This window comes from Oncorhynchus mykiss, chromosome 12, assembly GCF_057628025.1.
Source record: "Oncorhynchus mykiss isolate SJ-2025 chromosome 12, ASM5762802v1, whole genome shotgun sequence".
In the NCBI taxonomy this organism is placed as follows: Eukaryota; Metazoa; Chordata; class Actinopteri; order Salmoniformes; family Salmonidae; genus Oncorhynchus; species Oncorhynchus mykiss.
Genome location: NC_143033.1, coordinates 75,560,781 through 75,621,728, shown reverse-complemented (window position 1 = coordinate 75,621,728; position 60,948 = coordinate 75,560,781). Strand labels below are relative to the sequence as shown.

At 41.8% G+C, this 60,948-nt stretch overlaps 2 protein-coding genes and 1 long non-coding RNA gene across 9 annotated transcripts in view; 1 reads left to right on the top strand and 2 right to left on the bottom strand.

Moving 5' to 3' along the window:
- Window positions 1-378: 378 nt before the first annotated feature.
- On the bottom strand, window positions 379-17,377 carry LOC149979373 (uncharacterized). The gene is made up of 2 exons (XR_016485264.1): window positions 16,962-17,377; window positions 379-850 (listed from the first exon to the last, which is right to left on the bottom strand). It is a non-coding gene; the product is annotated as an uncharacterized LOC149979373 (long non-coding RNA).
- On the top strand, window positions 16,552-40,177 carry LOC110538248 (axin-1). Of its 7 annotated transcripts, XM_021624947.3 has the most exons (11): window positions 16,561-16,755; window positions 19,890-20,864; window positions 25,840-25,986; window positions 27,421-27,517; window positions 30,976-31,113; window positions 33,821-34,377; window positions 34,517-34,675; window positions 34,820-35,071; window positions 35,503-35,604; window positions 37,097-37,246; window positions 37,505-40,177. In XM_021624947.3, the coding sequence occupies exons 2-11, from the start codon at window positions 19,969-19,971 to the stop codon at window positions 37,623-37,625; spliced, it is 2,619 nt and encodes an 872-aa protein (XP_021480622.3). In that variant the 5' UTR covers window positions 16,561-16,755; window positions 19,890-19,968; the 3' UTR covers window positions 37,626-40,177. The 7 variants fall into 7 exon arrangements, with proteins under 7 accessions (XP_021480629.2, XP_021480622.3, XP_090049445.1 ...); XM_021624954.3 differs by lacking the exon at window positions 35,503-35,604 and having other exon boundaries at window positions 16,552-16,755; XM_090193319.1 differs by lacking the exon at window positions 35,503-35,604 and having other exon boundaries at window positions 16,561-16,737; window positions 34,520-34,675.
- A 19,324-nt stretch (window positions 40,178-59,501) lies between these two features.
- LOC110538247 (galanin receptor 2b-like) overlaps window positions 59,502-60,948 on the bottom strand; it is a 9,198-nt gene continuing 7,751 nt past the window's right edge. The window contains exon 3 of the mRNA XM_021624946.3: window positions 59,502-60,948. This exon is cut by the window's right edge and continues 714 nt beyond it. Coding sequence (XP_021480621.1) covers window positions 60,909-60,948 — 40 coding nt within the window. The 3' untranslated portion in view covers window positions 59,502-60,908.

Sequence of the window (60,948 nt, the reverse complement as noted above, 5' to 3'; positions counted from 1 at the left end):
GAGGCCTCACCAGAGATAAGCCTATTTCAAGCAAGGCCTACAAAAGGGAGTGAAAATCCACATTGGCAGCTGGAACAAAAGGCAATAGAAAAGAAGAACTGGGGATGTATTAAGTTGTTAAGATTATTCTATGAAAGGAAGCTTGCATCATTCAATTAGATGATTGCAGATTTTTTGTTGTTGATTGCAATCATGTTTTTGATCCTATCACGAAGGAGAGGAAACACAAAACATACTGATGAATGTGCTTTTTAATTCATTGTCATTAGTTTTCATTGTCTGTATTTTAACCTCAAAACCCCATTATTTATCTTGGTTTATCCTAATTCAGTCCAATGATAATGCAAACAAATTAATCACATCAAGTAACAAATGTGAAATTAAGGATTTATTCATGTTTATTAACAAAAATGACAGTGTATGCATTGTATGTATGCTTTGTCCATCCATCTCTGCATCTTAAAACTGTTCGTAGTGAAGCTAGAATGGTGGCAATTACTATATTTACAGTAGTATTGAGTCGATGCCTATTTTGAAAGATCCCTCTACAGCCAACTGTGGTTCTCCAGAGCAGTGTGAGAGGAAGTCAAAGGAACATCTGCAGGTCTCATTCTGTTCCCTCTCAATCTCCATCGGGCGTTATGGCTGTCATTGCCTGTTTATTGAAAGCTTGATCCGCATATTATTCAGTCACAGCCACTGAAATAGTTGGAACAGAACTTGAGCATTTTGAATGGGTACATGAATTAGTGGCATACAGCTGAGAGATCAGAATGTATTTTGTCTTCGTTCCTGCTGATTAGGATGTAGGAGTGATTGTCCAGCATGTCCTCAAAGGAAGTTAGAAACTCTGAAATAAAAAGCAATGAATCAAGTAAGTAGGCGTAAGTGTAAAGTACATGTGCACAGTATTCTAAACTGGGTCGTAAATGCCATACACAAAATAGGAGTTTATGTGTCTGGACTTTTGGCAAAGTGGTATATAGCATGTTGGGTTGGCAAGCATCATGTAACTACAGATCCCATTCTCAATACTCTCCACATTTCTACAGCAATGAATAATGTGTCACATACTGAAGGAAAATAGAGAAATAACTCTGCAGTCAGTAAATTATCCCAAAAAGGAGTGAAATTGCAAAAGAAAGGCATGCTCGTTGTTGCTTCATTACATTTCAGCTGTTATTCTGGGATGTGACCTTTAACATAGTCACTTTCAAACTTGCACATTGGTCGTTTTTTCCCCCCTAACCAATGAGACTTTACTATCTTTAAGCAAACACAGCTCTCAGATGTGCAAATGAGATAAAATGGGTAGGCCCGTGGGAGAGCCCTGAGATTTATTTTGGATTTACAGGAAATGTGTCTGGAAAATGAGAAGCTAAGCAATCTTAAGGAGAGGAGGAGGAGATGAAATTGAAATACCACTTGCTATGCGGAAAGCTCATTTCATGTCAACACGGTCTAAGACAGTGTATGAATCCCCTGCGTGGCCTGGCCCAGGCTCCATTCTTGTGTGATATAACTCACTGGAGGGATCCCTGTAGAAGCATTTTCATCTGCTGTAGGTGAGCAGATGGCTGGGTCACAGACAATGGAGAACATGAAAGACACCTAGAGGCCTGGTTTAGGTTACCTTATCATCTTCGGCAGCTGTGAATTGCAGCACAGGAAATCAAGTGCGCCATAGCCCATTGGTGGCAAATGTTTAAACTGCTGTTAATTCAGATATGAACATTTTGACTTCTGGTCTATGAGACACAAATAAAGATGGAGTATTCCGTTGCGTGTACCTGTTCGTTCTATTCACTTGTAACACGATGGATCTCAGTTCAGTGAATATCTGACTATGGGCTCAATTCAATCAAGCTCACATTGCAGTGGCATAAACATGCTTTTCCACACTAGGTAGTCCCCCCCCCCCCCCCAATTCTATGTCAGGTCTGATTGAATCCCAAGTTTTACTTGGTTTTTACCACTAATGCTAAAAGGCCTCATGTTAAATTATAACTCAATTCATAACACGTACTATGTTGACGGTAAAGCAGTAGGGATGATTAATTGTCCATGAATATTCTCTTGCAATAAAGCAGTATGGTATTTTGCATGCACAGCACAGCAACTTTGTAAACCTTGCACTTTCCACACCGCATGCATACAATATGTTGATAGTGTACCTACAGATAATACATATTACTTGGACCATTACAATGGATTGAAGGAATCATCCATGAGTATAATATAAACATTGCATTATTGTACCCAAAGGTTTGTCTCCTGATAATTCAGAGAGGAAGACAAATTAAAGCATAGCGGAAACCAAGATATATTCCTCTGTATTGCATCACTTTGCATTGTTTCACAATGTACAGAAGAATCATCTACATTTCAGACATAGTTTAACAAAGGCATTCAAAAGGAAATCCTCCCTATGGACAGTACATGTCCCTGTTTTAGGAGCTAACGACCACCATGATGTAATGATGTCAGGTTAATGTGTAACGTAGAGGGTATGATAGGGTTGGGACATTGTATCTGATGTCCTGACCACCTTACTCATGCTATTCTCTAGCTCTGCAACATGCAATGGTAGGATATTTGACCATTTAACTGTTTGTTGATCTCAAAGTGATTCTATTACAAGCACCAAAAGGCTCCATTTTTCCAATTGTACTTATGAGAATAATGTGTAATATTGCTACGTGAAGTTATGTGAATACTTATAAAGGAAGTGACATCATTAGTTACAAGTAGAGACAGTTGGATGGCATGGTGTCAATAAGAAAGCGAGAGCAAGTGCTTGGTTAATGAATGTGTTTTATTTACACTTTGGGATCTATTTTAACAAACTAACCTCTAACATAAATCTAAGCGCACTCAAGTTGTGGGTGTGTCAGAAATAGTTTGGCTATTTTGACAGTGGGAATTATGGGCGCAGGTTGTAGGTGTTACGAGGGCTTGACCACTCACTAGCCAATGAAAAACTGCTCCGAAGCCTTTTGTGGTTGCTTTAAATTGTGTATTTATGGTGTTTGGTGTTCTGTTGTCATGAACTCCGGCAGGAGAAAATGTTCGTCCTATTCGTGAAAGATAGGGCTACTAGTTTATGAAATAGCATAGAGTATAAATAACTCTAGAGTATAAATAACATAGGGTAGTAACACTATAGTAGTCCTAGTTATGACAAATGTTTATGTATCCACATTTTCATATGCCTTTTAAAAAAGGTCATGTCCTTCAACATGGGAATGTTGCATTCAAATTTCGGTAGCCTTTAGCCCAAATTGCATTGCATATTATTTTTCAACTAAATGATAAACGAGATACAAGCAGACTTTTTTAACTACTTGATATTTCTAAATAGGCTTCCTACACATAACTACTTGATGTTTCTAAATAGGCTTCCTACACATAACAACTTGATGTTTCTAAATAGGCTTCCTACACATAACAACTTGATGTTTCTAAATAGGCTTCCTACACATAACAACTTGATGTTTCTAAATAGGCTTCCTACACATAACAACTTGATGTTTCTAAATAGGCTTCCTACACATAACAACTTGATGTTTCTAAATAGGCTTCCTACACATAACAACTTGATGTTTCTAAATAGGCTTCCTACACATAACAACTTGATGTTTCTAAATAGGCTTCCTACACATAACAACTTGATGTTTCTAAATAGGCTTCCTACACATAACAACTTGATGTTTCTAAATAGGCTTCCTACACATAACAACTTGATGTTTCTAAATAGGCTTCCTACACATAACAACTTGATGTTTCTAAATAGGCTTCCTACACATAACAACTTGATGTTTCTAAATAGGCTTCCTACACATAACAACTTGATGTTTCTAAATAGGCTTCCTACACATAACTACTTGATGTTTCTAAATAGGCTTCCTACACATAACTACTTGATGTTTCTAAATAGGCTTCCTACACATAACAACTTGATGTTTCTAAATAGGCTTCCTACACATAACAACTTGATGTTTCTAAATAGGCTTCCTACACATAACAACTTGATGTTTCTAAATAGGCTTCCTACACATAACAACTTGATGTTTCTAAATAGGCTTCCTACACATAACAACTTGATGTTTCTAAATAGGCTTCCTACACATAACAACTTGATGTTTCTAAATAGGCTTACTGACATCTTTCATTCAATGGGCATCGCATGTGTCTAAAGTTTTTTTAAGGGACCTGGAAATAAATATTATCCAAAAACTGCTCCCAAAAGTGATATTTTAATATAACATTGGTGATATGCTATTCTATTGATTTGGATACCGGGTGCCTCCGCAGGCTAATTCCATGCCATAGACAACGCCCTTCTGCTAAGACCAGCTTTTGGTCTGTCCTTAATACCCCCACAGTGCTGCCTGAAATTGGCACTTTAGTGCGTGTTTTTAAGGACACACCTCAAATATTTCCACCCCTCCCACCTCAGCGTAAGCGAGCTGATATAAGACAGGTAAATTACCGACCCTGGCGCAATGGTTTGAAAAGAGCAGAGTGCCTGCTTTAAGAGGTTGAAATTGCACAATATTGTGCATTTGAGAATTGTGCTGGGTTTAATGGCCGCCGAAAATAGAGCCCTACACCTTTACGAGGCTGTCATCGTGACATGGGCTGTGTCACGTACCATTCTGTTCCTGAGCTGGGTTTATGGTCAGGGAGGGCCTTGAAAACTAGTTAATACTACTTGAGACAGAAAGACTGTGACATGGTGTCATGATTTTAAAGGTCAAGGAGAGACCGTTAAACTCCCTAAGTATATGGTAATGGTGGTACGTAAAAATCTCTTGCCACCCCTAACTTGATGTGTACCCCATCTTTATTTTTGTTACTGCACTGTGCTTTCCCTTGCATATCAACTGTGTATTCCAACCAAACCTTGTAATTCAGGTAACAAGATTTGCCATACCTGCAAAGCAAATGTGATTTCGTATAACACAAGGGTTTGTTGGACCTTCACTGTACATTTGCCGCTGAGGAATTGGCATTGTTCAGAAAAGTTAGACTGATGCCGGTTACACTTGTGATTACACACTCAGTGGAGTTTTCCTTATTCAAACTTGTTCTGAGGGCAGGACAGAAGACAGCCCTTACTGTCAATAACACACCCACCCCTCACTAGCTTGTCAGCTGCCTTGTAGAGGGGGCAGGTACTAGCAGCCTGCACCTGTCATGTCATTTGTCAATCAGTCCCAAGGCCAATCAACAGGTAGCTGATAGGCATCTACAGCTGCCAGTCGCAATCCCTACACATCATAGTAGAGGAAAACTGCAGAACACAGCTGTCAAATGATTCTAATAGTTTGCTCTATGGGGGGAACATGATGTCCATACGTTATGTGCCGACATCGATATAATGTCAAATGAACGTGGCCACAAGCCAAATAAAATGTATGTAAGGGTTAACGATTATTCGAAGGCAGCTTCAATGGCTTTATGCAATACTTTATGCAAGACTGACCAGAATTGCAAAAGTAGTTCCTCAATCTGTGTAAATCGTTTCTCTTGCTGGTCAGCTGGTGTTGAGCTGAATTGGTATTCCCTGGACTCCCGGAGCCCTGGGGTTTGTTCGCTGTGGGGGGCCCAGCGATCAGGAAGGCCAGGGAGAGGGCTGTGTGTGCAGCTGCTGATGGCATCTGATGGGAGATCTGCTCTGCCGTTTCCACTCAATTGGGGAACACTGCTACAGACCTTGTGCTATTATTCACCAGGTTATGTTGAAATAGCCCCTTATCTGGATGACAGTGCTACATAGCTGAGAAATATTGAAATAAACACAGTCTTGAGTTAAAAAGGGGTACAGCAGTACGTCTCCTTCAAGGTGCTGTTTCTGGCAGGTTTTAGATATTATTTTAAGATGCTGGTTTATTCTCTAAATAATGGCATAAATTCATTTGATGTTTATGCATTTCTTCAATTTTTGTTTGAGTGAGGTATCAAAACTAAAAGCACAAGTACAATTTTCATTAGCATTTCACATCCTCAGAGCATTGTTGTCAAATTAAAAAATATTTTATATTTGGTGATAATGCAACCCAATGTTTTCTTGTTCCTCTTTTTCAGAACCGAATGGATAAAAAATACATCCTGGTATGGCAAGATTCTCCATGGGCAGGCACCTTCATTTTGCTAGTATTGAGAGAGATGTTGTCTTTACTGGCACCTGATTTATCCAATGAGATTGCAATGGGAGCCCCAGCAAATGGGTGTCAAATTGGAGGAGAGAAATCCATTAAACAATGGAGTGACATTTTACTAAAGGTAAGGCATGTTGCTTTACATAATTAAGAAATATTTTCTTATTTTATTTCAGAACTTGTGGCATCTTTCAATATCGAGCCTATTCATTATGTCTTCAGTCCATGGGCCTGCAGCCTAAGACATGAGCTCTTATTTACAATGAGACACAGATGTCAGGAAGATACAGCATGTCTGTAAGCAGTGCTGCATGTCCTTCTGTCTTCATCATCATCATATAGAATAGCCCATGGGTTAGGTGTGGTCTTTCAAATGGTTTTCTTCACCGAGAGAATAGAGCATTCTATTACTAGCACACCACTCTGCTGCTGTTTCTGTATCTCTTCTGAAAATATTTATTGGAAATGTTACACACACCGCACACTGCTTGCTGTGCAGTCATATGTAGACACTCCATGTAGACACTCCATGTAGACACTCCATGTAGACATTCCATGTAGACACTCTTTGTAGACACTCCATGTAGACACTCCTTGTAGACACTCCTTGTAGACACTCCATGTAGACACTCCATGTAGACACTCCTTGTAGACACTCCATGTAGACACTCCATGTAGACACTCCATGTAGACACTCCATGTAGACACTCCTTGTAGACACTCCATGTAGACACTCCATGTAGACACTCCTTGTAGACACTCCATGTAGACACTCCTTGTAGACACTCCTTGTAGACACTCCATGTAGACACTCCATGTAGACACTCCTTGTAGACACTCCATGTAGACACTCCATGTAGACATTCCATGTAGACACTCCAGAGAATAAATGCTTATACCATGGCAACGTTTGAATACTTGTTTCTGATTGGCTTGAAGGGCATTCTAGAGTGTGCATTAGTTCCCTATGGCGCACGGTAGAATTTTGAAAACAAAAGTGAATTGAAAACATTAATGGCATTGTTGAATTTGATTTTCATAATAGGAAGCTAGGACTGATGGTTTGGTTAGCTAAACTAGGAAGCCTGTTTGGTTACCATCTAGTAGACTTGCTAGCTACTTCAGTGGATGTTAAACACGTTTCTAGCAGCAAATGAACACGTCTAGTGGCAAATGTGTTAAATTAACTTGTTGCTCTATGCGTTCTCTGGAAAATAATGCAACTCCGTGGAAGGTCAGGTCCACTCCGCCAATGTGTCGTTCATTAGTTTCCATAGAATGCATAGCCTCTTATCCCTTACATAATGAATACATGTACACGTGTCATAGAGGAGGCGTGATTAGCACAGGGGCACTGCACTCCAAGTCACTCTATGTTGACAGACAATTCCTCTAGTCAGCCATTCTGTGTCATTTGAGACCTCTGGCATGCTGTGTGCCCTTGTGGCTACAACGGTTGAATAATAGTGCACTTGAATGCAACTGCAAGGGCTTCGTCAGGAAATCTTCACAGAGGCAATTCTCTATAGGAGGAGAGAGAAAGTTCTGACTTGAAGAAATGTATGTCACTGTAGTTTACAACTTGTCCTCATTGTTCATGGCTGGTTCCAGCATGATGGAAATTACATTTGCATGAAAAATCAACAACTTTAATGTCTCACAGAAGGGACAAACAAAATAGAAATGAAACGTTTCATGTGTGTGTGTATAGTACCCGTTGGGGTGAGCGTACATCCTCTAAAAGTGGACTTCTAAATATTGGCATGTTGGAGAAATAAAGATAATAAGAAGTGTTATGGATGTTAAATTAAATGGACATACTTTTTGGGGAGACTGATGCTGCGCATCCCAAATGGCACAGCGGTCTAAGGCACTGCTTCGCAGTGCTAGCTGTGTCACTACAGATCCTTGGCTCGATCCCAGGCTGTGTCGCAGCCGGCCGCCACTGGGAGAACCATGAGGTGGCGCACAATTGGCCCAGCATTGTCTGGGTTAGGCCGGCCGGGTTGTCCTTGTCTCATCGCACTCTAGCGACTCCTGTGGCGGGCCGGGCCCAATGCACGCTGACACGGTCGCCAGCTGTACGGTGTGGCTGGCTTCCGGGTTAAGCGAGCATTGTGTCAAGAAGCAGTGCGGCTTGGCTGGGTTGTGTTTCAGAGGACGCACGGCTCTCAACCTTCGCCTCTCCCGAGTCCGTACGGGAGTTGCAGCGATGGGACAAGACTATAACTACCAACTGGATATCACAAAAAAGGGGTAAAATAATATAACAAAAATAATAATAAAAAATCAACATAACTACAGGCAGCCTGAATAGAATACAAGGCCAGGCACCACCTTTAAAAAAAAAAAATATTTAAACATATACAGCTTTCCTCCAGTGTTAGTTATGAAGACGAGATGTTAATGAAGCAATACAGACCCGTTGAATGTCGACACAAATATAAGAGGTTTTTGTCATTTAAAAAAATCTGAAATATTGTAACAAAATATGCACATGAAACAATATTCAAGACAAACAAATTGTTGATACACTCTTCTCATCTTTCTCTCTATAAAAACAGCACTGCATTGTATGAGAAATCAGAATATATTTTTCAAGAGAATCTTATCTGGAACACAGCATTTTCAAGATATCAACCATCACTTCAGGGCAAGTCTGAAGAACACTTCTCAGAACATAAGCAGTCAAAATGTGATGGATTCACAAGCTTCTGAAGCTAAGATATGATACATCAATGTCCATCCCATCCACAACCGTTATGGATGTTATGGCTATCATTGCGCTGAAAAAGGATACTCATAATGAAATGTAAGAAACCAGTTATAGACCATATGAAACCTTGTTGAAAGTTGGCTTTACGGAGAAAGTTTCAAGATGATCCAATATACGGTGCATATTTTACCAAATTGTTTCCTGGATGGATGTTACATTGCCTGTTCCAGTCACTCCACTATCTTGATAAGATAGTAGAAAATGAAACAAAACTTTGGTCTGTATTGCTTCATTAACGTCTTCATAACTAACACTGGAGGACATCTGTGTGTGGGAAAACAAGCTCTGTGAGTGGGAAAACAAGCTCTGTGAGCTGGAAAACAAGCTCTGTGAGTGGGAAAACAAGCTCTGTGAGTGGGAAAACAAGCTCTGTGAGCGGGAAAACAAGCTCTGTGAGCGGGAAAACAAGCTCTGTGAGTGGGAAAACAAGCTCTGTGAGTGGGAAAACAAGCTCTGTGAGTGGGAAAACAAGCTCTGTGAGTGGGAAAACAAGCTCTGTGAGTGGGAAAACAAGCTCTGTGAGCCCTTTCTGAAAACCTTTTTTTGAGACTTGGTAGCCTACTCTGTAATGGTCCAAATATCCTACATAAACTGGTCAAATAAAGCTTGAACTCCAACATATAGAATAATTATCAACGTGGTTTAATTTGGAAATTACTAACTTTATTTGTACATGCTCAGGTTGACCTTCCCACGGAATCACCCTTATCTTATTTGTATTGCACAGTGGTGTATATTGAAACATACCATGGTGGCATAAAATCTGCACTTCAAAGACAATCCTCAAAAGAATATAACAAGAATTGACCCTTCATACGATTTTTTTTCTCAGTCTTTCGTATTTGTCCATCTTACTTTAAAAAACAATAAAAAAATGTATTGACCTGATAAGAAGAGTCAAAGAAAAAAAGGATGAGGTCACTGAATTCTCAGAAGAAGATGGCTCCAGGCCAATCATATAAAGTGGATAATTTACAGTACATGACACACACCTTACTGTTGTTACATTTTTTTGCCTTTGGAGGTGAAATAGTTTATGAACAAGAAAAGATAACTTGTGAAATACCAGCAAATAGCCTGAGCAAGGTCAAAACACATTTGTTTTTTGTAAGTGCACACAAAAATTCAGACCAATGAGATTTTTTTTTTTCAAAATAATTATTTTTGGTTGACAAATGTGTCATTAATTGAATAGAAATTACAGTTGAAGTCAGAAATGTACATACACCTTAGCCAAATACATTTAAACTCAGTTTCACAGTTCCTGACATTTAAATCAGAGTAAAAGTTCCCTGTCTTAGCTCAGTTAGGATCACCACTTTATTTTAAGAATGTGAAATGTCAGCATAATAATAGAGAATGATTTAGTTCAGCTTTTATTTCTTCCATCACATTCCCAGTGGGTCAGAAGTTCACATACACTCAATTAGTATTTGGTATCATTGCCTTTAAATTGTTTAACTTGGGTCAAATGTTTCAGGTAGCCTTCCACAAGCTTCCCACAATAAGTTGGGTGAATTTTGGCCCATTCCTCCTGACAGAGCTGGTGTAACTGAGTCAGGTTTGTAGGCCTCCTTGCTCGCACACGCTTTTTCAGTTCTGCCCACACATTTTCTATAGGATTGAGGTCAGGGCTTTGTGATGGCCACTCCAATACCTTGACTTTGTTGTCCTTAAGCCATTTTGCAAGTATTCTTGGGGTCATTGTCCATTTGGAAGACCCATTTAACTTCCTGACTGATGTCTTGAGATGTTGCTTCAATATATCCACACAATTTTCCTCCCTCACGATGCCATCTATTTTGTGAAGTGCACCAGTCCCTCCTGCAGCCAAGCACTCCCACAACATGATGCTGCCACCCCCATGCTTCACGGTTGGGGTGGTGTTCTTTGGCTTGCAAGCCTCCCCCTTTTTCCTCCAAACAAGGATGGTCATTATGGCCAAACAGTTCTATTTTTGTTTCATCAGACCAGAGGACATTTCTCCAAAAAGTATGATCTTTGTCCTCATGTGCAGATTCAAACCGTAGTCTGGCTTTTTTTATGGAGGTTTTTGAGCAGTGGCTTCTTCCATGCTGAGCTGCCTTTCAGGTTATGTTGCTATAGGACTTGTTTTACTGTGGCTATAGATACTTTTGTACCTGTTTCCTCCAGCATCTTCACAAGGTCCTTTGCTGTTGTTCTGGGATTGATTTGCACTTTTCACACCAAAGTACATACATCTCTAGGAAACAGAACGCGTCTCCTTCCTGAGCGGTATGACGGCTGTGTGGTCCCATGGTGTTTATACTTGCGTACTATTGCTTGTACAGATGAACGTAGTACCTTTAGGCATTTGGAAATTGCTCCCAAGGATGAACCAGACTTGTGGAGGTCTACAATTTTTTGTGGCTGATTTCTTTTGATTTTCCCATGATGCCAAACAAAGAGGCAGTGAGTTTGAACGTAGGTTTGAAATACAGTGGGGCAAAAAAGTATTTAGTCAGCCACCAATTGTGCAAGTTCTCCCACTTAAAAAGATGAGATATGATGAAAATTACAGGCCTAGGTACACTTCAACTATGACAGACAAAATGTGATTATTTTTTCTCTCCAGAAAATCACATTATAGGATTTTTAATGTATTTATTTGCAAATGATGGTGGAAAATAAGTATTTGGTCAATAACAAAAGTTTATCTCAATAATTTGTTATATACCCTTTGTTGGCAATGACAGAGGTCAAACATTTTCTGTAAGTCTTCACAAGGTTTTCACACACTGTTGCTGGTATTTTGGCCCATTCCTCCATGCAGATCTCCTCTAGAGCAGTGATGTTTTGGGGCTGTTGCTGGGCAACACAGACTTTCAACTCCCTCCAAAGATTTTCTATGGGGTTGAGATCTGGAGACTGGCTTGGCCACTCCAGGACCTTGAAATGCTTCTCACGAAGCCACTCCTTCATTGCCCGGGCAGTGTGTTTGGGATCATTGTCATGCTGAAAGACCCAGCCACGTTTCATCTTGCCCTTGCTGATGGAAGGAGGTTTTCACTCAAAATCTCACGATACATGGCCCCATTCATTCTTTCCTTTATACGGATCAGTCGTCCTGGTCCCTTTGCAGAAAAACAGCCCCAAAGCATGATGTTTCCACCCCCATGCTTCACAGTAGGTATGGTGTTCTTTGGATGCAACTCAGCATTCTTTGTCCTCCAAACACGACGAGTTGAGTTTTTACCAAAAAGTTATATTTTGGTTTCATCTGACCATATGACATTCTCCCAATCTTCTTCTGGATCATCCAAATTCTCTCTAGCAAATTTCAGACGGGCCTGGACATGTACTGGCTTAATTAGGGGGACACGTCTGGCACTGCAGGATTTAAGTCCCTGGCGGTGTAGTGTGTTACTGATGGTAGGCTTTGTTACTTTGGTCCCAGCTCTCTGCAGGTCATTCACTAGGTCCCGCCGTGTGGTTCTGGGATTTTTGCTCACCGTTCTTGTGATCATTTTGACCCCACGGGGTGAGATCTTGCGTGGAGCCCCAGATCGAGGGAGATTATCAGTGGTCTTGTATGTCTTCCATTTCCTAATAATTGCTCCCACAGTTGATTTCTTCAAACCAAGCTGCTTACCTATTGTAGATTCAGTCTTCCCAGCCTGGTGTAGGTCTACAATTTTGTTTCTGGTATCCTTTGACAGCTATTTGGTCTTGGCCATAGTGGAGTTTGGAGTGTGACTGTTTGAGGTTGTGGACAGGTGTCTTTTATACTGATACAGTGCCTTGCGAAAGTATTCGGCCCCCTTGAACTTTGCAACCTTTTGCCACATTTCAGGCTTCAAACATAAAGATATAAAACTGTATTTTTTTGTGAAGAATCAACAACAAGTGGGACACAATCATGAAGTGGAACGACATTTATTGGATATTTCAAACTTTTTTAACAAATCAAAAACTGAAAAATTGGGCGTGCAAAATTATTCAGCCCCTTTACTTTCAGTGCAGCAAACTCTCTCCAGAAGTTCAGTGAGGCCCATGATCACTCTGGATGAACTGCAGAGATCTACAGCTGAGGTGGGAGACTCTGTCCATAGGACAACAATCAGTCGTATATTGCACAAATCTGGCCTTTATGGAAGAGTGGCAAGAAGAAAGCCATTTCTTAAAGATATCCATAAAAAGTGTTGTTTAAAGTTTGCCACAAGCCACCTGGGAGACACACCAAACATGTGGAAGAAGGTGCTCTGGTCAGATGAAACCAAAATTGAACTTTTTGGCAACAATGCAAAACGTTGTGTTTGGCGTAAAAGCAACACAGCTCATCACACTGAACACACCATCCCCACTGTCAAACATGGTGGTGGCAGCATCATGGTTTGGGCCTGCTTTTCTTCAGCAGGGACAGGGAAGATGGTTAAAATTGATGGGAAGATGGATGGAGCCAAATACAGGACCATTCTGGAAGAACCTGATGGAGTCTGCCAAAGACCTGAGACTGGGACGGAGATTTGTCTTCCAACAAGACAATGATTCAAAACATAATGCAAAATCTACAATGGAATGGTTCAAAAATAAACATATCCAGGTGTTAGAATGGCCAAGTCAAAGTCCAGACCTGAATCCAATCGAGAATCTGTGGAAAGAACTGAAAACTGCTGTTCACAAATGCTCTCCATCCGACCTCACTGAGCTCGAGCTGTTTTGCAAGGAGGAATGGGAAAAAATTTCAGTCTCTCGATGTGCAAAACTGATAGAGACATACCCCAAGCGACTTACAGCTGTAATCGCAGCAAAAGGTGGCGCTACAAAGTATTAACTTAAGGGGGCTGAATAATTTTGCACGCCCAATTTTTCAGTTTTTGATTTGTTAAAAAGGTTTTAAATATCCAATAAATGTCGTTCCACTTCATGATTGTGTCCCACTTGTTGTTGATTCTTCACAAAAAAAATACAGTTTTATATCTTTATGTTTGAAGCCTGAAATGTGGCAAAAGGTCGCAAAGTTCAAGGGGGCCGAGTACTTTCGCAAGGCACTGTAACAAGTTCAAACAGGTGCCATTAATACAGGTAACGAGTGGAGGACAGAGGAGCCTCTTAAAGAAGAAGTTACAGGTCTGTGAGAGCCAGAAATCTTGTGTGTTTGTAGGTGACCAAATACTTATTTTCCACCATAATTTGCAAATAAATTCATTAAATATCCTACAATGTGATTTTCTGGATTTCTTTTTCTCATTTTGTCTGTCATAGTTGAAGTGTACCTATGATGAAAATTACAGGCCTCTCTCATCTTTTTAAGTGGGGGAACTTGCACAATTGGTGGCTGACTAAATACTTTTTTGCCCCATTGTACATGTACACCTCCAATTGACTCAAATGATGTCAATTAGCCTATCAGAAGCTTCTAAAGCCATGACATTATTTTCTGGAATTTTCCAAGTTGTTTAAAGGCACAGTCAATTTAGTGTATGTAAACTTCTGACACACTGGAATAAAAAATAATGAAATGAAAATAATCTGTATGTAAACAATTGTTGGAAAAATTACTTGTGTCATGCACAAAGTAGATGTCCTAACCGACTTGCCAAAACTATAGTTTGTTAAAAAAAAATTTGTGGAGTGGTTGAAAAACAAGTTTTAATGACTCCAACCTAAGTGTATGTAAACTTCCGACTTCAACTGTACATTTCCCTCCACGTGGGCCAGCCCACTACCAATTAGAGTTCTAGCCAATGAGCGCTAGCCCCTCGCATTGAGTCACAGCTAGGCAGAGGCATGCCCAGCATTATCCAATGAGATTGCAGTGCAGGCCCAAATGCTCAGTGGACACAAGAGAGAGAGAGAGAGAGAGAGAGAGAGAGAGAGAGAGAGAGAGAGAGAGAGAGAGAGAGAGAGAGAGAGAGAGAGAGAGAGAGAGAGAGAGAGAGAGAGAGAGAGAGAGAGAGAGAGAGAGAGAGAGAGAGTCCCTGGCAGCGTAGTGTGTGTGAGAGAGAGAGAGAGAGTCCCTGGCGGCGTAGTGTGTGAGAGAGAGAGAGAGAGAGAGAGAGAGAGAGAGAGAGAGAAATGACTTTGTTCACATATCTGCACATATGTTGCGTAGTACACAATTTTCAGGGACCACTTTTGGCTATTGAGTGATACTTTCAGAACTACTGGCTAAAAAGTATACAAAAGTACACGGATAATCTCTTTAATAAAATGTGCCTTGAAGCACATACAGTTAGTTATATCTAACCTCGACCAGGTTACAACAACACTGGGTGTAACTTAGTATACAGCAAGATGTTGTTTACTCTGATCATTTTACACAACACCAGGACCTCCAATTCTTGAAGGGCTGCACATATGCTAGATTTGTGTTGGCTCATTCAGTTCAGGTGTAAACCCCCCCTAAAATATAATGTAGTTGAAAAATATGTACAGTCATTCTCTGTACTTTTTGAATGATCTAATCTAATCAAACAATCAAGACCAGTAAAAGCTTTCTGCATTCCAATGGCCTTTGATCTCAGTACTATAAAGCCTTGAGATTACAGACCTGATTGTTTGCAGGTGTGTGCAGCTAGTTTGCAGGTCTAGATCAACACACAACATGTGAATACACAGTCAAAACACATATTGCCCTTGCAAATATACATTCCAGTAATAATAAATGTTCATTCTTACTCCCTTGTGCATTTCTTAAAGGGGGCAAAAGATTCAAATAGCAAGTTGAAAGGCACATGCATGATATTTTGTCTAAGCATTTCTCTCCTTTGGTCAGGTGGAGGAATACAATCACAGGCATACCTTTGATCTTTATCTCTTTACAAGCTGTGAGAAGGGAGCTAGAAGAGTTAAAGAGTAACATCATACCACCCTGCATTTCTCTTTGGTAAACTCCGGCAGAGCTGATAGAATTAAATGATAAGATACAATAATTCATTGCCTGTTGTAATGTAGTGGACGTATGGTGATAATAAACCTCTCTCTGGCTCTCTTCTTGTGTGACCTTCAAGGTAGATAAGCTGCACTCCACGTTCATATTCCCTGTGTGTTGATATTGATGTTTCACGGACATTTTCAAAGTGAGCTAACCACAGTACAGTGGCAGCAGGCAAACACAATAACTCCATTCTTCATTATTCTGTGCCAGCCGTATACATAAAAGAACAGGGGGAAAGGACAACCACATGAAATTATTACTTGCCTTTTTGAATCTATATTCTCAAAAACAGTTCCTTGGCAACAGTTCTTGTGAAAATATTGTAAATAGCATTTGTATAGAGACAGGTGGTCGACTGTCTCTTATTGCCACATCATCTGCTTTTACATGCGGCATTGCTCCTCTCCGTACAAATGTTATGTTTATCTCTGTAAGAATATCGCTTATACATTTTTTCATTTGACCCTTTTCTGCCAAAGGATTTCCAAATAACGGTATAGATGTAACGTTATCATTCTAGGCTTTTGATTTGTTTAGAAGGTTTGATCCGGTTGTCTTCGTTATTATCAATACATGTGCTAAAAAATATATATATCGTCGCCTGGGTAGAGAAAGCTACAATATAGAATATTTGAAGAGAATGCACATCATCCCTCTCTCTCTAGTTCAGCCCCCCCCCCCCCTTTCCAGTTCTTCTACACGGCGGCAGTATGTTTTTTGAACGCTCGTGGCGCTGTACATCTTCTGAACCACCACACAGACAGGAGTGAGAGACAGCCATGGAGAGGTGGAGAACGGACTGTTTTCTTTGTTATTTTTAAACTCTTGCTATTCGCATCTATGACACGATTCACAGTGAGCTGTACAAGCAAAAATTCCCGATGCACTCGAAAACGGCAAGTAGGTTTTCACAGGTGAAGTATAGAGCACTTTTTTTTCAGCTCATGGTTTGGGATTGCGGTAGCCGGAGATGATATGTGCCATCGCTTTGCTGTGTGTGTGCGCGCTAGTCAATTCCGAGATCGAGTGTTCTATCTCTGCTGCGTCTTTTATCGATTCTGAAAAATGGTGGGGTGTTGGTCGTGAACAACTCTGAACATTCATTACCTAAGATACTTACAGTTTAGTAGGCAAATAGTGTTGCAAAGTTGTGTACTAGTCGGTCGGCTGCGGAAGGGCCTGGCTGTGTGTACGGAGTTTGTTTCTGCCTCCCCTCCCCCATCCGTTCTGCTGCTGTGCTGCTCATACTCAGAGGCCAAGACATGAATGCATAGAATGTGGGGCTCACTTCAAAGCATTAGGGATGGTAGGGAATGGGTGTAGTAATACAGTTATAGTAGCGACAGATTACGCTCTTTGGAAATGTTCGTGCATATTACGAAACTGAAGACCGCAACACAGTATTTGTGAATGTGCGCATGATAATACTTGCCCGATCTACGTGTTCACAGTTGTAATCATATCACAGCCTGTTCTTGATAATGTGATCTTGCTATTTTGGTAAATGTGTTACTACGTAGGCTACATTGTGGTTTAATACAATTCCAGCATCAATATTGTTACTTTTTTTTGTTCCAGTATAACGTCAGCTTCCTACATGTTTGTTACGTTGTTGCTGGAAGGCTATGTTGCTAAGTTAATTGATTCCAACAGTGTTGTTTTGGTATTGTCCACAGTGAAAGTTGTGAATTCATTGCAGGCTTCGTTTTTCATTCTCACCTAAGCTTTCCCCCCTGATTTTTAAATTGAGCCGTTTAATTAAAGCAGTAAAGAGGGGAACTTAGATTTATGGTTTGATATTGACATGATAAATTGCATATAATGTTGATGATTGTACAAATCATTCTGAGTAGTTGGCTGAACTAATGCCCAGTGGTCAAAGCAGTTGTCATTAGCTAACGTCCACACCTACAGTGCCAATAAAGATCCAATTCTTATTTACAATGAGACCTCGGGTAGCAGGCGCAGCCCGTACAACACACACATAGGTTAAACAATATCATAGATACAACAGTCAAAAGTACACACAATGCCCAGCCAGTAAGATATTGAGTAATGTGCCGCATTTAATTAAGAGGTAGTGGGAAAACACACGCAGTTATCAGTTAAAATCTCAGACAGTTTGTTTTTAAATGTACCAGTTGGCTCAAAAGAGCATAGTTTGTGTGTTTTTTTAAGCATGGTCCAGTCTCTAGCAGCAGGTAATTGAAAAGCATTTTCACCAAAGATACTGAGTGTCTTGGGGATTGCCAGGTTTATGTAATTGCTGGATCTCAGGTTGGTGTTGGTGGTGCGGAGTCTTAGTAGCGAGCTGAGATAAAGGGAGGCCTTGCCGAGGAGGGATTTGTATATGAATGTGAGCCAGTGGGTTTTATGTCATACATGTAGGGATGGCCAGTTAATGAATAAGTCACAGTGATGAAGTTGGAATGGGGCACTAGTGACAAAGCTTATGGCAGAGTGGTAAAGTATGTCCATTTTATTGAGGGTGGACTTTGGGGCCATATTGTAGATGACATCACCATAATCCAGGATGGGAGTATTGTCATTTGGACCATGGTGTGTTTAGCACTGTGTGTGAATTAAGATTTGTTCTGGTAGAGGAAGTCTATTCTGGACTTGACCTTTGCTTGAAGATTATTGATGTGCGTGTGGAATGATAGTGCCAGATACCCAGGTATTTGTATGAGCTGACATTCTAGGTCAATTGGTGTCTAGATAGACGATGACTTTCTAAAGATATTGAGAATCTTGAAATGTAACATTTAAAGAGAAGTACTACTCCTGCTACTAGAATTGAGCGTATCACATTTTTGTGTAGATTCATCATCACTGTCAATGTGAAAAGGAGAAATTGAGGATAGTTAGTGGTTCATTGCACTGTGATGTGTAAAAGACCCTGTCTGTCCACTCCATAGTTCCCGGACAGCCACAGGGGAGGGCCACTTCCTCCAGGTCTCAGCAGGGACTGAAAATATTTGACTCAAGGTCGTCCTCTGATATGATCAGTCGGAGTGCCTGCCTGGCTGCATTCACCACACACAGCAGCCATGGTCACAGTCATGGCAGATTGGGCTCTGCCTGCACCCCACAGTTCCTCTTTTAACCTCCAGAACGCTCTGCCCTTGTCGCTCTATTTCATGCTCAGGGTCGGCTCCTGTAGTACACTGCTCGGATCTGTGTCTGTCATCAGTGGTCTCAAGTGAAGTTTTTGTTCTCTGTGTCCTTTACAGGACACATGTCAAACATGCAAGTATTTTCAACAGTGAAGAGGGGTCGATGTGCACATCTGTCTCTACTTACAGGGGGGGAAACAAAATAAGAACCCTGACAGTATTAAAGAATGGGAGGAAGAGGAACCCTACTACTGGGTGTCCATAACCCTTTTCCGTTCAGTTATTTTCAGCCAATCATTTGAAGTCAGAAATACATTCAATATGATTGTCACGAAGCAGTTAGGCTATCTATATCTGAAATAGTGTTCTTTATTTTCGCTACCTCTGTATTTTATAGAATAGATTTCATTCACACTAACATATAGCCTAGCTGCAGTTCAGAAATCCAACAATAAAAATATGTTCTAGAATCTTCTGATGTTAAGGTATTGCTGTGGGGAATCATTAATGGAACGTGCTAATCTGTGTGAACATATGACACACAGATCACTTTTTTTCGTGTGCATCGATTTCTTCAATGCCCTTTGCTTTAGGGGATATTGAATTGTATTTCTTAGTAGTCAAAATATTTTTTCAACCTTTAAATGGGTGCTATCGATGTGAGCAATGAAATCATTTATTTAATCTCTGTTTTGGCAGGATTTCTTTTTGAAATATTAGACTTGTGTGAATTCTAAGCTTAGACATAGATATGCAGTCTGCTTTTATTTTCTCAGTATTGAATGGATTTCCAATTTGTCTCAAACGTTTGTTGTTTTTTACTAAGTTGTCAAAATGAGATAATAAACGTCTGAGTTGTTGCCTGTGAATACGTTTACATTTTATGTGTTTAAAGTTTCCACTCATTATATATTTTTGTATTTTTCTTACAGGAGAAATTCTTTCACGGTGGCATAAGTAGAGGGGTGGATCTGATCGTTCTGCACTGTGGGCTGTACTGGGGCGGGGTGTATGGACGCTGTGAACATGAGCGTGGGCGACAAGGTGGGGGGTTGCCTGGTGGATCTGGGGGGCAGCTTCACTGAGGATGCCCCCAGACCCCCGGTCCCTGGGGAGGAGGGAGAGCTGGTGTCCAGCGATGGACGGCCCTACAGCCACGGTTTCTATTCCTTCAAGAGCGAGAGCCTCAAGAACGAGGCCTCCACGGCCACGCCCAGACGACCTGACCTGGACCTGGGCTATGAGCCGGAGGGCAGTGCCTCCCCCACGCCGCCCTACCTTAAGTGGGCAGAGTCCCTGCACTCTCTCCTGGACGACCAGGATGGTATCCACCTGTTCAGGACGTTCCTCAAGCAGGAGGAATGTGCCGACATGTTGGACTTCTGGTTCGCCTGCACTGGCTTCCGGAAGCTCGAGGCCAGTGAGGGCCAGGGCGAGGAGAAGAAGCTGAAACTGGCGAAAGCCATTTATAAAAAGTATATCCTGGACAACAATGGAATAGTCTCGAGACAGATCAAACCAGCCACCAAGAGCTTCATCAAGGACTGTGTGATGAGGCTGCACATTGACCCGGCCATGTTTGACCAGGCTCAGACTGAGATTCAGACTATGATGGAGGAGAACACCTACCCTCTGTTCCTCAAGTCAGATATCTACTTGGAATACACCAGGACTGGGGGGGAGAGCCCTAAGCTCTACAGTGACCAGAGCTCTGTCTCTGGGGGTGGGAAGGTTTTACCAGGGTATTTGCCCACGCTGAACGAGGACGAGGAGTGGCGATGTGACCATGAGTTGGAGGAGCAGCAGGAGAGTGATCCCAGCAACCGGCTCACTCAGAAGCTGCTTCAGGAGACAGCTTCCCAACGCGTCACCAGCACCAAGAGATTCCAGGACAGTCACGAGTACAGGTAAATCCTCTCCTGACATCCTCTCTCTCTCTCCAGTCTCTATAACTATCTAGCTTCTCTGTGCAAGTGCTGAATTACAAATAAACTTGTCCTCCCCCCCTCTGTGCGAGTTGCTGCCTGAAGTTGGAGATGAAAAGTGGCTCTGAGTTTAGCACAGCGGACAGCTTAAGATGAGAGGAATGCAGTGTAGGCAGAGGCCTTTAAGTACCTGTGATGGTGAGGCGGTGGCAGGGGTCGAAGGGAGAGCATTTGCTGGTTGTTAGAAGGTGGAGGCAGACGCTCTTTGTGTTCCCCACACAGGTTTCCTGTGAATGGCAGGCTTTTCTAGTGGAAGAAAGGTTCTCTCAGAGAAAAGCTCAACATGATTTCTCTTTTGACTGTGGAAAATGGAGAAGTCTTGTTTAACTGCAGCAGAAAGTCAAAGGAAGTATTCCCTGTCTAAGGAAATGAACCTGGCACACAAAAAAAGGAAGCACTCCCCATATTTCTCTTCTGGATGACTAAAATAGGATTGTAAAAGTACAGTCTTGTTTATCTGTCTTCCATTCTTTAATTAATAGTAATATGACGCGTGTGTTATATTTGACAGAAATCTTTGTGTCACAGCCTTGTGTCATTTCATTTGCGCAGAATGGGATTGTGCGATGTGACTGACTACCGTACTTAAAACTCTAATCCTCGCCCTGTTGGAACAGAAACAGCGCATCTGGGCTTTTTAGTCCACTATGCAAAGGATTAGGCCTACAAATGTTCCTGCCAAAATCTGTGAATTAAATATCAATCTTTTTTTTTAAAGACATATTCGCACATCTCTGAATTTGTTCCGTATTTGTCACTAAGCAAAGCTGCTATCATCACCAGTTGTGAGAAGAATATGTGGAGGGATTTTGCGGATTTATTTAGCCTTGCTCTGAAATATGTAAGAACACAGCATTTTTACTTTTCAGATGTGCTTAAGGATACTGTATTGACTGTTGGCATTGTCTGGTGCAGAGATTGAAGATTGCAGAATTCTATCCCTAGAAGTTGACCCACTTTTCCATCAACAGTCTTAGACAAACCTTGACATATGCAGAAGATGCAGTAGCACCTTAGTGTGCAGAGGATGTGTTGAAGAGTTGTGGTTGCAGGGCTGAGGGACTTGAAATCAGTCTTTTCAATTAGCCTGACTAAATGGTAACGTTTCCAAGTGTTTGTTCCAGTTTAGGACTAGTTTTGTGATTTTGAAAATAGGTCTACTCAGAAATAGCACATTGTTTAGGCTAAGGAATATTGTTTTGTCTGACTTTAGTCTATTTAGATGCTCTGAACGGAGTTTTTAGTATAGTTACAGTGTATAGGCATATATGTTGCCTTTTCTCATTTACAACTGGCCTATAAATGTGCCAGAATGAAAGACTAGGATATTTTAAAACCACAAACACTCCCCACTCCACCCTACTTCTGATTGTGTATTCTATGGCCCCTGGATATGATTGGCTTTAATTAGTGAGAGCAGTGCATTTTTAAGGTTGTTTTCAAATGACTATTTCATTAGGTCTAGTATTTGGCGGAAATTACAAAAAGATTATACCCTCCATTTTTAAATAGCCTTTTAGCATCACCCTTCGGGTTTTTGTGCAACTAAATTTTGCACCAGTCAGATGTCTCTTAATGTGTGAAGACTAGAGTCCGGGGAATTAAAAGGGAGAAAAACATTTTTTTTCTTTCTCAGTTGTGTAGTAATGCACAAAAAAAGTGTTGCGTGATATTTTTACGTTGTTCTCAGACAAGCAGGTGATGGCCTCAGCCAGTCACTGTTCTTGTAGAGCCAAAGCTCTCTGGATATGTTTACATGCTATGAGGAGCATGAATACACATTTTATATGAAACTGTTCATTCTGAAAGACTCGTTCAATTCACACCTGACTCAGGTTCCCTGCGGAACATTTCTCCTGGTGCCCCTCCTCTCTCCAGGTCTCCCTCGGAAAGTAGCTTAGATGGTTCATCTCAATGACAATTTCTGGTTTGAACAGGTTAGATATATAGCCTCCATTCTTATATAACACTATCATCTTCAGAGTAATTGTAGAGAGAATGTAATGAGTAACTAAGCTGCTAACAGGTCTGATTCCTTCACCTATGTTGCTGTGTAACCAATCAGTGGTGATCCAGGGGAGTGACCAAAGGACCAGTAATTATTCTCTAGGTGCAAAAAAATGCGCAAGTCGTTGGAACAACAAAAGGCCCTACATCTATTGCTTTGGCATTGAGCTTCTATCACTGTGCATCAGGAGGACAAGTTCATTTCGTTTTTCAGGACAGGGCTATTCAAAGGTATGGATGATGTTTTGATGGGCTTTCTGAGAGGTACGAGTAACGTTTCGGCAAGTACTCTGGTATTTCCTCATGTTCATCGAAAGCCATCTGGCCTACTCGTCGGTCGTAAGAAACGTGATGAAATGTCATCCATTTACAGCTGTGCACCCACACTGTAATAGCTAAACAGCAGATAAAAATCAACCATGATGAAACCGGTGTTGGTTTGAAAGCATCCCTCTCCTCCGGCCTCCTCTCTTTGCTCTCTCTCTGTGATTCTGTGAACATTGACATCATGGCTGCTGCTTCAATCATTAGAAGATTCTAGATCATGGGCTTGAGTGCTGCCTGGGAATAATCATCAGAGGCTGCAGTAATCCGAGAGCTGCTTCCATCCGTGATCCATCCCTTTCCTCCTCTCAGGCTGAACCAGGCTGGGCTTAGAGGCTCATAAACAGAATGCTCACTACCAGTCAGTAGGATGGATGGCTGTGGTTCAGGTTCTGGTAGGAGGCTGCCATTTTCCCTGTGGTGCCCTGAAGAGAGAACACAGCCAGGTTGTGGAATTGGAAGCCCTGGTTTCTAGGAGGCAGCAGGGGAAGCAGGCTTCCAGGTCAAGGGGAAACCCTGGTAGAAAGGAGGCTTCCTGCATGGCGCTCGCTCCCCTGCCGTGCACACTCCTTAAAACAGACTGTGGCCTCCTGCAGCTGCCCCTTTCAGTTGCATTTCCTCTCGCAACGCTCTTTCCTTTAAATGAATCCCACTCAATTTGAAACCTTGGCCATAGAACGTGGTCGTTATCCACAACCACGTTGCACCTCAGCCACAAAATGTACATTTCTATGCATTGACGGCTCGTATTGGTTGAACTTGTTTTTGTTTGATAAATGTAGCATGAGGGATGCCATCATGGTTTGTGTTTTGTTCCTCAAAGCAGTTTTTTAGAGCATCCAGAGCAAAGATGTGTTCTCCTCAGAGCCTCTGTTTTGAGAAGGGAATCCATTTTTACTACTCAACTGTTGAAATGTTGTTTTTTTGAGAGAGGCGTTTTTGATTTCAACGGAAACTCACCTTTATTGCAAAATTGCTGACTATTCCAAATGAAGTACTTATCTGACCTCTTTCCTTTCTTTTCTTAGTTGTTCACGTTATGACATTTCATGTTTTGTTAGATTTGGCTTGTAAGCTAAAAGCAAATATCATGCATGTTCGCCATGGGTAATTCAGTAGACTTCCCTTGAAGGGCAGATTATGTAATGGTTTACTGCTCACAGTGCTTATGGACGGAAAATGCTAAAAGGCCATAAGCATCATTTCATGACTAAAGTGCTTTAGTATTAAACTGTAATCTCTTTTCCAGTGATAAACGCTGATAGGACTTATGGTTGACGGACAGGACAGGTTCAGAAAGCATGACTGGACACATGTTCTTTTAGAAGATTAGACCTGTATTTACGTCCATGTTATGTGGAATAGGAAGTGAGGCATGTTTCTGTGTTGTTTTTTTTTCCTCGGGGGAAATTTGACTCCGAGATTGTCGAGGACTTTATTGCTCTTTGCCGAATAGTTGTACTCCACCCTGATATGGTCCTGGTGGAATGTGACGGCAGTGCCACTAGCCTAGGTCCTGTCATTTATAGCCAATACCCACGTCTCCATCCCATAGATTTTATGTGAGTAAAGTCATCCAGTATAAAAATAAAACAGCTGTGATAGAAACAGGAAGTTTCAGTACAATTTTATAAATGTTGACAGATAAGTTGTTTGTTTGACATGGTGGGATCGCTTTGTTTTTGGTAAAAGGTTATTATGCGAGAAATGGTGGTGGAAATGCCTTTATGCGCAAATATTGATAGCCATTGTATCGAAGTAAACTTGGAGTCACTCGATCACATGGTGTGCCATTTGTCATTTCTAGACGTATTAGAATCTCATCCCTTTACTTACATAAGGTAGAACTAAAAGACATTCTTCAACTACTCTCCATTATGCTATTTTTCTTCGTCTAGGCAGAATATGGGCTGACTAATGATAACCAGACAGAAGTAGCCTGGGTTTGGTTTGGTCTCTAGTAAGACTGAGACCTTCAGAGTTCCCAGGGAGGGTGCACGCACTGACCACTTTAGGGATCTTTTTCAGTTTAAAGATGAAGAGAACAGAGGCCTAGCCAGATCTATAATTCATGTGAAGGGAGCAGTTTGAGGAGTGTGTTGAGGGAGGTTGAGTCAATGATGGAGGCTGTGGTGATGCGATGCCTCCAATAAGAATTAAATCAGGATCTCTACTGTACCTACCCTTAGAAACCCTCTAAAGGATATTCATTATGACAATGTGGGCGGTTTGGTGTGAAAGGCGTGTATTACTACAGAGATACTACAGTAGTCTTATTTGGAAATGTTTCTTTGTTTCATATCTAAATGACATTTACATTGTCCCTCAGTTCTTATTGGCTCTTGTCCAGAATAACTAAAAACGTCCTTCCCTTCTAATGCTGTGATAATACAGTGCTGCAATAATCTTTGTAAAATGTACTTGGGTGTATCTCATGTGAACCTGAATCTATTGTTTAATGGTGCTAATACACTCTGACACAAATTGATTGTGTTATGTCATGTGCTCTCTATTGTTAATGACTTTGCCTTAATGCTATCTCTCTGAATGTTGGCGTTTCTTCCAGACGCGTGCCGTGGCGGGAGCCTGTCAACCCGTACTATGTCAACTCGGGCTACGCCATGGCCCCTGCCACCAGCGCCAACGACAGCGAGCAGCAGAGCATGTCCAGTGCCAGCGACGTAGACACACTCTCCCTGACCGACAGCAGTGTGTACGTACTCGCACAGCCTCCGCGTCACCTCCCACTCGCACGCGTACACACACACAATCGGTCAAACTGTAATAGTACATACCAGAAGTAAGGGCAGAATGCCTTCGAGATATGAAGTTTAGCCTCCTTGTTCCTTGCTATTCAGCATGAGGACCTTCACAAACCATTTCATGACGTGAGTGTGTGGGCATAGAAAATAGTGAGGGTGTTATTTTCAATTTCATCCATGCCCAGTGTATCTGAGCTCTACCTGGGTTGTATTCATTAGGGCACACAGTAGCAAATCGTTTTGCCACAGAAAACAGAGTTGAACAAGTTCAGGTAGTCCCTCTTTTTGAGTATGTTTTCTTCCATTTGGTGCCACATGAATAGGACTCTAGTCTGACTGTAGCACCTCCTGCTGCACGCAGACTGGTGCCATTTCCCCCTGTCTGTCTGTCACTGGGAGCAGCAACACATCTCTCTCTGCTCCTCTCCTCAGAGAACAGCCATCTGTTCATTACCCAGACGAGTGAAAGCTGCTAAATGTCATTACTTATGCTAATTATAGAGTATGAACTGGGAGGTATGACAGGGCCACAGTATGTCATCTGAAGGCATTGACTTGTTACCCTTTAAATCAAGTTTCCTGGAATTCTGAGGAAATGGTGGAGAATTGGCGGTGAAAGGTTGAGTAGATTTTGACAGGCTCTCATAATTGTGTAAAATTAGTCGGTACACAATGAATAAAAATATAATGTTATAAGCCCACGTCTTATATGACATACCCACATTGCCTGACAACGGTTTGTTTCAGGATGGGTAAATGTATAAGCAGTGCCTTTGGAGGATCCCATGTTGGACACCAGCTGTTATTTAGCGCAGCAATCCCCTTTCTTCCGCCTTAGCGGGAAGCAGCAGGTTTCCTTTAGAGTAAATCGAGCTAGGATGTGTTGGCAGAGGGAAGCCAGAGAAGAGAGAAGGCAGGAACGGTGCTGTAAGTTCAGAGATGGCACAGGGGAACGCATGTTTAAAGAAACATCAAAGGCTGCTCAGCAGGACAAAAACATGTGTCTGAAGCAGGATAGATTAGAGGCCATTATCAGCTGTTTGTTCCACAGCTCCTGGCGCAGACGAGTCAAACCCAGCAGGGCCACTGAGACTTGGGATAAAACAATTCATAGTGTTGGTGTCAGCGACCGCACCATTCTCTGCTTGTTCACTACTGTGTAGGGCCACAGAGGAAACCCTCGGGGTTTAGATACTCTGGTATTTACCGAAACCTAAATCCAGAAATCTCAACCCGCTCAATTTTGCCATGAACTCCCAAAATGTTGTCCTTCTCTTAGGATGATTGAGCTACTGTTTAGAAAGGTTACTTTGAAGCTGCATTTACATATGAGTTTTCTCGTTTTGAATATGTTTGTAAAATTGTCCTTTTGGTTTATGTTCCAGAGATGGAGTTCCACCATACAAATATCGTAAACAGCATCGACGAGAGATGCATGAAAGTGCCAAAGCAAATGGGCGTGTGCCACTACCTCATATTCCTGTAAGTTAACCTTGGTTTAGCTGCACACACACACACACCCCCGTACACAAACAAGTATACACACACACCTGCAAGAACCCCACTCGCTCATCAAAGACTGCTGACATGGCTGTTATCTGGTATTCTAGAAACATCCGTCTTTCTCAAATGTTCCCATCTCTCCACCTTCCTGCATTTGTAAGATGCCTGACTGCATCTCTCTCTGGGCCTGTGTAGGGTATGTGAATAGCTCATATTGAGGTTTGTGCTTTCTAAACTGTGCCTGGTACTCTCCCCAGCCCCTCAGCTGTCTGTCTGTGTTGAAGCCCATCAGACAGCAGTGTTTCTCCACTGTGGCAGTCCCGCCTCCCTGCATGCCTCTGCAGCTCCCTACAGGAGCACTCCCATCCTAATTGGGCCTCGGAGTCAAGAGTCCTGCTTTATAAGACTCTCTCCCTCACATTAGGATGCATTTATGTTTTTGTGTAGAATATATTATTTTTTTCATTTTCTGTTTTTCGGTACACAGAATACAAAATAATAAAGAAACTAACTCTATGCATAGCAGAAAAATGGAAACGCTGGCTGCCTTGTCCTTGATTGTTCTGTTTTTGTCTAATGGATTAGTCCCAGACACATACTGCAGTGGTAATGGAGAGACGTACAGTGCATTTGGAAAGTATTCAGGCCCCTGGATCCCCCCCCACATTTTGTTGCGTTACAGGCATATTCTAAAATTGATTAAATAAAAAATAATCCTCATCAATCTACTAACTAATGACATTTTTGAAACTGTATTAAAAATCAAAAACAGAAATACTTTATTTACGTAAGTATTCAGACCCTTTGCTATGGGACTCAAAATGTAGCTCAGGGAGGTGACCAAGAACCCGGTGGCCACTCTGACAGAGCTCTAGAGTTCCTCTGTGGAGATGGGAGAACCTTCCAAAGGGACAACCATCTCTGCAGCACTCCACCAATCAGGCCTTATGGTAGAATGGCCAGACGGAACCACTCCTCAGTAGAAGGCATATGACAGCCCGCTTGGAGTTTGCCAAAAGGCACCTAAAGGACACTCAGATAATGAGAAACAAGATTCTTTGGTCTGATGAAACCAAGATTGAACTCTGTGGCCTGAATGCCAAGTGTCACGTCTGGTGAAGCATGGTGGTGGCAGCATCATGCTGTGGGGACGTTTTTCAGCGGCAGGGACTGGGAGACTAGTCAGGATCAAGGGAAAGATGAACGGAGCAAAGTACAGAGAGATCTTTGATGAAAACCTGCTCAGGACCTCAGACTTGGGCGAAAGTTCACCTTCCAACAGGACAACGACCCTAAGCACACAGCCAAGACAATGCCGGAGTGGCTTTGGTACAAGTCTCTGAATGTCCTTGAGTGGCCCAGCCAGAGCCCAGAATGGACCTGATCGAACATCTGGAGAGACCTGAAACCTGAAAATAGCTGTGCAGTGACACTCCCCATCCAACCTGACAGAGCTTGAGAGGATCTGCAGAGAAGAATGGGAGAAACTCCCCAAATACAGGTTTGCCAAACTTGTAACGTCATACCGAAGAAGACTCAAGGCTGTAATCACTGCCAAAGGTGCTTCAACAAAGTACTGAGTAAAGGGTCTGAATACTTATGTAAATGTCATATTTCAGGTTTTTTTTATTTTGTTTTAATCAATTAAACAAAAAATCTAAACCTGTTTTGCTTTGTCATTATAGGGTATTGTGAGTAGATTGATGATGAAAATACCATGTATTACATTTTAGAATAACCCTGTAACGTAACAAAATGTGGAGAAAGTCAAGGGGTGTGAATGCTTTCTGAATGCACTACATACACTGAGTATTCAAAACATTAGAAACACCTGCTCTTTCCATGACAGAGAATGACCAGGTGACTCCAGGTAAAAGCGATCAACCCTTGTTGATGTCATTGTTAAATCCACTTCAATCACTGTAGATGAAGGTGACAATAGGTTATGTGGATCGTGTATGTGTGCCATTTCAGAGGGTGACTGGACAAGACAGTGCCTTTGAACAGGGTACGGTAGTAGGTGCCAGCCGCACCGGTTTGTGTCAAGAACTCTAACCCTGCTGGGTCTTTAATGCTCAACAGTTTCCTTTGTGTATCAAGAATGGTCCTCCACCCAAAGGACATCCAGCCAACTTGACACAACTGTTGGAAGCATTGGGGTCAACATGGGCCAGCATCCCTGTGGATCTCTTTGACACCTTGTAGTCCATTGCCCTGATGAGTCGAGGCTGTTCTGAGGGCAAAAGGGGGTGCACCTCAATATTAGGACGGTGTTCCTAATGTTTGGTTCGCTCCGTGTACATTCTTCACTAATAGAGGGTAATAGCCAAAGTAGTGAAGTAATTTCTACAGCCAGGTCTTCTAACGGCCATAAAGCTACTCTGGGCTGTTTGTGTGTAAAGCTTTGTCTGTGTTGGGTGAAATGAATATGAATCCAACTGAAACCAAATTCAAAGAGAAAATAGCAGTCAGAGCTGGGGAAATATCCGGCTTTGTAATCAGCTTGTGGACATATCTTGTGTGCTTTGGTGGGGCCCTGAGTAAAACGTCCCTCTACAATATTTAGGCTATCCCCAGAATGTACTTTAATCTCTCTTTGCTAGATTACTACAACAATGCACCTTACAGGCTTGAATTGTGTTGGGAATACCAGCTAAGAGCTGCATATTCCCAGCATCTTCCTTTTGATAGAAAATGTACTTCACTTTGCTGCCTGTAAGTAAACATGCAATGATAGGGATTATTTTGAACGGACAATCACCTTTTAGAGATGAATTCTGGTCTGTGGTGTACCAGCGAGTTTTCACTGTGTTTTTCCAGAAGTGGCCTGTAGCTCAGACGCTGTTAACCTTTTATTTAACTAGGCAAGTGGGGCACGGTGTCACGCTGCGACGGGTCGATCTGGAGATTGATTTTGGTGTTTTTTTTTTTTTAATGGCTATTATAAAGTCACTGACCAACAAAGTTGTTTTATGGCTGATATTTGACTATCTATCTTATACATTTTCTCTAACTTTGGAAGTACCCTATGTTGAAACTTTATTTTTGAGATGAATGCCTGCGCCTTACAGCATACATTATGCAGAGCAGCCTATATCAGACTATTCAAAGCCTTAAACCGTGTCAAATCAGACCTTGTAGGTACTACATTAGATACTAAGCAACAGTCATCTTGACTTTGGTTTGAGGTTATTGTTTTGGCACCTTCATTTCCATTACAGGTCCCCTGTTAGCTTTTCCCTGATAAACTGTCGACGTGTTTGATAAGCCTTTCCTCCTGTTTCATTTTCTCCCTTTTTGTTCCATCAACCGAAGTGAACAGCATAGTGACCACAGGTTTTTACCTTTCAGGAGAAAACGGTAACATTGTTATCAGCGAACGGACTACTGGTACAATTTGAAATGAACTAGAAAATGGTGTGTTCCCCCTCTGTTAGCGCACAAACCGGATACCAAAGGACATTCACGTGGAGCCGGAGAAGTTTGCGGCGGATCTGATCAGCCGGCTGGAGGGAGTGCTGAGGGAGAGGGAGGCCCAGGAGAAACTGGAGGAGCGGTTGAAGAGAGTCCGATTGGTACGTTGTTGTCCACAGAAGTACCACCATGCTTGTCGGTGTGATCCCCCTCCCTGGTGGGGCGCTATACCACTCTATACCATCATCCTCTTAACAACCTCTTACTATGTTCTCTACAGCTGGTCGCCGTTTGTCTGGCTGTCTATCAGAAGGTACACTCTAATATCTCTGTTGTTTGAAAGGACCGGGTTGATTCATTAAAAGGAAACAGACATTATTCCATTGTGAATCATTTTTAAAAGTGTAGCTCTGGCCTATCAGGGATCCATCCCCACTGTATCTTGGATCCCTTTGTCTCTGGCATCAGATGGAACACTCGCAGACAGCCTGAGCCACTTGTGAGCCTGGCGCACTGTAATGACTTTGTTTGAAGTCAGTTGGACCGTGAAGAAATGCCTGCGCTCACCGCAAATGGAATCTCTTTCGGTACACAGAGCCAGGTCTTAAGTCTCAAGGCAGATATTTTATGTCGTTTGGCCCCTCCGTAAGAGGAACCGCCATCATGGAACAGTAGGTTTCTCTTTATTAAGAGCTGGTGGCAGACAGGGGAGTGACAAATAGTGACTCTATTAACTGATATTCTTACCTTAATCAAAGATAAGCTAGTCCCCCCCCCCCCCCCCCCAATTCCTCTCCTCTGCTCTCTTACCTGGTTTTCATCCACAGACTTACACCCTGATTTCACTGAATGTGGCCTCAATCCAATGTTGATTGATGGAGAGGTCACATCCGGTCTAGGCATACTCCCTCAGTAGTGTCTGAAAGGAACGGGTCAATATTGCAGGATAGCCTGTGGTATTATGGTGCTGTTGACTGATTAAACCATTTGCCTTTATCTCGCCTCTAAATAATACAGAACCTTTAGGATCAATGCATTGGTGCCACTGAGAGATCAATAACTTAATAGGTGTTTTTCGCTTGTCTTTTCAAAGCTCTGAATATTGGCCCACCTAATGTATAATTTACATGTTCAATAGCAGCAGTACGTTCCTCTTCCCTGAGGTGAGAGGGAGTGAGAGAAACTTGGTACATTGCATTCATTAGTAGATGCCTTTTAGCAGGATGGGCTCAGCAGGTCTGGATCTGGCCTCATTTTGGCACGAACAGGGTAACTGAGAGTGCAGAGCAATGGCCTGCATAGCTGCTCTGAGCCAGAGACCGAGAGCCAGGCCAGTATCTGCATGCGCCTGTCAGACCCTCATCAAAAAGTCCTTAGCTCCCGCCCAGGATTCCTCTACCTGGAGTGAGCATCAAAGCCTCCACCACATAAATTGCCCACTGTTATTTGCCAATGATTCCCATGTTGAAATGCCATCAAAGGTGTGTGGGAAGGGTGAGGAGCCAATGGGGGCTGATGTGTTTTAGTTAGGGGAGTGGAAGACCGGGTCAACACATCCTTAGCAATTCAGTTAGTTACAGAGACAGACCTGGTGAAATAAGGGCACAATGGTATGCACTGCTGCTACATGTCATACTGTTAGTTACTATGCCTGAACGTTCCATACAGTTAGTTACTATGCCTGATTGTGCCATACAGTTAGTTACTATGCCTGAACGTGCCATACTGTTAGTTACTATGCCTGATTGTGCCATACGGTTAGTTACTATGCCTGAACGTGCCATACTGTTAGTTACTATGCCTGAACGTGCCATACTGTTAGTTACTATGCCTGATTGCGCCATACAGTTAGTTACTATGCCTGAACGTGCCATACTGTTAGTTACTATGCCTGAACGTGCCATACTGTTAGTTACTATGCCTGATTGTGCCATACAGTTAGTTACTATGCCTGAACGTGCCATACAGTTAGTTACTATGCCTGATTGTGCCATACAGTTAGTTACTATGCCTGAACGTGCCATACTGTTAGTTACTATGCCTGAACGTGCCATACTGTTAGTTACTATGCCTGATTGTGCCATACAGTTAGTTACTATGCCTGAACGTGCCATACAGTTAGTTACTATGCCTGAACGTGCCATACAGTTAGTTACTATGCCTGAACGTGCCATACAGTTAGTTACTATGCCTGAACGTGCCATACAGTTAGTTACTATGCCTGAACGTGCCATACTGTTAGTTACTATGCCTGAACGTGCCATACAGTTAGTTACTATGCCTGAACGTGCCATACAGTTAGTTACTATGCCTGAACGTGCCATACTGTTAGTTACTATGCCTGAACGTGCCATACAGTTAGTTACTATGCCTGAACGTGCCATACAGTTAGTTACTATGGCTGTTCGTGCCTTTGTCTAGAAACTAGAACATAGCAGTGTTGTAGCTTGAAATACATAGAGCTATTTAATTGTAGTAAAGATTATGCTGGCAGGCGTGATGTAGAGTGAAATAGCTTTGCACCACAGAGGAAGAACATTCCCTCTGCAGCAGAGCCGTGATAATGCCACGGCACGTGTTAACACATGGTCTTGTGGAAGTGTGCCATCTGCTGGTGTGACTGATTGGAACAAATAGCCTTTTGAAAGGACTTAGCAGTTGTTCTTTCGCAGTGTGGTAAGTTGGGGCTCCATTTATTTTCTTGGGAAAGGACCAGACACTGAAGCTCATACATGTGGGTAGGATATATTTGTATATTATATATATTTATATACTGAAATAATCTCTGATATGTCAACTTGTGGTATTGCTGTTGAGTTGGGTAGTAACCATTTTCAGCATATTTAATCATCTTTTTCTTTCTGGAAGGAGGAAGAGGGTGAGGATGCAGACATCTCCACATCCACCTCGTTCTCCAGTCACAGACTGCCCCCTGGTGCCCACCCACAGCACTACAACAACCCCCGCTACTCTGACATCGGCTACAATGGCCTGGCGCTGCGGCCTGACGCCCACGAGGAGAACCCCGAGAGCATCCTGGACGACCACGTCCAGCGAGTCATGAAGACCCCCGGCTGCCAGTCCCCGGGCACCGGCCGCCACTCCCCCAAGTCCCGCTCACCCGACGGCTTCCCTGCAGGTGGCAAGGTGCCCGGACCTGGGATGCCACTGCCCACAGGCCCAGGCAAACACCCAGCTCGGCTGGGGCCCAAAGGGGAGGCTGCCAGCCACCAATACCACCACAAACACGTGCACCACATCCACCACCCAGCCGGAGGGAAGCCCAAAGAGCAGGTGGAGGCTGACGCAGCCATGAGGGTCAATGGTAACTTCCACTGGGGGATGGAGCAGCACAACTATGGGTCCAAGTCTCGCAACTATGCTGACGGCATGGGCCCCAGCCCGATGGATCCTATGGGCTACAGGTACACACAGAAGCACACAGCATCTTCATGTCTCTTTTGAATTAGGTTTTTAGATCTTCCATGTCTCTGTTTTTTTATTTTATTTTATTTAACACTTGCCGTTTAACGTTGTTGTCCTTTTATCATACAATTTTCGTAGTAGCAAAGGTAGCACGCTATCGAAGCGGCCATTTAAGAAAGCTGAGGAGGTGCGGACCTTTGAGGTGCCCGTGCCTCCGGAGGACGTGGAGAGGAACCAGAAGATCCTCCAGTGGATGATGGAGGGAGAGGCGGTCCGTAACAAGAAGAGCCCCTACGGGTGAGTTCCGGCTTTATGGGTCTTTCCCGCGTAGGGAATCGGTAACGTACAACCACAGAGATGCAAGTCATTTGAATGAACTCTGATCTGTATTATGGTGGTATGTGTACATTTGGGTCAAACAATGACAAGGATGTCTCCCAGGAGCACCACAGGGTCCAAGAAGACCCCGTCGAGCCACGAGGTGTCGCGGCCCAGCTCTGTGGAGCGTCCCGGGGCAGTGCATCCGTGGGTCAGCGCCCAGCTGCGGAACAATGTGCAGCCCTCACACCCCTTCATCCAGGACCCCACCATGCCCCCCAACCCGGCCCCCAATCCCCTCACCCAGCTGGAGGAGGCTAGGAGGAGACTGGAGGAGGAGAAGAAGAAGACGGGGACCTTACAGACCAAACAGAGGTGAGTCAGTGTTACCTGGAAGGGATATGTTTCTGTCACAGCCTGGTTCTTCAGGTCATGTCTATCCAGCCGTTGTATTGTTGTAGTGATTGTGGCAGCCATGTGACTGAATCACCAAACTCATCCTTTTGGTAATACAGGAAAAAAGAGTAACGTTGTTATCGAAAAGTAATGTTTGTGCTGAAACAGCAAATGTTTGGGTGAGCTGAAGCATGACAGGGTCTCAGACTCCTAAAGAATGAAATATTCTTCCCTTTTTTTCCTTCACTTTTCTCATTGATCAAACCCCCTTTTGAGTAGCATGATGCACTGATCAACCTTGTTTTACATTTTCATTGCACATCTGTGCATGATCCCTGGTGTGTGTATCCTGGTTGGTGTGGCCCTGTGGCTGGTCCGTGTCTAACTCCCAGGGTTGTTGGGTCCTTCAGGTATGTGATGGAAGTGATCCAGCGGGGGCGAGCTGCCGCCAGGCCCGCCCTGTTCCCGCCGCTCGGCGTGGTGCCTGCCGTCTCTTACACGGAGCTGTCCGAGTACGTCCAGTCTGGTTTACCCCAGTAGCCCTTAACACCCACCCCATTGGTCACAGCAGCACCCAAACCCCCATCCCATTGGTCACAGCAGCACCCCACCTCCCATGTCTATCACCAGCAGCATCCAGACCCGACTGCTCTGTACCTGCACAGCCAAACAGAGGCCTGTCTGTATGACTAGACTCCATAGAGATTAATTGAGGCATATATGTTTGATTACTGGCATTAATACTTGTATCCCCATAATCTAGTTGTAGTTTCCTGTACAATAACATCTGTGTGTAGTTTAGTTTTTTTTGTCAATTATAAATTCATATTTGATCTGATTATTTGCTTATGTATGGGTGGGGATTAGAACAATCAGTCTCACCTCTTCAGCCATTTCTTAGTGAGGCGGTGGGATGGCAGTGAGAATGATCATACCTCTAGCTTCACACTGGTAAGCAGAGGGGATGAGAGGGATTAGAATGATATTAAGTGGAGAGAGATGGGGAAGATAGAACTGGGGAACAGGGAGGGAGGTAGTAGGAGGCAGCAGCTAGGGAGAGGTGTACTGTAAGCTGCGTGGGGCGAGAACGCAGAGCTTTTGATGTTCTCTGTGTGAAGCTGCAGTCTGTTTGATGTCCCGTGGCTTCTTCCTCCGATGGACAGTTTAGTGATGTAGGGGGACAGGATAGCTGCAGTGAGGACCAGATGAAAGCCCGGCTATCCTGGCATAGCCCCTGGGTCTCTACCACCCCATCCTATCACTGGGCCTCCACCACCTCACTCCACACCATCAAACCCAACAACAGGCCCAGGGGCATGCAGTTGGAACACTACTTACTGTAGTAGCCTGCTCCCTGCTGGTAGCATTTAGGCATAACACGTCTTCATCACAATCCCATTTAAACTCAGCATTTCCTTGCTGGAACAACATTACCTCCAAGAACTCTGATTGATAAATGAATACTTTCCCTGGACAAGGTCCTTAGGGCAATATTACCTGTACCAGGAGTGCTCAATTTGATAGCATTTTGGAGGAAATCAATGCTGTAAAGTCACACATTGTGGATCATGAAGTATTCAAATCATGAAACTGATTCTTTGAATTTGTTTGTCAAACATATTTTGCATTTATTGGTTGTCTCCTTTTTGGCAGACCTCTGGAAATCAAACAAAGGGCCCCACTAGGGGTCCCCGGCCCCTTGGTTGATTACGCTTCACCACCTAAACAGTCTGCATTGCAACTCTGGTGGCTGTCACAGCCAGAACATTTATACGTTGTAAAGAGAGAGTATGAGTGACTTGAAATCTTGTTTTCCTACATCAGATTCTGACTGAGAGGAAATTATACCTCGATGTCAGAATTATTGCCCCCCCCCCCCACTCGTACTCTGTCAAATGATCAGAGCTTGGAGTTCTGCTGAGGTCTTTGAAACATCTCATTCGAAAGATGAAAGGAAGCCTTGACTTGACACATCTATTGAACCTTTTACTTGTTTGTTTGCAGACATAAAGTGACGAAGAAGCCCGCCTGTGAGAACATTACGGTGGCCTACTACTTCTGTGGGGAGCCAATCCCGTACAGGACGTCGGTCAAAGGTCGCATGGTCATGCTGGGCCAGTTCAAAGAGCTGCTGACTAAGAAAGGAAGCTACAGGTGAGGTCACTACTCTACCTGGTGAGGCACAGGAAACTAGATTTACAGCACGATGTTATGTAACATTTTAGTCTATTAAACTCTGAAGTCCTTGAAATTGATTATCATGTTTTTGTTGTGTTTATGGTAATGTGGAAAATTTATGAACCACATTCCAAAGTCCATTTTTGATCTTATGTAAATTTTGTGCATAATAACTCAAGCTTTTTCAATGCACTTGAACTAACAACCAACTGTTCTCTATCCAACCGACTCTAGGTATTTTTTCAAGAAGGTGAGCAATGACTTTGGGGTGGTGTTCGAAGAGGTACGTGAAGATGATGCTGTCCTGCCCATCTTTGAGGAGAAGATCATTGGGAAAGTGGAAAAGATTGATTGATTGACATGGAGGTGGAGAGGAAGGAGACGTTCACAAAGTCGGCCTGCGATGGAGCGATCGACGGATGAGCTGTTCACTTGAGAGAGACAGAGAGAAAGTGTTTGACTAGAGGGAGGATTGGCAGGGGAAGAAAAGGTACGGAGTAAGTCGCTACAGGAGGGAATGGATGAAAGGAGGAGAGAATGAGAAGAGTGCATAGTGATCACTGTGGGAGACACTCATGACTCCAAGGCTTTCGTGCAGACAGAGTAGGAAAGCATTGGACAAAAAAAAGCCGACATTCTCTCCTTCAGTGTCTTTCTGAGTGTAATGTAATGTAGCATTGTACAATTTGACAAGAAGAGAAATGCTATGAATCTGCTTACTAAAGCAGCATATTATTTTTGATATGACGTATCAGAAGGTATCCTTTCTAATGTAACCAAGCGTGTCATTTTTCTGTGTTCGTACCAGATGTGTACAGATTGTCTGTTTAAAACATAACGATAAAGTTTTATATTATCTATTTAAATATTTGAAAAGGCGGTCGTTTTAATCGTGGCGCTGTTCCAATTCGACGAGATCCAAGTGATCCAAGTGTTTTTCAAGTATTGTTGGAACTATTATACAGCCCCATGTTCTACCAAGTGCTTTTTACAGGAACACTCAACCTTGCCAGTCCTCTAAAGTTAAGTGGCATTGAGTTGTCATGCTGCACTTATCACTCACTGTATTATGCATTAGTGTCAATGGAGCGAAATTAAAAGGAATGCCTTCTTGAGGTTGCCCTCATGTTTTGTGTTTTTCAATTAGGAAGGGATTCCCCAGCAGTAGCTCGATCTGTGTACAATGTACTGTACTCTGAGGTCTCTTCCCCATAGTGTACGTGTGTGTGTATGCACATTAAATACATTATTATACCCATACCTGCAGACACCTGCCAACTTAAATTAATCCCCATTATGTTCGGTAACTTTTAGATTTTGCTACAGTTAGGTCTTAATTGTAGCAGATCAGTGCAGAAAATAACATCTTTGATCAGAGATAATCACAACCAGTTGTGTACATGCTACTGACAGTTCAGATCCAGATTCTATTTAGAGCTTTTGTTAGGCATTTAAACACCAGAGTCCATAGTAGAAGTCTCCTGAAGGTTCATACATGGGTGTCTGTGTAGAGAAAGAGTCTGTGTGCGGAAGTTTGTCTCAATAGTGCATTGATCATCCAATGTGTGTTCACATGCATTCAGAAAGGCTCCTGACCCCATGGTTTCACTCTGGACAACGAAAGGACATTAATATATGTTTACCTAATTAATATATCACAAATACAGCTGAATAATGACTTGTAGCCTTTCATAGCTCTATAGAGCTAAATTTGGTGCCTGGCAGAAATTGTCTCTAGAAATAACTTTAGTATGAAGTGATCTACTTTTTTTGATGGGTCACAATACACCAAAGAGAACAGTAGAAGTTGATATGTTTGTCATCCCCTTTTCTCTTCTTTATTTACCCTCATTCACATGGGTACTCTTTGATTATTCTCCAAATCCCTGTGTTGAAGTGGAATTCTCTTGTACAATTTTCTAGGGCAGGGCTCTCCAACCCTGTTCCTGGAGAGCTACCCTCCATGTAGGTTTCCACTCCAACCCCAGCTGTAACTAACCTGATTTCAGCTCATCAATCAGCTAATTACTACAATCAGTTGCACTAGATTCGTGTTGGAGGGAACCTGCAGGACAGTAGGTGTCCAGGAACAGGGTTGGAGAGCCCTGTTCCAGGGCGTTGTGCCGGGGTCAGTGCGAGGTGGAATGTGCTAACCGTTGTGTTTGATTAGGATGGTAAAGGACCTTTTTCATAAGAGTGCTGTATTGCTGGGTGTTGTTCTGTATCAACACCACATATAAGAGGACGATCTCCTTTTCTGAGATGCTGTTTTTGTATTTATTTAGATGGATATTTTTAAAGAATCTGTATGAAGTTAACATACGTAGTGGACAACCCTCTATTGCTCCTGTTTAAAGATTTGAATAACCGTACTTTATGTTTTCATAACGAGAGGCATTTACTCCATGATCTTTGACAATATTGGTACTCGACCATCATCTGTCACACTACAATGTAGAATTTGTCTCTCTGTTATGATTATCATTAGATTATTAGATGTTCACTGTCTGTATGTATTTCCAATGGAGGGCAGTGATTCTTACTGTGAAAGCCCCAAAGTGAACTTCCCCCCCCACTTATGGTCATTGAAATGTATATAACAACCATCACAGAGTGCCTTTTATTGCCATCCTCTCATGACATCCGCTGTGTGATTCTCAAGTGTTACCAGGGCCTTGCTTTATATTTTTATTTCGCGTCTTACAAACCATGTTCTGTTGAAGTGTTTCCTATGTCACATCTCACTTTGGATAAAAATGTTCTATGTAAATATGTAAAAATTGTACATGTCATCAACCAGCAATTCACTTAGGAGATATTCATTACCCCGGACCTGTTTCTTAGTGCTGAGTTGTGCGGTTATCATTTAAAGGTACTTGAACAATAAATATATGTAATAAACCCGAACTTCTCCATTACCTGTAGTCATTAAAATGTGTTAACTGTTTATTACTGATTTCAACTATGAACTAAGAACACTTTATGAAATACTTAACGTCCTATTAAAGTGTACTTTACTATAATGTGTCGCCCACAAAGTAGATTTAGCAATTTAAAAAAAAAATCTGCAGTGTTTGACTGGCACAGCTTCAACTGAAGGTGGCAGTCTTGATCCGCTGACATTGTGAGCGTTGCTTGAAGTGGGCTGGTTCTCACCCATACTGGTAGCTGCACTTAAAGTGTTCTGCTGCTTGACTACTGGGAACCTCTTATTGGCTCTAGAATATGACACCTAAATATCCAAAATGAGTACTGTAACCTATTGCATTCCATGTCAAGCAGAGTGAGAGAAACATTTCCTAGTGTAACGAGTAGATTCTCCAACGTGGCTGAGATGACAGCAGTTACAGACAAATCTTTTGATAATGGTTCTGGTGGTGAACTTTGGAGAGTGTGGGTGTTCAGGCTTCCAGATTGAGGTGATTAATTAGAACATTGCTACAGAATCTAATCTTGAGAATCAGAATCAAACTCTTGATTGACTCTTGTTGTGGATTGTATTAGAACAGCTTTGCTTTTTTGTTCATGAGTTTGAATCAAGTTTGTATTTCAGGTCTAATTACAAAGGAAGCTGTTGCAGTGCACTCTTGTCAGTTAAAAATCCTTACTAGTCTATTGACACACCCGTGAGTCAATCTAAGTAACATAATAAAAAAATCCCCATCAAAATCCGTCAAATGAAACTAGAGAGAACAGTTTGCATGAGTCGCAATGCACTGATTCCGCATGTAGTCTGCCTTCCGCATCTGCGGTGGAAGGTAGTCGAGCTACAGCTGTATTTGTCAGAACATGGGACATCCCGAAATGGCCTACAAAACTATGACCCCCCCCCCCACAAGTGTCACAGGACTAGTCTGAAGGTAACCTATACAAATTAATGGAAGTATGGAAGTGGATTTGTGCCCCAAAAATATGGGGTTAATTATGTGAGAAGAAAAATAATCCCAAGCTTTCTTTATACAGTGCATTGCGAAAGTATTCGGCCCCCTTGAACTTTGCGACGTTTTGCCACATTTCAGGCTTCAAACATAAAGATATAAAACTGTATTTTTTTGTGAAGAATCAACAACAAGTGGGACACAATCATGAAGTGGAACGACATTTATTGGATAATTTTGCACGCCCAATTTTTCAGTTTTTGATTTGTTAAAAAAGTTTGAAATATCCAATAAATGTCGTTCCACTTCATGATTGTGTCCCACTTGTTGTTGATTCTTCACAAAAAAATACAGTTTTATATCTTTATGTTTGAAGCCTGAAATGTGGCAAAAGGTCGCAAAGTTCAAGGGGGGCGAATACTTTCGCAAGGCACTGTATCTCCTAGATATCGGACAGACACTTCAAAGCCTTATTCCTTATTATTTATTTTTTGGGGGTCTTTTTTTGCCATTTTTGATTGTGTCATTCAATGTGTTTCTATGGGCTGTAGTATATATATTTTTGGTGGGGATCCCTAAAGGGGTCCTAAAGTTCCAAATCAAATCGCTAAATGATCTATGGTATGACCATCTTAAAACAATTGCATATGTTAGCTTTGTACCCCAACGACTTTTAGAGGTTAACCTGGCCCATTACTGGCTACATCAGAGATGGCGGGATATACAGACACAAGTCAGACGTGAGTGGTTACATTTAATGAATGACAGACTTGATTGATTCACTTTGATGTAGACTTGCGGAGGGATAATGTTGTGATAAGAGTCAGATTAGAGTATTTGTAAGATGGTGTATATGTGAATAAATGTTATTAGGTTAAGATGGTTTGTGGAAATACTGGACATTTGTATAAAGCGGAAGCCACGTTACATTTAAAACAAGTGTTTTCAGAAATGACAGAGATTCTAAGATCAAAACTGATAAGTACATTTGTAGGATGTTCTCCATTAACCTTCAATGACACTCTTCAAGTCTCTGCCGTGTGGGTGATTATTCATCGAGCAATCTCCTTATAAAGAGCTCTGTATATATCTGCACATTAGCTACTGTTACTGCTCAGAAATATCTTCCTTTGTCTTCCAATCCCTAGTTTGTGGCTTGTCCTAGTCCCAGACAAGGGTTAAAAACACTGCTGTTAGCACACTGTTGGTTAATTGTGTTCTCGCTCACTTCTTTCCAATCCAATAGCAGTACCATGAGGCCCCTGCTGTTTCAACCCAACAGGGCCCCAGCTCATATTGACTTGTAATTAATTCTGGAACACAATGTTGGGCTCCGTTTAGAAAAGCAAGCAGCTTAATTGAAAAAGTAAGATCATTAGTGTGTTCTCCAGCAGTGCCTAAAACTAGCCAGACCAAATAAAAATAAATAGGCCTTCATTAGTGGTCGCCACAGCTCCAAGAGATATATAAATATACTATACAGTTGAAGTCGGAAGTTTACATACACCTTAGTCAAACACATTTAAACTCAGTTTTTCACAATTCCTGACATTTCATCCTAGTAAAATGTCCCTGTCTTAGGTCAGTTAGGATCACCACATTATTTTAAGAATGTTTAATGTCAGAATAATAGTAGAGAGAATGATATATTTCAGCTTTTATTTCTTTCATCACGTTCTCAGTGGGTCAGAAGTTTACATACACTCAATTAGTATTTCGTAGCATTGCCTTTAAATTGTTTAACTTGGGTCAAACGTTTCAGGTAGCCTTCCACAAGCTTCCCACAATAAGTTGGGTGAATTTTGGCCCATTCCTCCTGACAGAGCTGGTGTAACTGAGTCAGGTTGTAGGCATCTTTGCTCGCACACGCTTTTTCAATTCTGCCCACAAATTTTCTATAGGATTGAGGTCAGGGCTTTGTGATGGCCACTCCATCACCTTGACTTTGTTGTCCTTAAGCCATTTTGACACAACTTTGAAAGTATGCTTGGGGTCATTGTCCATTTGTAAGACCCATTTTCAATCAAGCTTTAACTTCCTGACTGATGTCTTGAGATGTTGCTTCAATATATTCACATAATTTTCCATCCTCGTGATGCCATCTATTTTGTGAAGTGCACCAGTCCCTCCTGCAGCAAAGCACCCCCACAACATGATGCTGACACCTCCCGTGCTTCACGGTTTGGATGGTGTTCTTCAGCTTGCAAGCATCCCCCTTTTTCCTCCAAACATAATGATGGTCATTATGGCCAAACAGTTCTATTTTTGTTTCATCAGACCAGAGGACAGATCTCCAAAAAGTACGATATCTGTCCCCATGTGCAATTGCAAACCGTAGTCTGGCTTTTTTTATGGCAGTTTTTGAGCAGTGGCTTCTTTCTTGCTGAGCGGCCTTTCAGGTTATGTCGCTATAGGACTTGTTTTACTGTGGCTATAGATACTTTTGTACCTGTTTCCTCCAGCATCTTCACAAGGTCCTTTGCTGTTGTTCTGAAATTGGTGCGAAAAGTGCAAATCAAAGTACCTTCATCTGTAGGACACAGAACATGTCTCCTTCCTGAGCGGTATGACGGCTGCGTGGTCCCATGGTGTTTAGACTTGCGTACTATTGTTTATACAGATGAACATGGTACCTTCAGGCGTTTGGAAATTGCTCCCAAGGATGAACCAGACTTGTGGAGGTCTACAATTTTTTTCTGAGGTCTTGGCTGATTTCTTTTGATTTTCCAATGATGTCAAGCAAAGAGGCACTGAGTTTGAAGGTAGGCCTTGAAATACATACACAGGTACACCTCCAATTGACTCAAATTATGTCAATTAGCCTGTCAGAAGCTTCTAAAGCCATGACATCCTTTTCTGGAATTTTACAAGCTGTTTAAAGGCACAGTCAACTTAGTGTATGTTAACTTCTGACCCACTGGAATTGTAATACAGTGAGTTATAAGTGAAATAATTTGTCTGTAAACAATTTTTGGAAAAATTACCTGTGTCATGCACAAAGTAGATGTCCTAACCAACTTGCCAAAACTATAGTTTGTTAACAAGAAATGATTGGAGTGGTTGAAAAACAAGTTTTAATGACTCCAACCTGTGAATGAAAACTTCCGACTTCAACTGTATATCCAAGTTGTTTTGCAAAAACCTTGCACTTCACAGCCTTTTGCAATGAACATCAATTCGAGGTTGTCTGTAATGATCAGACAGACGCGTGCTTTTCTTCTCACTTCTGATGGAGTCTCTGTGTTCTTCCCAAACCTGTTTGATCTCTCTTCACACCATCCCAGTGGATTACTATCTTTGTATGAATGTGTTATGTCCTTTTCCAGCATCCTCGGTTCTTTACCATGGACTAGTGTAAGTCTACTGCGTTTTGTCAGACCATGGTGTTCTTCATTGTCTTGACACATGCACACAAGCAGCAGGATGCACCTGCTTAAAGCATGAACATGCACTGACATGCACTTACTGTACCTAAAGAAAGGCCACACTGAAACGTTGGCTAGGCTGGTGACTTCATATACAGCTATATCAGTACGTCATTGTACACATTGTACATGCTGTGCTTAGTATGGAGACCTGGACTGGACTGTACATCAAAAGTCAGAAATGAATGTCAGCCTGTCAGGTCACTATTGTCCAATGTTCCAGGCTAGCGGAAGGTAAATGCCAGTCCAACCTCCTTTCAGGCATAACCTTCCATACAATACCACACTACCTCACGTACTTTACAGGGTCATAGACCCATCAATGGAACGTATCCTTTGTAAGTAACACCCACGTAGGCAATGTTCTGATGGAGAAACCAGTAATGACTGGGAGCAGTGTGTGAGAAACAGAGAGAGAGAGAGCAAGGGAGGGAGGGAAGGCGGGAAGGAAGGAAGGATAATGTATTTTTATTACATGCAGTCCTTGTATTGCTGACTAATTTATGCATGTTTTAGATTGCAGCACGTCGGTCAATAAATCCCACTGAACCTGAGAGTCTGAAATCCCCATGATAACCAAATCTAAACACTCATATGTTATTTAATCGCGATACATCCTTTAAAGCAATATGGCCTCCATCAAGATACCATGGTGAAGATGTGCTCTCGTTAAATCAATTATTGCTGGTCGTTAGACTGTGCCAGGACTCCCATTCTGCATTCACACCGTTATACAGTCGCTGGTGTTGTGTGTGGGGGTGTATCCAGTGTTGAGAATCACTGGCGTCTAAAGCACACATAAAAAGCAGTGCACTTTACTCCCACCCAACAGAAACAGTATGCCTAATTAGACTCAGTCAATTCACCGTGCATGGCCGAGAGGAATGCACAGACAGCAGCACATACAGGATGTCCCTTGTGTAGAAAATGCACAATTACAGTACTTGTTGTTTATGACATATTCTGCTTAATGTTTGTGGGCAGCTAAATAGAACCATGCAAATGATGTAGGTAGGATCATCATCATATAGGTGTCAATACAACTGTCAACTGTGTACGAACTGGGTTCAATGTACCATGGATATGACGAAAGACAAATGGGTAAAGGAATGGAGAAATGTCAGGCAGGTTCTGTGCGGGTGTGAAAAACAGCGTTGATGAAACCACAATGTAAACAGGCAGACCGTGAGCCCACTTCCATGTGGTCAAACCAGTCAATAACACAATGGATGTGTCAAACTAATTGCAACATGCATCTTTTCTAACTGCGCCATAGTAACGACAGGTTCAGTTGAGCTATTTTCTGCTGTGTATTTTCCCACTGCATGGGGTTGTGTTAATTGTTGTGAAAAACGTCTTCATGTGACTCAGCTCAGCCCCTTCCTTTCCTACCCATTTCCGAGACTTGTAACATGAATTGTTGCATTTGTATTTATTAAGGATCCCCATTAATACTCTTCCTGCAACATGAAGGCGGTTGTATACAATTAAAAATATTACATGACACTACATGTCATAACACTTTTCACAACACATTAAGTGTGTGCCCTCAGGCCACTACTACCACATATCTACAACACAAAATCCATGTGTACGTGTGTGTAGGGTGCATGTGTGTGTGTATGCGTGTGTCTGTGCCTGTGTGTGTATCTTCACAGGCCCCGTTGTTCCATAAGGTGTATTTTTATCTTCATTTTTTTTATTTATCTGACTCTACTGCTTGCATCAGTTACCTGATGTGGAAAATAGTTTCATGTAGCCATTGCTCTATGTAGTACTGTGCACCTCCCATAGTCTGTTCTGGACTTAGGAATTGTGAAAAGACCTCTGGTGGCATGTCTTGTGGGGTATGCATGGGTGTCTGAGCTGTGTGCTAGTAGTTTAAACAGACAGCTCAGGTGCATTCAGCATGTCAATACGTTTTACAAAAACAAGTAGTATTGAAGTCAATCTATCCTCTACTTTGAGCCATGAGAGATTGACATGCATATTATTAATGTTAGCTCTCCGTGCACATTTAAGGGCCAGCCTTGCTGCCCTCTCCTGAGTCAATTGTAATTTTCCAATTGTAATGTTTGTGCCACCTGACCACACGACTGGAAAGTAGTCCAGGTGCGACAAAACAAGGGCCTGTAGGAACTGCCTTGTTGAAACTTCATCCTAAATCAAATAGTATGAACATGTTAAGATTGTCTTGTATATTCATTCGACCAGCTGCATTTAATAAGTGTTTTGAGGTGTGCGTATGACAACTGCTTGTTTTCATGACTTGCTCTCAAGTCATTTTCAGAACACTCTCAGTTCAGGATACTCTGTTCAAAGTGCAGCACTCCAGCATATCACACATTTCTCACGGCCTTGACAAATGTCAAATCAATTAAAAAGACCACTACATCATGAAAAGGCTTTACATTTGTGGAAGGTCTGTGACAGTGTTTCCCAACCCTGGTCCTCGAGTACCCCCAACAGTACACAGTTTCATTGTAGCCCTTGGAAACACTGGTCTATGAAATCAGGTCCCTCATAATACCGGGGTTCGGATCGAGGTTGAGTCAGATATTCTCAGGGATCCACTGATTCTTGGAGAGGTCATGTAAAACATTTATAATTGTGTTTATAAACCAACATATCACATCAAAAGTCACTGGATTTAGTCACTGGATGTCATTAGTGATGGAAGTGATGGCTGTGACTGATATTTCACCTCCACTATGTTTTTCATTCAGTGACGGCCATCACTTTTTTTCAGACTCTTTGGTTTTCTGATCACTCCTGCAGTCATAGCTGCTGCTGTATCAGTCTTAGCTGCTGCAGGCTATTGAAGCGATACAGAATCAAGACTACTCTTTTGCTTTCATCCAGACTACAGCATCTAAACCACAGGTGTGCTTGAGTGCTACTCTTCAAGTGTTGTGAGTGCTAAGAATTATGCCCTCTTCGTTTCACATTATCTTTCCCACTGATGTTGCCATATATGGATGTTTAGGGGTAATGTTTCTAATCTGACGATTATCTAATCTCATCCTGCCTCTTGCACCTTTTGCTTTGTTTCGTTTTTTGCTGTTATCTTTTTTTGTATGCATGGAATCCCTTTTCAATCTAATCATCTTCCTAAACCACTGTAGAATATTGATCGAGCTGTTATCTCTCTCTCTCCCTCTCTCCATCTCCCTCTCCCTCTCCCTCTCCCTCTCCCTCTCCCTCTCCCTCTCTCTCTCTCTCTCTCTCTCTCTCTCTCTTGCTCTCCCTCTCCCTCTCTCTCTTCAATCCCTCAGCACTTGAGCTGCAGTATTCCAATGCTCTCCATACTTCATTTCCACTCCATCTCAGCCCTCACCCCACTTTTCTGCTTCAGAATATTGAACTTCAAGAGCTATCTTCTTTTACCCCATCTATCTCCTCTCATTTTCATTTCTTCTTGTCCTTGGGATATTCCCTTGTGGCAGACAGAATGGCTTCAACATTTTTACTCTCAAAGCTCTGGATTTCAGTCTTGCTCCTTAATGTGTAGCCAGTGTTTCTATAGATATAGAGATGCTTTCTGTTCTTATATCATAGTCTGTCTTGAATATACAGTACTTGTCATGGATCCCTCTGGAACTTTCATCACGCACACCTGTCCCCTATTCCCACTGATTAGTATTTGTATGTGCCCTTTGGTTTCCATGGTCTTGTTGATTATTGTTACAATGTCGGTTGGTGCGTGTGAGTAGCTGTGCTGTGTGTTTTGGGCTTTCGTGTCCTTGTGGATTGCGCAGATGATTACGGGTCTTGTCCCGTGTGATAATCATTGTTATGTCCCGTGTTATTTATTCAAGGTACTCCTCGCTCTTTTGTTTGTGTTTCAACCCTGTGTTTTTGTTACATATTTGTTTGAGATCAAACAATGCTCAAGAAATCATATGGAGGTCAATTATACTACTTCATATGCTGTATACTGCATGTGGCCTTCATATGTAAATAACGGTGTTATGGTAAAGCATACTAATGCATACTTTTCAGATTTTATTTTGTGTGGATCCCCATTGAGGCTTTTCCTCGCGTTCATCAGAAATTAATAGAGATGGCGACCAGCCTGTTGTCTGCAGAATGCCTTCATTCATTTTGCATGTGTGTGTGTGTGTGTGTATTTTCCTCACCATGCCGCTGCCTGAGGTTTGATTTTCACAGTGCTAGAGATCCAGACAGAAAGCAATCAGGCCTTTGGGATGTCACAGTAATGTCTAGGCAAAAAATGTACAGTAAAAAATGTCAAGTGGAGAATTGGGAAAAGTGAACATTGTCCAAAATTCTGCTTGTCTAACACATTGATACTCCAGCCGTAAACTGCATTCATCTGGGTTTCTTCGCAAATGTTGAGGTTTACGTCTACATAAAACGTAACATCTACACAGAATTCTAATCGGTGTGTGTGTTGTCCTCAGTATACAGTAATCCTACGCTGTTATCTTGCTCAGAGGTGAAAGGGAAAGACCACATACAGCCTAAACAATGCATAATCATTGATTTGTGGACCTGTAAGTAACTCGTACTCCCTGTGAAGGCTTCAGCCTTCACCATAGAAAATAGAGAATATACTGCTACTGACGCAACTCTTTTCAATTCTCTTTAAACAAGAATACGTTTCAATTCTCATCAAAACAGCGATGGCAGGATCATGCCGAGAAGAATCCAAAGCCTTGTACAGCATCAGAAACCAAACTTTCCTACCCTTGACCCAGCATGTTTTCCTCCATGTTATCGGGTTTGTCAAGATATTGTATTCTGATCCATCAGACTTTATATCACATAGTTGGTTGCCATGGTGCTGTGAGGGAAGCCTAGGCAGAGAGCTCTGTCAATATTGTACCTACTGCTGTTATTTTTAAGTGATTTTTGGAAAATGTTTTTTTTTTTTTTTAACATTTTTTTGGGGGGTTGATAACCTTGAGCTACAATATCTGGTGGTAACCCATGGATTTTCAGGATTGACAATGGACAAGTCTGTTTACTTACAGTGCCTTGCGAAAGTATTCGGCCCCCTTGAACTTTGCAACCTTTTGTCACATTTCAGGCTTCAAACATAAAGATATAAAACTGTATTTTTTTGTGAAGAATCAACAACAAGTGGGACACAATCATGAAGTGGAACGACATTTATTGGATATTTCAAACTTTTTTAACAAATCAAAAACTGAAAAATTGGGCGTGCAAAATTATTCAGCCCCTTTACTTTCAGTGCAGCAAACTGTCTCCAGAAGTTCAGTGAGGATCTCTGAATGATCCAATGTTGACCTAAATGACTAATGATGATAAATACAATCCACCTGTGTGTAATCAAGTCTCCGTATAAATGCACCTGCACTGTGATAGTCTCAGAGGTCCGTTAAAAGCGCAGAGAGCATCATGAAGAACAAGGAACACACCAGGCAGGTCCGAGATACTGTTGTGAAGAAGTTTAAAGCCGGATTTGGATACAAAAAGATTTCCCAAGCTTTAAACATCCCAAGGAGCACTGTGCAAGCGATAATATTGAAATGGAAGGAGTATCAGACCACTGCAAATCTACCAAGACCTGGCCGTCCCTCTAAACTTTCAGCTCATACAAGGAGAAGACTGATCAGAGATGCAGCCAAGAGGCCCATGATCACTCTGGATGAACTGCAGAGATCTACAGCTGAGGTGGGAGACTCTGTCCATAGGACAACAATCAGTCGTATATTGCACAAATCTGGCCTTTATGGAAGAGTGGCAAGAAGAAAGCCATTTCTTAAAGATATCCATAAAACGTGTTGTTTAAAGTTTGCCACAAGCCACCTGGGAGACACACCAAACATGTGGAAGAAGGTGCTCTGGTCAGATGAAACCAAAATTGAACTTTTTGGCAACAATGCAAAACGTTGTATTTGGCGTAAAAGCAACACAGCTCATCACACTGAACACACCATCCCCACTGTCAAACATGGTGGTGGCAGCATCATGGTTTGGGCCTGCTTTTCTTCAGCAGGGACAGGGAAGATGGTTAAAATTGATGGGAAGATGGATGGAGCCAAATACAGGACCATTCTGGAAGAAAACCTGATGGAGTCTGCAAAAGACCTGAGACTGGGACGGAGATTTGTTTTCCAACAAGACAATGATCCAAAACATAAAGCAAAATCTACAATGGAATGGTTCAAAAATAAACATATCCAGGTGTTAGAATGGCCAAGTCAAAGTCCAGACCTGAATCCAATCGAGAATCTGTGGAAAGAACTGAAAACTGCTGTTCACAAATGCTCTCCATCCAACCTCACTGAGCTCGAGCTGTTTTGCAAGGAGGAATGGGAAAAAATTTCAGTCTCTCGATGTGCAAAACTGATAGAGACATACCCCAAGCGACTTACAGCTGTAATCGCAGCAAAAGGTGGCGCTACAAAGTATTAACTTAAGGGGGCTGAATAATTTTGCACGCCCAATTTTTCAGTTTTTGATTTGTTAAAAAAGTTTGAAATATCCAATAAATGTCGTTCTACTTCATGATTGTGTCCCACTTGTTGTTGATTCTTCACAAAAAAATACAGTTTTATATCTTTATGTTTGAAGCCTGAAATGTGGCAAAAGGTCGCAAAGTTCAAGGGGGCCGAATACTTTCGCAAGGCACTGTAACTATAGCTAGCTAGCTAACATTAGCTGGCTAATCTAAATGTCAATGATGCACCAGCTGTTTGTTTCCACCTGCCCAGGTTTCTGGAAGGATGTGGACTGTGAGGGGATGGCAGAGGCTGGCCTTGTAGGAAACCGTTCTTGATTACTGCTGACTTGTGGTGGTCTCTAAGGCGCTTATAGCTGACGAAGCATCACCCAGGTGCGTGCTACACTTTTCAGTGGTGAATCTGTTCCCAACCGCGGAGGAGGAGTAGCTGTGAACTTCAAAGGTGCCAGATGAATAGCTCCGGGCCTGCCTGTCTGAATAATCTTACTCCCTAGCTGGACCATCGATGCCACCTCGACTCAAGATTCTCCTGTACAGAACTGCATCATCATCATCATCCAGCTGTGGAAGACCATCTCCCTTGAATTGCCAGCTCAATTACATCTTTTTTTTGTGTGTGACAGAATCTGTGCGAAAAATGCTATTATTATTATAAAGATCCTATTCAATTACTAGAGGCGCTATTTTATAAACCATCAAAGTTCCAGAATGGTATGAAAATGGCACCCATTGTGGTCAGGCATAAATCCAATCCAGTCGTCTAATTGGAATGAATGGCAGTAGAGGCATAGGTGATGCATTTCCTTATTTTACTGATGCGCAGGGAAATAAAAGTAAGGCATGTGCAGGGGTGTCATTTCAGCTAAACCTATGGTATGGCAAAGTGCAGGGGTGTCATTTCAGCTAAACCTAGGGTATGGAAAAGTGCAGGGGGTGTCATTTCAGCTAAACCTAGGGTATGGCAAAGTGCAGGGGGTGTCATTTCAGCTAAACCTAGGGTATGGCAAAGTGCAGGGGGTGTCATTTCAGCTAAACCTAGGGTATGGCAAAGTGCAGGGGGTGTCATTTCAGCTAAACCTAGGGTATGGCAAAGTGCAGGGGGTGTCATTTCAGCTAAACCTAGGGTATGGCAAAGTGCAGGGGGTGGGGTTTATAAAGTTCAAGCTCATTTCCTGCATTTCTACACAATTCAAAACTTTAAAATGCATTTTGGGGAACAGCAAAAACTCCAGCCATCATCACCTTGGCTACTGTAACTTCATTCACCTCAGTCCATAGGAGACTTAACATTCTACAAAAGATGTCATACAGAAATGCTCTGCTATATGCGCTAGCTCAGCACTGGGATCAAAAACTCTAATTTAGTTTCATGTCAAGTCAAACAGCAGTTATCTAGCCATCTAGAGACATCTTCCAGATCTGCACTGTTTTGAGAGAAACGTTTACTCACTGCAGAGCTGTGTCAATGCGCTGTCCATAGGCCTAAAGCCAGCTAGCCGGCCAAACAACCTTCCCATCCTGCTCTGAGTCATCAGCATGGTCCAAAAAAACAGCCCACTATTACTGCTACACTGCATTTGCCTTTTAATCGGGATTGGATGATTTTGGTAGCCTATTTTAAATTGTTGGTGCTGAGCTAGGGTAAGGCGACAGCCATACTCTGCCATACCCAATTGACACCCTGGGCATGCGATGTATGAGAAATTGTGTAACAGAATTATTGTCAAGCAAAAATATTGACATATGACTACAAGTACAGTTTTTGGTATAAATAGCCTCTAAAATGTACAGTTGAAGTCGGAAGTTTACATACACCTTAGCCAAATACATTTAAACTCAGTTTTTCACAGTTCTTGACATTTAATCCTTTAAACTTTATTTTAAGAATGTGACCTGTTAGAATAATAGTAGAGAGTTATTTATTTCAGCTTTAATTTCTTTCATTACATTGCCAGTGGGTCAGAAGTTTACATACACTCAATTAGTATTTGGAAGCATTGCCTTTAAATTGTTTAACTTGGGTCAAACATTTCGGGTAGCCTTCCACATGCTTCCCACAATAAGTTGGGTGAACTTTGGCCCATTCCTCCAGACAGAGCTGGTGTAACTGAGTCAGGTTTGACGGACTCCTTGCTCGCATGAGCTTTTTCAGTTCTGCCCACAATTGTTCTATAGGATTAAGGTTAAGGCATTGTGATGGCCACTCCAATACCTTGACTTTGTTGTCTTTAAGCCATTTTGTCACAACTTTGGAAGTATGCTTGGGGTCATTGTCCATTTGGAAGACACATTTGCGACCAAGCTTTAACTTCCTGACTGATGTCTTGAGATGTTGCTTCAATATATCCACATAATTTTCCATCCTCGTGATGCCATCTATTTTGTGAAGTGCACCAGTCCCTCCTGCAGCAAAGCACCCCCACAACATGATGCTGCCACCCCCATGCTTCACGGTTGGGATGGTGTTATTCGGCTTGCAAGCCTCCCACTTTTCCCTCCAAACATAACAATGGTCATTATGGCCAAACAGTTCTACTTTTGTTTCATCAGACCAGAGGGCATTTCTCCAAAAAGTACAATCTTTGTCCCCATGTGCAGTAGCAATACATAGTCTGGCTTTTTTATGGCGGTTTTTGAGCAGTGGCTTCTTCCTTGCTGAGCGGCCCTTCAGGTTATGTCGATATAGGACTCGTTTTACTGTGGCTATAGATACTTTTTTACCTATTTCCTCCAGCATCTCAAATACAATGTATTTGTCACATACACATGGTTAGCAGATGTCAATGCGAGTGTAGCGAAATGCTTGTGCTTCTAGTTCCGTCCATGCAGTAATATCTAACAAGCAATATAACCTAACAATTTCACAACAACTACCTTATACACACAAGTGTAAAGGAATGAATACGAATATGTACATACAAATATATGAATGAGTGATGCCCGAACGGCATAGGAAAGATGCAGTAGATGATATAGAGTACAGTATATACATATGAGATGAGTATTGTTGGGTACAAATACATTATATAAAGTGGCATTGTTTAAAGTGGCTAGTGATACAATATATCAAGATGGCAAGATGCAGTAGATGGTATAGAGTACAGTATATACATATGAGTATTTGAGATGAGTAATACATGATGACTCCTTGCTGTCCCCAGTCCACCTGACCGTGCTGCTGCTCCAGTTTCAACTGTTCTGCCTTATTATTATTCGACCATGCTGGTCATTTATGAACATTTGAACATCTTGGCCATGTTCTGTTATAATCTCCACCCGGCACAGCCAGAAGAGGACTGGCCACCCCACATAGCCTGGTTCCTCTCTAGGTTTCTTCCTAGGTTTTGGCCTTTCTAGGGAGTTTTTCCTAGCCACCGTGCTTCTACGCCTGCATTGCTTGCTGTTTGGGGTTTTAGGCTTGGTTTCTGTACAGCACTTTGAGATATCCGCTGATGTACGAAGAGCTATATAAATACATTTGATTTCTTTTGATTTTCCCATGATGTCAAGCAAGGAGGCGCTGCGTTTGAAGGTAGGCCTTGAAATACATCTCTAGGTACACCTCCAATTGACTCAAATTATGTCAATTAGCCTATCAGAAGCTTCTAAAGCCATGACATAATTTTCTGGAATTTTTCAAGCTGTTAAAAGGCACAGTCAATTCAGTGTATGTGAACTTTTGACCCACTGGAATTGTGATAGAGTGCGTTATAAGTGAAATAATCTGTCTGTAAACAATTGTTGTAAAAATTACTTGTGTCATGCACAAAGTACATGTCCAAAACTATAGTAGATTCCAAAACTATAGTTTGTTAACAAGACATTTGTGGAGTGGTTGAAAAATGAGTTTTAATGACTTCAACCTAAGTGTATGTAAACTTCCGACTTCAACTGTATGTAAACAGGCCATAAATGTCTCAATGTTTGTTTTTTGGAATGCTGTGTGTTATACTATGATACAATATTGGTACTTGTTCCATTTACAAGTTTTCTAAATCCTATGAACTAATTTCAGCAGTGTATGGCTGTGGATTGATTCCATTGTTTGTATGGAATGTTGGCATATTGGCAGTTCATTAGAATTTTGGGGATGGTATCATTCCACTTAAACTGTCTGGCTAGCTAGCTAACAAACATACTGTGGCAGTCATCTTCAAATGAATTGTATTATTTAATATCGTATTACAGCACTGTTTGACCAATGGCTTAACAACTCCCCCACCAAAATGGCTGACCTTTTACATCATCATAAGAAGGTTTCATGACCATTCTAGTATTCTAATTCCTAATTCTATGCTATTTCCTCACAGTCCTTATATAAACCTGTGCTTTGTCAATCTCAAACCATATATCCAACTCCCTGGCATTACCCTCTCTTGACCCAACCATTGATTTCCCTTTAATAGCTGATCTGTCCATGCCAGCCTTGCCTATTAATGTCTTCAATATTCTAGATATTTGAAAGTCAAGAGGGACTCATACAGCACCACTATCAGCAAGTAGGGGTTAAGTATACTGTATTTCCTTGGCACACTTGGCAGCATCATAAGCCTAAGCACATTCTTCAAGCTCCCTCCTTCAGCCAGCCATGTAGTTCTTGTTGGATTGTTGTTGGATGTTTCCACAGCACCGTTTGATTTCACATATTGGGTTGAACAAGCACTCTTGCCCAGAGAAACCTTTCAGTTGTGAATGTATCCTACATGTATATGCCTGGTGCCTTTCTAATTAGGCCTACATCTGTTGCAGTAGGAGAAGGCTTCTTTTGCAGGGAGCGAGGAGGATAATAAATGGAATCCGTGGGTGAGTATTACATCCCCTATGCAGACACCAGTCCTGAGCTGGAATTACTAATGAACAGACACAACCAGAGTGGAAATATTAGGCCCTGTGTTGGAAACTGTTGGAAAACCTGCTAACATATCCATTATTGGCAGGACTCGCGGTGGTCGTAGACATAATTACAGTGACCTATTTCAAAAAACAACTTGAAAACCTCTTATAATTTGATATCAATGAGACAGACATGTAGTAGTTACAGAAAATCGAATGTATACATATGTACAAAATGACCAAGTGAAGACCGCTATAAACGATCATATACCAGATAGGATATATCAAAAGCAGTAAGGGAGCTTGCTAACTGCATGCTGAGTGTTGGAAATTATTAAGTTCCTTATATTAGAGAATTAAAGTGTGTGTGTGTCTGTGCAAGTGTGTGTGTATTCTGTTCTGCCTGACTTTCTTAGATCCATATCAAGCAAAAAGGCTTTTTTTTTTAAAACAGTCTATATGATGCTAAGAAGTAATTGGGGTGAGTTTTTTCAAACGTCGTCTATTTATGTTCCAAATTGTTCTTCGAGTTAATTCTACCCTGAGTCATAGCAACCGGAGGCTGAAGTCTCATAGATCACGTTTACTGCTGCCTGACACCCCCGGATTTCGGGAATGGAGGGGTTTTAACAGCATCAAGGCCATGACTAAAGCACTCCACTCCTCTAGACTTTCAGCTCTGTTATGATCATCTTCACAGGAAGTGTCTACACTGCAGATGGGTTCTGAGAGAAATGGAGGTTATGGTTTGTCCACTCACCTCTATGACTTTTCCTTGGATCATCAGTAATTACAACACATTACTACGTATTTCACGTCTTCTTTCAAGAGTTAATCATGGGACATTCAATACCATCTAATCTAACAGCATATTCCCTATATACACTAAGGGTATATTTGTAATTATTTGTTATCCACCCAGTTGGCCCACACTTTATCACCCAAGCTTAATACAAGTCCGTAATGCTCTTGAGAGAGGAGAGACTGTTACATAAGAACAGATTCAATTCAGTACAAGCCTGAAACCGTACAAATGAAACCATTCATCACTAACCACTAAATTGTTCTTCAAGAAAAAAGTGTCTGAGGCTTAAAGCAATAAGGGTAGCCTGATATAAAAATCTTTTCAAATCTATCAGTCCATGGAAGTGCTGCAATAACGGTCTTGAGGAGTTAGTAACTCTCCGTGGTGAGAGACAATGACGTATTTTTCAATTAAAAAGACAATTAGATGGAGTATTGACCTGCTGGTAGAGTATGTTCAAGCTCTACTTCTACTAGGCAATAAAACAGTTCATAAAATTAAAGCACAGACATTTACCCAGTTTGTCGGAACACATTTAATTTGTTTGTCACTAATTGTTCATTATCCTGCTTCTAATTTGGTAATATTGAAGGATAATGGACATTGTAGGCTACCAATGGAGTTCTCTTTGAAAGATAACTCATTGTAGTTGTATCATCTGCCCACAGATTGAAGTGGTACAATGTCAAACAGTAAGGCACTTGATTCTTGACTCAGCTGGTGCGGTGGACATGGATTTCAATCTCTGTCTTTTGTCAATATAAAAATCCAGGACATTGTGTCCGAGCTGCGTCATTCTGGGATGGAGGAAATCTTCCGCACAATAGAGTTATCCTAACAGTGAACGAGTGAGAGAACACATCTCAGGGACGAATCCGTAGAGACAAACCACTCTCTATTTAACTTCAAATCTTGTACCACCACTGCACACTTGACAGATGTTACAGTCAATTACTGTGAGCCAGGATAAAAGCTTTCATCCCAGCCTTAATTGCTTGCTTTGGGTTTTGGGTGTGACATGCTACATTTCAAGCTGAAATGCCTTACAGCGTGATTACATTCAGGAATGCACTCCCACCATGATGATGATACACTGATGAGTCATAATCATGCTGTGTTTATGCATAACGTTGCTTACATTTAGCACACATTGGACAGACTCATTCTGTAATGTCTATGCATGATAATTACATTTGGCTTTCTTATTTACAAGTTTTAGTCTTTAATCAGGAGCTCCTTCAAAGTGAAGCAGAGGCAACTCCTGTATGCAAATGCTGCCCAGGTCAAATTCCAGAGATGTAAGAATCTCTGGGGGCTCCCTCTTTCTCCCCTTTCTCGCTCACTCACTCTCTCTGCTTCATTGATATTCTATTACAGTATGAGTTACTTCCTAGAGGAAAAGGAACAATCTGCCAATAACAGGTAGGCCTAAATCAGTGGAGGCTGCTGAGGGGAGGACGGCTCATAATAATGGCTAAAGTGGGGTCAATGGAATGGTATCAGACGTGGTTTCCATGTGGTTGATACCATTCCATTGACTCCATTCCAGCCATGTGAAACAGATGAGGGTAAGCACTCTGAGGACAAGGGAGGCTGCAGGCTTATTGATTGGTTGCCACGACAATTCAGAAACAAGTACTGAGCCTTTTAGAGCGTCATTAAAAAATCCTCAAAAAAATCACAAGACAAACAATGCCTTTCTGTAATCATATCAGTGCAAACAGAGAGCCTGTAGTTCAATAAGTATATTTACTGTCTGTACTCATTGTAATGCCAGTGAATGAAACATGGGAAATTATTGCCTGCCATTGAAAGAATACCATCAATGGAGTTGGTGGATGTATCGAACCACCATTTGGAGAGACAATTATAAAATGTGTAGGATGGTGAGCCTGACTAGAAAGGTCTTAGAAAATGCTTCATGAGAATTGGGTGAGACTGAACCTGTGACTGTTAGTATGATAATAGTCATTTTATTAGACATGCAGTATACCTGAAGTGGGATTTAGCTAATTGAGGCTCCTCACCTCTTGCATTGTAAATTAGTTCTACTCTTGGCATGATAATATTTACTGTCTTCTATTGAGATCGGATGAGCTCATTTCATTTTCCAACCTTCAGAATGGATGACGTGTGAAACTGACCACTTTAGAGCATTGTTGTCCTACTACCTTTTACTAACGAAGGCTCTCAAAACGAACACACAAAGCGTTTCTAATGTGAAGTGTGTGTCACGTATGTATCCTGCTATTATTCATGTTTGAACAAGAAAAGGATACATACTCCATCCTGGCTTTTAGATGGGTAATGTGCATGTTGCCAAACCTAGCATAGCAAAGAACACAATGAGCTGTAATGAGACTTACAACTCCTTATTGCTTTTCTAAACGTCTCAATACTGTACTTATGAATATTGATGTAGGGACTGAAATCCCATATAGGGATAAAAAAGCAATTCCCATGAAAGCAATTGCTATTCCCCCAGGCGGAATTTGCTTTTACTTAGTCATACTGAGAGTTAGAGACCTTGAACATCTACAGTATATGGGCTAAGATACCCATGAGGTGGCGAGCTATTTCTTTCACCGGAAAAATTGTTAGTAAGCTGAACCAATTGAGCTTTTAAAGCATGGTCTGTTAGAGCTTGAATGTTTAGAACACACAATATTTGCTCATCTTAGTTTAAACAAATTGCTTATGAATAGCTACTTTACATTAAATGAACGTACCTTTCATAAAAACTACATAAGGATATGTCTAGGTTTAGGGTTGAACCGGGTTGTGCACATGAAGCTTGGATTAGGGTTAGATATGTTACCAATAATAGCATTAAGTACTGCAACATAAAACATTTTATTTGATCATTGATATTTACATCCACTTCTAAAATGTTGAGCCAATATTTAACCAAATACATAATCTCATCCAATACACATAAACAAGTTAGAGAAGAGCAGAAAGTACAGACATAAGGAAGTGTCACAAAGGCAAAAACAAATAACACAGAAAGCACATTGCATTTTGATAAAATTACAGGGTATAAAGGGCAGTTCTAAATATAAAATATATACTTTTCTATTCTGGCCTTTCGCATGAAAATCAGTCCTGCTGGTGGAAAATTGCATTTCTTGGAATTTCTAAATGAGAGGGAGGGTAGTTTAACACACCATTGAGGTAGTATACAAGCTTTTAAGGAGACTCGACTAGAAAAGGGGAAACCAGGAAAGTGAAGAAAGGAAACAGAGAACGTTGACTTTATAGAGTTTAACAGACAGATTAGCTAATACAAGTGAATAGAGGCCATAAAGGATAATATAGTTAGCAGCATGGCATTTACAACAGCAACACAACTATTAAGTGACTGAGTGCAGTAAACATAGAGAGAAACATGCAAAAAAAATACAAATATGTGCAAAGCAAAAAGATAACACCACTAGCCTAATACATTTGAACCCATATCCTATTCATAGGTTGCACCTACATCACTTGGTCGCGTCATGCCGTTGTTATGAGCATTCTCAAGCCGCCCTCTGCCACAGTGGTGCCCAAAAGTTGTGATAAACCCAGTCATTCTGAACGGAGGGTAATGACTGCTTCATCTAAATTACAATGACGTTGCTAAAGTAGGAAAATATTTAGTAGGAAACAACTTTGCCATCATTATCATTTCATAAAATGTACTTTAGACAGAGGGTAATGTTGTCATTAACTAGCAAAGTTTGTCAAAAATAGCTGGCAATGCTAAACTTAGCTAGCTAAAATCCGGTGATCTCCACTCAATCTTAGCTTGCTAGCTAACGTTATTCTGCAAGTCCATCTGATGACATCAAAATGATGACAAAAGGTCTTCCTACTAATTTTTGCCTCATTTTGAAATGTAATTGTATTTCCAAGCCATTGTAATGCACTTGATGATATCTTCCTCAGCACTCATTGATAATGCATAGAGTAGAATGCTCAGTCGGCATCAGTTCTAAAACAAATGTTCAAACCAATATTGTGATGAAACATAGGTGCAACCCATAAATTAAATGACTACTATTCTAATTTATAATTATATATTTGAACCATTCTCATGTTTGTTTTTTTAAGGATCATGCTCTCTTTACCCTCTCATCAAATTCCCATTTGTCACCATCTCAAATACCGAGATACTGTCATCATTGAGTTTCCCTTTGAGGTTGGAATACAAAGTCTTTGTGATAAGGCAATCTGCACAGTCCTTTACCATAAGCCTCATCTTTCAAGACTGTTTCTGGAAATGGCTTATAGTTGCTTCTCTC

Excerpts from the sequence above, each read along its gene's own strand:
- LOC110538248 (XM_021624947.3), top strand. The coding sequence starts at position 19,969 with ATGGACGCTGTGAACATGAGCGTGGGCGACAAGGTGGGGGGTTGCCTG. Across the intron at positions 34,676-34,819 it reads AACAAGAAGAGCCCCTACGG|GAGCACCACAGGGTCCAAGA; the intron begins GTGAGTTCCGGC and ends GATGTCTCCCAG. Across the intron at positions 37,247-37,504 it reads ACTAAGAAAGGAAGCTACAG|GTATTTTTTCAAGAAGGTGA; the intron begins GTGAGGTCACTA and ends AACCGACTCTAG.